Source organism: Corylus avellana, chromosome ca7, assembly GCF_901000735.1.
Source record: "Corylus avellana chromosome ca7, CavTom2PMs-1.0".
In the NCBI taxonomy this organism is placed as follows: Eukaryota; Viridiplantae; Streptophyta; class Magnoliopsida; order Fagales; family Betulaceae; genus Corylus; species Corylus avellana.
In genome coordinates this window covers 13,454,530-13,526,618 of record NC_081547.1, presented here as the reverse complement: position 1 = coordinate 13,526,618, position 72,089 = coordinate 13,454,530, and the positions used below count along the sequence as shown (strand labels likewise).

The 72,089-nt window shown below is 37.3% G+C and overlaps 2 protein-coding genes across 5 annotated transcripts; one reads left to right on the top strand and one right to left on the bottom strand.

The window, feature by feature from the left end:
- Positions 1-17,551: 17,551 nt before the first annotated feature.
- On the top strand, positions 17,552-39,708 carry LOC132186212 (uncharacterized). Of its 4 annotated transcripts, XM_059600070.1 has the most exons (14): positions 17,552-17,699; positions 18,748-18,785; positions 20,620-20,722; positions 21,003-21,105; positions 21,237-21,307; positions 26,254-26,323; positions 30,230-30,292; positions 30,943-31,014; positions 31,130-31,231; positions 32,464-32,538; positions 36,202-36,300; positions 37,861-37,977; positions 38,528-38,584; positions 39,379-39,708. In XM_059600070.1, the coding sequence occupies exons 1-14, from the start codon at positions 17,593-17,595 to the stop codon at positions 39,433-39,435; spliced, it is 1,134 nt and encodes a 377-aa protein (XP_059456053.1). In that variant the 5' UTR covers positions 17,552-17,592; the 3' UTR covers positions 39,436-39,708. The 4 variants fall into 4 exon arrangements, with proteins under 4 accessions (XP_059456053.1, XP_059456052.1, XP_059456051.1 ...); XM_059600069.1 differs by having other exon boundaries at positions 20,632-20,722; positions 38,528-39,708; XM_059600068.1 differs by having other exon boundaries at positions 38,528-39,708.
- LOC132186211 (uncharacterized ATP-dependent helicase C29A10.10c-like) lies at positions 37,984-47,981 on the bottom strand. Its single transcript, XM_059600067.1, has 10 exons — positions 47,648-47,981; positions 46,272-46,814; positions 44,610-45,932; positions 44,187-44,511; positions 43,687-43,945; positions 43,383-43,599; positions 42,479-42,843; positions 41,346-41,471; positions 41,144-41,220; positions 37,984-38,521 (listed from the first exon to the last, which is right to left on the bottom strand). Exons 1-9 carry the CDS (start codon positions 47,759-47,761, stop codon positions 41,145-41,147), a joined length of 3,348 nt encoding a protein of 1,115 aa, XP_059456050.1. The 5' UTR covers positions 47,762-47,981; the 3' UTR covers positions 37,984-38,521; position 41,144.
- Between the last annotated feature and the right edge of the window lie 24,108 nt (positions 47,982-72,089).

The window sequence follows — 72,089 nt, the reverse complement described above, 5'->3', positions numbered from 1 at the left end:
TCTTATCTTGTCTTAGAAAGTATTTTTACTCTTATTGAACTCAAATCATTCTTATTTTCTATGATCATAGGAATGATGATTATACAACGGTTTTTAATTGACATATGATTAATAGGATTAGATAGGCCATACCTAGGGAAGACAGATTGTACTACACCCTAGTTTAGTGTAATTTAGGTAGACGGTCTGTGCAAACCAAATATGGGTTATACTATTACATTAGTTGTATGAAACTTATTTAAGAATTAGATAATTTATACTTAGGGAAGACGGGTCGTGCCGCAACTTAGTGGTTTGGTGGACAGTCCGTGCCAACCGAAGATTGATTATCCTAATTCTTTAATAAGATATTTTCTTGTTTGTTTATAGCATGCATAGAATGAATTTCTTGGATTAAATATGGTTAACCATTGATGTGCGAATAGTGGTGAAGTTACTACCCTACTCTCTCTCTCTCTCTCTCTCATAGTTCACTTTCTCTTTTGTGTTTATTTTATGCTTTTAAATTTACACAAATCAAATCAATTTTCTTTACATTAAGTTAATTTTTAATTCTCATAAATTTGATATCTAAACCCCTGCAGTCTTTGAGGTTCGACATCCTCAATATAGCCCTATCCTACGGAATTCGTTCTATTGTGAGTGGTAATTTTATAATTGATATTTTTGGTCACATAAATACCACATCAATTTTTGGCGCCGTTGCTGGGGATCGAACTCGAGTCACCCACGTGACAGGTAGGAATACTTACCATCCAACCCAGGGGCCGCTTAACGGTTTCATTATCAAGTTTTAAAGAATTAATTTTAGATTAATTACTATTTTTCTTTGATTTCTAATCTTAGTTTTGTTTTTGTTGTTTTTTTTTTTTTTTTATCATCACTCAGGTACGTAGCTGCCCTTCCCTATGACTACGATCAAGCGCAATCGTGCGCAAGTACGCACTCCAGCAGGAATTCAGCAAGCTGCGCTCGAGCCCTCAACTCCTGCGCTCGCACTCCACATGCGGCAGTACGCTCGAGCACACCCTGCAATGAGATCGAGCGCATCAGTAGCAGTCTGCATCCAAATTCCAACGCACCTAAAGGCCGTTTGTGAGCTTTACTTCTCTGTCTTAGTGTGTTTTTATTTTCTGTTTTTGTTTCCATTTCTATATTTATTTTTAGTTTATGTTAGGTCGCCGTTCTTTGTCTTTTCCATTAATTCCTTGCGACCTCGAACTTGAACGCACTCTTTGAGAAACTAGAACCAAAAGGAATTCTAATTTGCTAGAAGAGCCTTCCACTGAGACCATGGGTGACGGTAACCCTGTGGCTTTGAGAGATTACTATCTCCCTACCACATACACTACCCCCCTCATGTCTCAGGCTGCCGAACGCCACGGCAACCCACTATGAGATCAAGCCTAGCACCATACGAAGTTTACCATCCTTTCTAGGGCTTAGCACTGAAAACCCTTACAACTTCCTCAATGAATTTCTCGCAATCTGTTCCACTGTTAAATTGACTGGATTCATTGAGGATGCCCTAAGGATGCGTCTCTGTCCTTTCTAACTTAAGGAAAGAGCCAAACATTGGTTCCATTCCTTAAAACCCGACTCCATTACTTCTTGGGCTCAATTGCAACAAGAATTTCTTAAGAAATATTTTTCCATAGGAAAAACCAATGACATTAGGAGATCTATCACTAGAATCTCCCAATATAAGGGAGAACAATTGCATGAGACCTGGGATAGGCTGAAAAACTTGCTTAGAGCATGCCCGCACCACGCTGTCCCGAAATGGTAGCAAGTGAAAAACTTCTATGATGGCTTGACTGAGCCTAATAGACAGATGGTAGATGCATCCTGTGGGGTGACATTCATGATGAAAAGTGACGATGAGGCATGAACTTTGTTTGAAAACTTAAGTAATAATTCTATCCAGCATGTTTCTACAAGATGTAGGGCACCTGCACTCAAAGCACCAAAGACTGAAGGTCTTTTTGAAGTAGGACATTCTTCGGATGTCGCTACTCAAGTTGTTGATGCTATCACTAAGAGACTAGATCAATTGTTGGTTGCTGGTATTGCTCCTAATTCTGCACACATGCACACACAATCTGAACCATGCTCATTTTGTTGTAGTCCTATGCACCATATAAATGATTGCCCTACTGCTGGAAATTATGCTGATGTTTCTCATGAGCAGGTTAATGCAGTTTTCTCATGACCGGGTAATGATTCGTATTCCAATACCTACAACTCGGGGTGGAGAAATCATCCTAACTTCTCATGGAAGACTCCAGCTCCAGGCAACTCAGCCCTAGGATTGCACAATCAAGCTCAATCCAAAAGGCAATCATACCAACCTCCTTCCACATACCGGCCTCCACAGCAGCAATAACAGGCAGCACCATCTCCTCGATCAGATTCTGACTTCCAAGATCAAATGTTGAAAAGTCAAGATCAGATGTTGAAAATTGTGAGCGAGATAAGTCAGACTGTGAAATCTTAATAGGAGATAGTGAACTCACACTCTCAAGCCATTTCCAAGTTAGAGGCTCAAGTAGGACAAATAGCTAATACCCTCAATAGGAGGGACAAAGGGAAGTTTCCAAGTCAGCTGATGGTAAATCCTAAGGGGCACTACATGGTCGATGAGGGTACTTCATATCACCAGCAAGTTCAATCCATCACCACATTGCGAAGCGAAAAACTGGTCGACAATCATGTGGAGGAGAAAAAGGATGAGCCAACGGAGGTTGGACAGAATCTGCAGAGGGATAAAGGTAAGCAAGTAAGCAATGAGGCTTCTTCATCAGCTGCTCCCACTCTAGAGACACCATATAAGCCCCGGGCCCAATTCCCAGAATGTCTCAAGGCACCTTACCACTTTGGGAAGCAATGGGAGAAAATGCAAGATATGATGGAGGTCTTCAAACAGGTAAAAATCAACCTCCCACTCCTTGATGCCATCAAGCAAGTGTTTGCCTATGCCAAATTCAAGGACTTTTGTACTTAGAAGAGGAAAAATAGAAATCACATTCCCAAGAAAGTCCTTCTTACTGAGCACGTGAGTTCCCTGATTCAGAACAACACTCCTCCGAAGTTCAAGGACCCCAGAGCTCCTACAATTTCATGCGTTATCGGACATCAGGATTTGATAAAGCACTCCTAGATCTGGGAGCTGGTGTGAATCTACTTCCATATTTCGTGTATCAACAACTGGGTCTGGGGGAACTAAAGCCCACCACAGTGATTCTGCAGCTGGCTAATCGGTCTATTAAGAAGCCCAGATGGATAGTAGAAGATGTCATCATCAGGGTGGATAATTTTTTCTTCCAATTGGACTTCATCGTGCTTGACACCGAGCCCGTTCCCAATCCTGAGAAGCTGATTCTGGTCATCCTCGGGCGTCCTTTCTTAACCACAACCAATGTTTGCATCAACTGCCAAACTGGAGTCATGAAGATCTCATTTGAAAATATGAAGGTTAGGCTAAATATCTTCACTGCATTCCAGCATGCCCCTGATCAGAATGAGTGTTTCTCTTTGGACAGCATTGAAGAATATGTAGAAGATTGACTCCCTAGTCTCTTGATCAAGGATCCGTTGGAGGCTTGCTTGACCCACTTTAGCTTTGAAGATTTTGACACCAACTAGTACATTGAGGAGGTCTATGATTTTCTAGAAACAGCAGCAAGTGCAGACTTTCATCCATGGAAAGTTCCGAAGGAGTCCCTACCTCTGAATCAAGCACTCCTCCCATTCCTTCTCTTGAGTCTCCACCAAAGCTTGAGTTGAGGCCACTGCCAAACAAGCTCAAGTATGCCTTCCTTGGATCTAACGACATCTTGCCGGTCATCATTACTTCAGATCTACAAAAGGACCAAGAGGACAGTTTGTTAGAAGTGTTGAAGAAGCATAAAGAAGCCATTGGGTGGATTGTAGCAGATTTAAAAGGTATCGACCGATCTATATGTATGCATCGGATCCATCTAGAAGAAGATGCTCGACCCTCTCGTGAGGCACAGCGCTGACTGAATCCCAACATGAACAAAGTAGTGATGAAAGAGGTGGTCAAGTTTGTTGATGCAGGCATCATCTACCCCATCTCAAATAGCAAGTGGATGAGCCCCACTCAAGTGGTTCCAAAGAAGTCCAGCATCACAGTAGTAGAAAACTCAGCTGGAGAGTTGATTCTCCAACGCCCAACCACTAGATGGTGCATTTGCATTGACTACCTAAAGCTCAACTCCCATACCCGGAAGGATCATTTCCCACTCCCATTCATTGATCAAATCCTGGAGCGTCTTGCTAGCCAGAGCTACTATTGTTTCTTATATGGCTATTCCGAATATAATCAGGTAGCTATTGATTCCCAAGACCAAGAGAAGATGACTTTCATATGTCCCTTCGGCACCTTTGTATAGAGACGCATGCCCTTTGGACTATGCAATGCTCCTACTACCTCCCAGAGATGTATGATGTCGATCTTCTCCGACATGGTAGAAAAGTTTTTGGAGGTATTTATGGATGACTTTTCTGTTTTTGGTTCCTCTTTTGATAAATGTCTCCATAATCTGTCACTTGTGCTTCAACGTTGCAAAGAGACCAACCTGATTTTAAGTTAGGAGAATAGTCATTTCATGGTGCAAGAGGGTATAGTCTTGGGCCACATAGTGTCCAAAAGAGGAATTGAGGTGGACCAGGCGAAAGTTGAGTTGATTGAAAATCTACCGCCACCTACTTTAGTGAAGCAGATTCGTTCTTTCCTTGGGCATGTCGGCTTTTATCGACGTTTCATCAAGGATTTCAGTAAAATTTCAAGGCCCTTGGGTAATTTGCTTGCCAAGGACACTCTTTTCCACTTTGATGAAGCATGTCAAGAGGCATTCCAAAAGGTCCAGTCTCTGCTATCTTTTGCTCCCATCATGAAGCCTCCAGATTGGTCTTTGCCATTTGAAATCATGTGCGATGCATCTGATTATGCTGTGGGTGCAGTTTTAGGACAATGTGTAGGCAAGCTCCCTCACATCATCTATTATGCCAGTAAGACTCTAATGGATGCTCAAGTCAATTACACAACAACGGAAAAGGAGCTGGTAGCCGTTGTCTTTGCCTTTGACAAATTCCGCTCATATCTTCTAGGATTCATGGTAATCATCTACTCTGACCATGCTGCTCTACGACATTTGCTAGCTAAGAAAGAAACAAAGCCTCGATTGATTGGATGGATATTGCTTCTACAAGAGTTTGACATCGAGATACGGGACAAGAAGGGCACAAAGAATGTCGTCGCCGACTACCTGTCACGGATTCTGTTTGAGACACCTCAGCCTGTTCCAATTCATGATTCCTTCCCAGATGAGCAACTGTTGGAGATCACTCCAAGAGAACCGCCTTGGTATGTAGACATTGTCAATTATTTAACCCCAAGTCAGATTCCTTCTCATTGCTCTAAGCAAGACAAGGACCGCTTCTTCAAGCAAGTCCGATTCTATTTTTGGGAAGATCCGGAGTTATTTAAGTATTGTGCTGATCAGATCATCCAACACTATGTCCCTGAGAGCGTTCCACAGTATTCTCACATTTTGTCATTCTTTAGCTTGTGGAGGACACTGCAGTGCCAAGAAGACCGCAGCCAAGGTCTTACAAAGTGATTCATATGGCCAACCTTGTACAAAGACGCCTATGACTTTTGTCGGGCTAGTGAGAGATGCCAACGCCTAGGAGCCATGTCTCGGAGGGATATGATGCCACTGAACACCATCCTCATTGTTGAAATTTTTAATGTCTGGGGTATTGACTTCATGGGACCCTTCCCATCATCTTCTGGGTATGAGTATATTTTGGTAGGGGTAGATTATGTCTCAAAGTGGGTAGAAGCCGTGGCCACCAAGACCAATGATCACAAGGTCGTGGTAAAATTCATCCAAGCACCACCATTTTCAGTAGATTCAGTACTCCCTGGGCCATCATCAGTGACGGAGGTAAGCACTTTTGCAACTGGTTTCTTAAAACCCTACTTCTCAAGTACTCTGTCACACACAAGGTAGTCACTTCCTACCAACCTCAGACTAGTGGCCAAGTGGAAGTTTCCAATAGGGAGATCAAGCACATTTTAGAGGAGACGGTTAGGCCAGACCACAAGGATTGGCCCTTGCACCTCAATGATGCACTATGGGCCTACCGTACAACTTACAAAACACCGATTTGAATGTCAACATACAGGATTATTTATGGCAAGGCATGTCACCTCCCTGTGGAATTAGAACACAAGGCTTTGTGAGCAATAAAGCAATTCAACTTCGACATGTAAGAGGCCGGCTCCCATCAAAAACTTCAGTTGACAGAATTGGAGGAGCTGCAAAATGATGCATATGACAATGCCCGTATTTACAAAGAGAAGACAAAAGCATTCCATGACCGTCACATTCTACCTAAGACCTTTGTGCCGAAACAAAAGGTACGGCTCTTCAACTCCAAACTCTGGCTCTTTCCTGGGAAGCTCCACTCAAGATGGGACGACCCCTTTATTGTCACGTCGGTATCTGTGCATGGCACTATCGAATTACGGGATCCAAAGAATGTCACTTTGTTCAAGGTCAATGGTCAAAGATTAAAGCCCTGCATACAAAGCCTTGAGCCAGGTGAAGACGTGGAATCTGTCGATTTGACGGATCCCGTCTATTTTTTCTGATTAGAACACTGGCACCACTGGGCTCTAACGCACCTACAGTGCGCTCGATCCCAGTCACAGGCTTGCGCTAGAGCTTACCCCAGGTAGGAACGAGCACAGATGCCTAGTAGCTGTATAGAAGCTATGCCCGAGTACGCTCGAGCGCACCTTGCTGTGCGCTCGAGCGCACCATTGCCCATACGCCCCTGCGCACACAAGCGCATCACCACATTTTTCACTCCCTGCATGAGTGCGCTCAAGCACACACGTAAAGGGGCCTCACATGACCTATTTTAGGTCATACCTCCCCTTCATCCCCATTATTTCTCCCAGCGGTGTGAACTCCCCAGGCCACCTCTTCACTGCACTCTGTCACCCCACCTCCACTCTGCCACTGCATCACCACTACACCTCTCCATCTTTGATTTTCACTTTTATTTTCGCCCATTTCTCCTTCCATTTATCCCGTTCCCTTTTCCCCTTTCAGCTAAATTTTCTTGTGAAAAGCAGTCTGTGAGTGTTTCCCCACACACGGACTACCTCTGTGTTGGTTTCTCTTTGTTTTGCAGGGAGTTGGGTAGCAATTTAAAGTGGTTTTGCACCCCCTGGTTTTGGAGCTGCCCACCAAGTGTTCGATAAAATACATGAGCCGGCCTGTGCAATGCCTAAAACTCTAGCCTCATCCTCTTGGACCCCCCAAGCCCGGGACATCACTTTTGGGACTCAAGCCACTTCATCACAGCCCCGTGGGAAGCTAAGACAACTCCTCTTAGAGACCTCCTTTGTGGTTGAAACCGTATTTAAAGATCTCAAAGCCACCAAGTGGGTGGTAAAAGAATGCAAGCGCCGTGGCATCACAGCTTTATTTCAGCCAGTCAGCCCCATCGCTTACAAGAAACTGGTTCGAGAATTATACCAAAACTTCAATTATGACTGTAATCAGCCGAACATCCGATTTCCATGTGTGAAGGGCATTGAAGTTAAGCTGACCACCGCTGACATTGCCGCTGCTCTTCAATGCTCCCATGAGTGCCTGTCAGATATTGTGACTCGGGATGGAACTCCTCGGTACAAAGACCTCCCTTCCGATATCACTCTTCAGTACATTGTGGAGGACATATGCCATGGCCATTACAAGAACGAGCTCTGCAACTGCACAAGCAAGGTTCTTATGCCTTCCAGACTTTGGCTCATTGACTTCATTTTGCAGCGGCATGTGTGTCTATTTGGACAAAAAACTCAGAGGCGTGGCCCTTTCCTCACTACTTGATATGCTTTTCAAAGAGGTTTTTGGTATTTTATTCCTCAGCTTATCTAGGACCAGATACACAAGTTCTGGGACGGGGCGATTGTGTGTTGCACTAAAGGTTCAACTTCATGGGCACTTCCTTTTTCATTCCTTATCACCCATCTCCTTTAGACTTGGGGCATTGAGGGTACACCTGATGATGGGCCTATCTCTGAACACCCTCAGTTCGGCTTGATCCAGTGGAACCAGAGTTATTCTCACATGCCGAGAAGATGTCGGGTGCAAGCGGCAGTAGCCGAGGTAGTCAGGGGTGCTGATGGACCTATGGACATAGATGAGCCTGCACCTGAGGCAGGCGGAGCAGATGAAGCTTAAGAGACCATCACCATGAAAATATCACATTATCAGTCTCCCCATAAAGAGTTATCAAAGCTCCGATTTGAGCTTCCTGCTCAGAGAAAGGATGACAAGCTCCTAGTAGATGAAAGATTTGAGGCACAACAAGCAGTGTTGCGATACATTTTATCATGGCTTCCACCTGATTCGGGGGCATCTTCTTCTACACCGCAGTGACCGGTCAGGTATCCCTATCCCTTGTATTGTTTTATTTTCTTTATCCACACATTGAGGACATTGTGCATTTCAATTTTGGGGGTCTGGGTACACATGTTCCTAAGCATGCAATTGATTTTCTTGTTGTGGTTTGAAATTCATTGGTGAGCTTAACATGATGAACACATGATCACTTGATTAGGGAATTTAAATTGTGTTGCTTTCTTTGACAGCATGAGATATTACCTGTTTCAATTTGATTTTCACAAGCACACTAGCACGTAGTTCGTGGGGTATGGAATCTGTGATCAGTTATGTTTGTTGTCAGCCACTTGGATGCAGTTGGGTAACTTATTAGAGAAATAACCTTGGTTAAAATATATATATATATATATATATATCATTTTGAGCTTTCCATTAAGTCATCGGACCTCTTGCCTCATTAAATAATGAGTGTTCACGTCAAAAAGTGAGAAGTTTTGTTTGATTAATAAAATGGCTAGCTTTGCTCCGTAGCCTTTTTGACTCGAGTTAGTAGGTCCTTAGGGGTGTCTTTACACCTAATGCCCTAAAACCATCTCGTTTGGGAGTCATTGGCTTAAAGCTCGATACATGGGTCAATTAGAAAGCTTAAGGGAGCTAAGCACTGCATAGCTTTAAAAAAAAAAAAAAAGACCCTCGGTTATTGCATCCAATGGTTAGTCTAACAAATTTTGAGTCTTGATCCATGCATAATTGAGATTAGTTTTTGAAGCTCCATAACTAAATGTTAAGTTCACTTTACACTAGTTGAATCTTGTGATATCTTATATTGCCATGTTAGTAGCTTGATTTTGAGTTCCTTGAAATTGTGAAGATGGAGTTTGTTGTGTTAAGCTTGCTAATGACTGAGAACCATGATTTTTTGTTTTTTTTTTTTTTTTAATAATATTGCATTCTTGGGGATAACATGGTTATAAAATGTTTGTAGGTATCATTCCTGAAAAACTCTCAGAAGACTTCACTCGTTCTCTAGGGAAAGCCTAGGGGTTTAAAAGGCTTGTTGCATACGCTAAATGCAATCGTACATCCCACGAAAGATGGATTTATCTTTTTGTTTTTTAGTTTATTCTCTGTTTTGTATTGCTAAGGGACTAGCAATATGTAAGTTTGGGGGTGTGATAAGCGCTGAATGTTGCATATTCAAATCCCTTAACTTGCATATGTTAATTCCTTAGCATTGTTATTTGTTTGATTTTTGTTTTATGTTTGCTTTTTAAGTTTTAGTTGGCAAACCATTGAAAATTGGGCTTAAAAGGCAAAATTGGACACATTCTGGTACCACGATCGAGCGTAGCTGCACTAGTGACCAGTCTAGGATCGAGCATACCTGCGCTCGAGCGCACCTTCCTAAGCTCGAGCACACACAGGCGTAACTGTGCACAGCAAGAATCCTTTTACAACTTGGAATTGGTTTTTAGTCTCCCAATTGGACTGGGAGACTGACCTCCACTTTTCCTAGGGTTTCTAGGGTTTTAAGGTTTTCCTAATCCCTATAAATAGGCCTCTAAACATCGTACATAGACACATCACTTCCTAGAGGTAGAAATCAGAAATTTGTCTTTGGAGCTTAGAAGATCATGAGCAGCTAAAACCCTTCGTGGGGTATTGATGTAACCCTATCCAAGCACAATGGTTTGATTGTATTTAATTTATAGATTTTCAATTTATGCATGTTGGTTGTATAATTATGAGAATTGCTACTGTTTGATTTTGTTCTTAACGTTTAATGCAATTGTTCTTAAATTCCAAATTCAATATGAGTGAAATTCTTATCTTGTCTTAGAAAGTATTTTTACTTTTATTGAACTCAAATCATTCTTATTTTCTGTGATCATAGGGATGATAATTATACAATGGTTTTTAATTGACATATGATTAATAGGATTAGATAGGCCATACCTAGGGAAGACGGATCGTACTACACCATAATTTAGTGTAATTTAGGTAGATGGTCTGTTGTACTAAATACTACATAAATTAATAGATGATATTTAGTACGTTTTACTCGCAAGTGCACAAGATCAAACGATAGTATAGTGCAACAAGTACGAGATCGATCCCACAAGGATTGTTGATTTCGCTTAGAATTAATTAAAATATCAATTTTGTCATGAAACTGATATTATAAAACTAAATAAAGATAAAGATAAAGGTAGGACTTTGATATCCACCACTAATCATGCTCAAATAATATAACAATATACCAATCTCTAATCATATTATGAATACCTAATGTTTGCCAACCTAAGGGTATGGATGTCTACTCCTTAAGCTATTGATCTCCCTAAGCAACGAATTAGGCATAAGTGTCTACTCTAATTCTTTTCTTTCTTAAATGATTTCCATGGGTGCTTACTAAGTTGTTCTTTAAGAAAGCATAAATCAATGGAAATCGACACAAACACATGAGGCCTAGGGCATGGGTGTCTACTCCCGGTTCCCCATGTTGACTAACCCCATAACTCGGGGTGAGATTCTTTTGTTACTCTATTAAACCCATGACTCGATCATCCAAATTAATTTAAATAACTAATCTATACCACATGCATACAATGGCCAATCACACACATATGAGGAATTCAATAAAACAGGAATTAATCAAGTTAAGTATTACAATATAATTATCACAAATACGCCAATATTGAAATATTAAATAAACATAATTAGGGCTTCAATCTAGCCCTCCTTAAGAGTTAGTTACACATAATTAAAATAAAACTAAAAAGGAAAGGGAAAGAAAGAACCGAAAACCGCTCCTAGAAGTAGCCTCCAATTTCTCTCCCGAAAGTTGTCTCCTTGAAATTGTGTTCCTATATTGCGGGATGATTTTGACATAGCACCTGTCCGAATTAGGAAAATGATATTTCACAATGATTTGTATAATTTTGCATTAGCTTTCTAATGTCACTTGAATCACCTCAATTGGATATTTGATCTGAAAGTTATGATCAAAATACCGTGTGTGCAGAATCCAAATTTGAATCCAATCCGATTTTGCCTCCAATTTGAGAAATTCCGATTTAATCATTTCCCTTATTTGATTAAACTTAACAACATTATATATGTCCTCTATTATGATTGGTTAAGCTTAACCATATCTTTTAGGTCTTCCCAATTTGCCCTTTAAGCTTGGAACTTTTCCGAAAACACTTTTTTTTTCTTCCATTACCTACAAAAACAAAGGAAATACAAAAAGGAAATAAAATAGCATAAACTAACAAAACTAAGGAATTAACAAATATAAGTTAAGGGCTAAAATATGAACATTTTGGCACTTATCACGGTCCATGCCAACTGAAGATGGGTTATGTTATTCCATTAATTGTATGAAACTTATTTAAGAATTAGATAATTTATACTTGGGGAAGACAGGTCGTTCCGCATCTTAGTGGTTAGGTGGACGGTCCGTGCCAACTGAAGATAAATTATCCTAATTGTTTAATAAGATATTTTCTTGTTTGTTTATAGTATGCATAAAATGAATTTCTTGGATTAAATATGGTTAACCATTGATGTGCAGATAGTGGTAAAGTCAATACCCTACTCTCTCTCTCATAGTTCACTTTCTCTTTTGCGTTTATTTTATGCATTTAAATTTACACAAATCAAATCAATTTTCTTTACATTAAGTTAATTTTTAATTCTCATAAATTTGATAGCTAAACCCTTGCAATCCTTGAGATTCGACACCCTCAATATAACCCTATCCTACAGGATTCGTCCTATTGCGAGTGGATTTTGTAATTGATATTTTTGGTCACATAAATACCACATCAAACGCCTAATTAAGAAGTGCTAACATAATGACAATCTCAATCATCTCCGCCCAGATGGTTCCTCCATCATCCCACTTGGACTTCAGCCAAACGGGGTCCATGTCTTCAAAAATGACTTGAATCAAGTCCTAAGCAACCACCATGATCCGGTCCAAAGGCATCCTCCTTTATGTTAGCTAAACCACGTAATTTATACATAATGGGGGGAAAAATAAAGGGGGATAAGTCCAAAGACTTAGTGAGAGATAATGCACACAATACTTATGTCATTTAGTGATGAACTCCGTTTAGTAAAGTATGCAACGGTTTAAGTATGTCAGTAATTCATGAATGCAATATAGATATAATATATGCTTATGGTATGAGAAATAGTGATAGTTTAACAGTATGGTCTACCTAAGATATTACCCCTTCTCAGCAGGGTTGTCGCTGTCCTGAGTGACCTGTAATACAATGCCGGTACCCCGACCATTGTACGCTACCGTCCATAACACGTCGAGTGGCCCACACTACTAATGATGTATATCCTGTAGTGACCGCCTGTTAAGGCTGCGTCAGTCACGAAATAACCATTGGATTCAAGGCCCATATATCACATACACATTTGACCATAAAGTTAACATGTATAGTAAGCCCATAGCCGTTATCCCGCATGTATCGGTGTACCATGTCATATGATGCAATTAGTTTTGTTCGTATTTTACAAGCATGCTGTTACAAATATCAATGTCATTATCTTGTTAATTAGCACATTTTCACAAATGATAGAGTTCATGGTGCAGCAAAGTGTATATCGTGAGAGTTGTAAACCTCCAAATGATCCGGGTTTTCCAAATCCGTGGAAAACCTCTCATTAGTCCTTACTCCAACTAAAATGAACCTAAGACTCGAAAATAGGGGTTGTAGAGTGCTCGGCCAAGAAGGCCTTCCCCTAAACGTCTCTGGTCGAGTGCTCGTCCCTAAGGGCGAGTGCTCGACCAGTGAGGTTCAGGTAGAACCTCATCTGGTCCAAATGCTTTCCGAGCCTTCCTCGACTAGTCCTAAGGCCACAAAAAGGATTTCTAACGCCTTTCAACCAAAACAATGTCTCCAAATAACAAGATTAAGCCTAAACGGAAAGGGAAACTTAAAACGAGATTAAAGCTTAAAACTCCTAGACATTAACAACTAAGTTACCATAAATCGAGAAGCTAACATAACCAACCTAACAAAGCACAAAGAGAGAGTGCAATGGTTACCTCAACAAGGCAAGCTCTCCAAGAAGGCCTCCTTCTTCTCCAAAGACACTCACAACCTCACACACACTCAAAAACCAAACCAACAGAGTTTCTCTAAGGCTTCAGAAGATGAAATAGGTGTTTAGAGACGTAGGGGGTGGGTTTAAATAAGAGGAAAAAGCTGAGGGCACTACAGAAAATCTCTAAAAAGGTGCAAGCATTCGTGTAATATAGTGTCAAGCGCTTGTGTACTGTTTATCCAAGGGTTTTTAAGTTGTAGGTGGCATGCGCGGGCAAAAACTAGGGGTCAACAAAAGGTCAACGAGAGCTCGTTCTGGACCTCACACAAGCGCTCATGTACTGTTCACTATGGGTTAAAAAAATGCTTAGATGTACGATTGGGTATTGCACAAGGGGCATTACACTGTTCATACTAGCGCTCATGTGGTCCCGGGGGTGAACACATGTGTACTGTAGCTCCGAAATTCAAAAATGCCCCTCCAGGTGTCCTTAGTGACCTAAAGTCTAATTATCCCTCTAATCAAGCTGTCTTAAGCCTAATTAATTATTTGGGTCACTAGAGTTCTTTAGAAACGAAATTAAAACCCGAAAATACCCTCAGATTTTCTATCCCAATTAGAGACAAGAAAAAATATATATTCAAATTTTAAAATTCAGATAAGGATATAAAGAGAATTGAATTATCATAAATTAGTTAATTATCTCTAAAAACTGATGAGATAATTTCAAATTTCGAAAATTTGAATTTTCAAAATGTAAACTATTATTCAGTTGTTGTAAACCTCTAATCCAAACAGCCCACACCGCGCGCGCGTGTGCGTGTGCATCTTGTGCTTTGCATTGTACTATAACATGCATTAGAGTATACCCTATCATAGCTCATTTAATAGCTTAAGTTTGTTGGGTCTTATAAATGCCAACAAAATCTCCTCTCTTTCCAATGTGGGACAATCTTCATTCAATGCTTTTAAAAACCTTCCATTTAAAACATTCTCAAGACACAAAATAATATATATATTTTGAAAATATTTCAATAGTTACTGGATATTGTATACTCCTAGGAAGCTCATCGATTTCCTGGAAAACAAAAAAGCAAACCACAATATCTCGTTCTTTAGCTAAAGTAGAGTACAAAGCTATGGCCTCAACCTGCTGTGAAATTACTTGGCTAAACAATTTGTTGGTGGATCACAATATCTCACAACCACAACTAGTGAAATTGTATTGTGACAACAAAGTGGCCATCCACATTGCTTCAAATCCCTTCTTTCATGGAAGAACAAAACATATAGATATTGATTGTCACGTCATTCGAGAAAAGTTACAGAATGACACAATTCATACTTTCCACTCAACAACCTGCTGATTTGTTTACTAAGGTACTAGGTTCGACACAATTTCATTACCTCCTTGGCAAGTTGAGTGTCATGAATATCACTCCAACTTGAGGGAGAGTGTTGAGGAAAGAAATATGAACAATGAAAGAAAGTATAGCAACGATCAGAAATCAAATGAGAAAAGGGAAACTCAAACGTTCACATTCCTTCCACAACATTGTTTTACATGTATTGAAAAGTTACAATTAATTCAAGCATATTATTGTTTCCTACATTGAAAGGAAATATATTAAATTGATATTGTATGTTATTTATCTTCTATAAGAGTGATTGTAATCAAGATTGATTTGATTACCATACTTATCTATTTCAATTCTCTTATAAATAGGAGCATTTGTATTGGAATATCGATTAAGCAATAAGAGCATAATATAGCCCTTTGTGCTTTATCTTTGGACGTAGGTCATAGATCGAAACACATAAAAATCTTTTGTCTCTATTCTATTGTATTTTCGATATTTATTTATTTTTTCTATTTTGTTACAAATTTCTTCATAGTATCAGGGCAATTGGCTGACGCCAATCGATCTAATGGTCTTGTGAAATATATATATTTTCTTCAATTTATTGTTTGTTTCTTAAAAAAAAAAACAAAAAGATTTGTAGCGTACATGACTGCTTCCCATGTCTACACACCGTGGCTTCCAGCCTTCGCCAACACTTGGGAGAACACCATCAGCCACTGACTGTCGTTCCTGCTCAAGCCTGGCCTTTGTAGTATTGTTTAAAACCCAGACCACAGTTGGCTCTCATTTTAGCCCAAAGTTGGCTCTCATTTTTGGCCCATAGATAACCTTCTTTTGTATTATTATTTTAGGCACATCTCAAATCACCGTTGTCGACCACCTCCAGTCATCGCCGTCAAGTGTTGCCATCTCCAACCAAAAAAAAAAAAAAAAAGAAGAAGAAAATCAAACTCAAGGTTTTAGAATCTTCCACCTTAAGTTTGAGGGGGAATGTTAGAGAATATATTTCATACATTGAAAGGAAACATATTAAATTGATATTGTATGTTATTTACCTTGCATAAGAGTGATTGTAATCAGGTTTGATGTAATCATATCAATCAGATTTGATTACCATACTTATCTATTTCAATTATCCTATAAATATGAGCATTTGTATTGTAATATTGATCAAACAATAAGAGCATGATGTATCTAGTGGCAGATACAAGCAGGGGTGGGCGCCCCCTCCCACCCCTGCAAAAATTTTGAAAACATTTTTCTACCCATAATTTTTTATGGTTTTTAAGTCTTAGCCCCTAGTCTTCTTCCTTTAGCCCCTCCTCTTTCTCTTTCTTCATATTCTTCTTCTTCAGTTGCTTATAGAAAAAAAGAAAAGAAAAAGAAAAATAGAACTTGAATGAGAATTATTCTGATTTTGATTTTCTTCTTCTTCTTCTAGTTGTCTTCTTCCTTCTTCCTTTGATTATTCTCACACTTACATTTGATTCACTCTCTCAATGTTATGTAACTTTCTGGACCTAAATTTGAAGAAGGTTGCAGAAAACTTCTTTTTAAATATGAAAAATGGGAAAAGATGGAAAGAGGCTGATAAGAGTCTGGAGTGGGTCTCAATTTCGTGCAACAAACCAGTGAGAACTGGAGTGGAGACCGAACCTCCTGTTTTCCTCCAAAGGATCCATACTTCCATCCGAAGCCTGAAAACCATAAGCAAAAGGTCCAGAGCCAGTAAACCTTGCTTTTGTTAGTGTAAAATTGCTCTCTTTCTATTTCTCTCTCTCAAACTTTCTTTTTGTCTTAAACTCTCACTCTCTCGAAGCCTCTCTCTTCTCTGATGTTTCCAAGACCCACATTTTATTTATTTATTTATTTATTTTTAGGTCAACTCACCTTGGTTGTGGTGGACATTGATAATATTTTGGTAGTTTGAGAGGACATTGTTACAATTGAAAGTTTGGGACGACATTGTCAATTGAGTGATAATTTGAAAGGTATGTGGACTTTACCCTAAAATATATCATTATATTATATTATATTATATTATATTTATTATTAGTTTCGCTCTCCGTCCCTACAAAATCAAGATCCTAGATTCGCCACTGAATGTAGCCCTCAACTATACCGAACTATATACCGAACTATATAAAAATATTTTATCTTTATTCTATTTTATTTATGCTATTTATTTATTTTCTATTTTATTACGAATTTCTTCATTAAATCTACCAAATTTTTTTGTATAAATACTATCATGTAGATCGATAATCTATCAAGTCATACACAAGTATTTTCTTCTTCATTCTCTCGCCAGCTATGTTGGTTTTATCATAATCCCCTTACATAACGTAATTAGGGGTATTTACATTTTACACGTACAAACAAAACCAAAAAAAAAAAAAAAAAAAAAAAAGAAAAAAAAGAAAAGAAAGAAAGCAAAATAGCACTCATTTCTGTTAATTTTTTCAAGGATAAGACAAAACACATTTAATTTATTTTTAGTTTTCTTATTTTTTCAAAATTTGTATTGCTGATGTGGCAAGAGCATTTGGAATGCCAAATTTAGAGAGTTGTGACGGAGGGAGGGAGAGATAGAGTGGATAAACCTTATCTTCCTATAAAGTCGGCGTGCTTCAACAGTGAAGCACGCCGGTCGTGCTCAATATCTTTACCCATAAAGTTAGAGTGAGAGAGAGAGAGAGGGAGAGAGAATGGCCACGACAACAGCGAGTCGGTTGCTTCTGGTTTCAATACGCTGCTCTGATTCAACCCCAAGACGCGGTTTTGGAACCAAAAAGAACACCAACAAGGTACCCACGTATGTGTTTTCAATTATACTTAGTATGTATATATGTGTGTGTGTTTTCTTTTATGTTATTGTCTCTCAACTGCAATAGAGTTTTCTTTGTTAACAAGAAATGTCAAAGAAAGGAAAAGTTTGATACTGTCTTTAGTTTATTTGTAATGGGATTTTTTTTTTGTTTCAGAAATGACTTGGTCATAATTCTTTCCAGTTAAAAGAGCCATAATGGAGACCCACGCTGTTTCCTGTTTGGTTGACAAGAAATTGAAGGAAAAGAAAACAAAATCATATCAAACGAGCAATGTTTTCTATAGTCAGTGTAATGGGAACCCACTGTTTTGATATGCTCGATCCTTATTTAAGAGTTTTCTTGGTTTCCCCGTTTGATAACTGGGAAAGTTGTAGGAAAAGTAGAGAAAATAAGAGTTAAAGATTAATGTTCTGATATGACACCTTTTTATTAATGAAACAAAATTACAAAAAAAAAAAAAAAAAAAAAATTAAATAGTGAAGAGAGTGACTGCTTCAAGGGGTGGGGCCTCCAAGAAGCAGTCCTTTTAATTTCTTCTTCTTGTTATTTCATAGCCATATGACATCTACTTATATATAGCCTCAATTACTTAATGAAACTCTAAACCAAAAAAAAAAAAGAAAAAATTATATTCCTAAAATTATTCTAAAGATAATTTTTCTCAGTAACATGTTTTTTATGCTTAATTTGTTGATGGTTTCTCATCAATGAAATCTGCATATTGGAGACCAACTATTCTGAATATTCAATTTGAATATTCATCATTTTGGTACCATTCTCTTGGTAAAAGATTTGGTACCCCTAGCATTTCTTATTTACATCAGTTTGGTAAAGCTTTTTTAGTAAAAGATTTGGTACCACTAGCATTTCTCATTTACATCAGTTTGGTAAGCCTTTCTTAGTAAAAGATTTGGTATCCATAGCATTTCTCATTGTAAATAGTTAGTCTTACTTGTAGACCGTAAGTTTGTAACGCTGTTACAAATGAAGTTGGTTAATTTGTCATGTAATTATTGTTGTTGCTCGGTGCAGGAAATCAACAACTAAACAACCTGGTCCTGTACGTACTCGTAAGTGGATTAAGTTTGTCTCCTTCAGAGTAGAACATTCAGTTATGTATTTTTTCATCTGTTTTGGTTTAACAAAGATCGTGTGAGTTACAAATTTTGGCCCTGTATAGTTTAGCTCGGCCTTGGAGACTGTACACTACAATTGCTGAAACTTGTTTTTTTCTTTTGTTTTTTAATCATTCAGTGCATCTTGCCTGAAAATTGTTGACTTTGTGCTCCTCGCCATTGAATGCTTGTTTATATCTGTGTGTTCAGAAAAAGGATCTAAATGAGGGTTTAGGGGTAGGATGTTTTGGTTACCTAGTCTTCTCAAAAACTAGGACTTGGAGTTGTAATTTGTTTTGGTGAAATGTTCAGGGTGTTAAACAATGTGGTCTTCAAATTGATTTAGAGCTTGTTTAGAATTGTGTTAAGGAGTTTAAAAAAATGCTTTTAGTGCATAAAAGGTTGTGCCAAACAAAATGAGTCCATTTGGTAAAAAACTTATACAGCACTTTTTGACTTTTGTACTCTGGGGGAAGCTTGAAAATTAGGCTTGTTTAAAAAAGTTCTTTAAGGATTTTTCTATACACAAAATTATATTTCCCAATACAATTCCAAACACGCTCTTACACCCAGTAATCCTTTCAACGTTTTCATTTATGTCAAGTGTCTGAGTAATTAGCATCTGCTTGAGGCTGTTTGAAGCATTAAAAAAGACCAGTCTTCTTATACTGCTGCTTCACTTAACTTTTCCTTTTTTTCCCCTTTTTTTTGCTTGGCTCTAAAACTTTTGCACAATTTTTTTTATTCTATTTATTTATTTTTTTAAAAATCTTTTTCAATTTTTGGGCAATAGTGCCTCTCTATCCAGATGTCCCACAACATTTTTTTGGCCAATTTTGGATATTCTCCTAGAAGTGTGCTACAATGGCCTGATTAGCCCATTTCTGCTTCCAATATCATAGCCTTCCCATGCTGTTGCTTGTTATTCCCTATTTTTCTTGGACCCCAAACATTTTATTCTTTTACTTACTTATCTTTGGGTACTAGCACCTTGTCTCTTTCGATATTTGTTGTGAAAATTCATGGCCAACTTGCGGGCATGCTTGTAGTTTGCACAGGCAAGCATGTAGCCATGCCCTATTTAGCCAATGTTTGCTTCTGTTATTAGTTTAACTTAGTAGAGGCTGCACCTTTTATTTTGGGATGGATTGAAAGGGGAATTTAGGCAAAAAATCTATTGTTGAGTTATTCGATCATTCATTGATATAGTGTGCTATTGTGAGGATTTTTTGGTCCTTAGCCTGCTCACTCTTTGGGTTCCATGGGGAAGGTTACCGAAGCTGGGTGCATGTCCGTCAAATCATAAAATTATTCGAAATGCTATCCTGTTGTGCAGGAAGGAGAATTCAATACAACAGTGGGGAACCCTATACTGCTAACTTAGTGAGAAAATGATATGAAGCTCTCTTCAAACAATCTTAAAAATTTATTATAAAGATCTCAGTATGAATGGCAGAATGTTTTGTGCAGTCTCCATCTTTCCTCTTTTCTGGATTTGCACAACGTAATTTTTAAGATGATCTCATGTGTACTCCTGTATACTTGAAGCAATCATCTTCAGATTTAGTAAACTTATTTTTTACTTGTGAAAAATTATATTAATGTGTGAAATTAGACATTCTCTTAATTTATATAACCATTTTAATCAACTGACTTATTCAGTTTGGGCTCCTCATATAGCTTTCCTTGATTTATTCCTCACTTATTCAGTTTGGGACCCTCATATAGCTTTCCTTGATTTATTCCTGTTTATAATTTACTGTGTTTTGCTGCATTAGTATAATGGTAGGTTTCCTTGTAGAGGCACCTGGTTTAAGTTCTCGATTTGATGGGAAATCTACCAATAAGGCTTTGGACCTTCAGTTTGAGGAACGGCTGGAAGCAGTTAAAAGGTACAATTGTGTTACTTGTCATATTCCTTTTTCCTGCCGTTCGTGCCTTCTTTGTATAGGTGTTAGAGTGCATCCTTACTATAAACATTTTCCCATCAAAGTATTCTTAAGTTGTTTTTGTGTATGTGAGTGCGTGTAGCGTATGAAATCTAGATTTTGTTTTCAATAAAGTAATTTTTATCATTTTTTTATGCCACACCAACATGTGGTCAGACTTAGTTGGATGACTTCTGCTTTATGCATCAATTTTGGAATTAATTTTCTTGACTACACTACTCAGGTCAGCGCTTGAGCAGAAAAAGGTCGATGAAGTAAAAGAATTCGGGGCAATTGACTATGATGCACCGGTTGAGTCGGAGAAGAAAATTGGACTTGGTACCAAGGTAAACAAATTTCAGCTGTTTTTGCTTTCCTAAACTGTAATATATGGTTATCAGCTTTTACTTATCAAAAAAAAAAAAGGTTATCAGCTTCAATGGTACAGTAAAACTAATTCATTTTTGACATAGAACAGATTGGAGTAGGTGTGGCTGTCTTGGTGTTTGGTTTGGTTTTTGCTCTTGGAGATTTTCTTCCATCAGTAAGGTATGGCGTAGTACGTAAAAGGTTTTTCCATTGTGTGCGAATCATAAAGATCTGTCAATCTTTGTTTCAGTTGTTATTTTGTCTCGTTGAGACTACTTTGTTTCATTTGATCAATTAATCTTTTTCTTTAAAGAAATAATAGTTTAGTCTGGCTAGCTTGGGCGTAAATGGCCAAGTGGACAAAATTTTTACTTAAAGCCAATTGACAGTATGCAACCATACTCCAAATATGTCAAAGGATTATGGGTTCCATCTTGAGGAGTAGTGTTCCTATAATGCTACTAGATGTACTCACCCAACACATCGAGATTTTTATCATGAAAGATCTCACTCCTAAATGTATCAAAGTGACCTCTACTTTACAATTTAGGTTACATTCCTCTCTGGATTGAGAATCAATGCTATAACCAATCATTAGTTCAAGTTATTCATATTGAAAGTAGCTATATAAAATAACGATTCACATGGTCCGTCTAGTGCATTGTAACTACACTAATACATCAGTTAGAAGTCTCCACTTTCATAATCAAGATAGATTACCATGATTGATATGTTATAGTCTTATTAAATGGAATGTCCAATTCCATTACTGACTACGAACTATACTTCATAAGTTACAAAGTTTATGACTTATACCTTTTGTGATAATCTCATTAATACACCTAAGCCATATTCAATACACTTAAGGATTACATGTATATATAAAGAATAATATGCACACGTATACAAATATGCTCAATGTTCTTTTATAAAAATAGGAAAATAAACAACTTTATTTAATAAACCAAAAATGTCATACAATATAAATTGGCTTAAAGGGCATAAAACCCTAACACATATATCCCTGCTCAACCTAAGGCTCCGATGATTAACCACATATAGATTGGGCATATTGTCCTACTCAAAACTTTTCCTCTTTAAACATTCACCTTAAAGTTGTTCAAAACCTTTATTTCTAACCTTTTTCTCAATTGATCGTAAATCTGAACATTTTTAATACCGGTACTTTTTGTTCTTAAAATTGTTATTTGAAATTCTTTTTCTTTAAATCCTTTTCTCGACAGTTATGTAAAGCATAGCGTGTTAAGAGTATATTTGATTATCCCATATTATGGGATTTGATTGCAATCTCCTACTTTTAGGCTATTAGATTTGAATGTATTCAAATATGATATTATCTCAATTTTTATATTAATCTCATCTACTCTAGTTTTCCTATAAACAGAGACTGTTATAAATATTGTAAACATACCAAATAAATAAGAGCAAAATGTTGCCCTTTGGGCTTTATCTTGTGGACGTAGGTTATAAACCGAATCACATAATTTTGTGTCTATTTTCTATTTTATTATTTTTCGCATTATATTTTATTTCGCATTATATTTTCTTTTATGGCATCAGAGCTCTAGGCTAACGACAGTTTTCGATCCTGTGGATTTTTAATTTTTTTTTTCTTTCTTTTTCTTTTCCTCATTATTTTGTTTATGATTTCACTTTATATTAGAGTACAAAACGTATTTGGGGATTCATTCAAAAGAAAAAAAATATGGCCGTAATGTCTTGGATGACTGGATGAGAACACTGTTTCGTTCTCAGATTATCGCATGGAAAGTCGTTCAATGTTTCAATATGTTTTCCAGTCCTATATTTGAGAGATTTCTTGGGTGTAATCTCGTTGGTTAGGAGAGAGCTTTTTCTGGGCAGTGGTTTAGAATGAAAAAAAAGAAAAGAAAAGAAAAGCAAAGAAAAGAAGAAAAAAAAACCGAAAAAGAAGAAGAGAAAATTCGGTTGAAAAAAAAAAAAGAAAAAAAAAAAAGAGAAAAGAAAAAGAGGCAAGTTGCCCCATTTTGGATTTGTGTTAGCCCATTATTATGGTCATTGTTGGTCCAATAGTTGATGAGACTAATCTTTTGGTCTTTGTGGTATTGTTTAATGACCCAGGCCTGGCCTTTATGGTGTTTTTTCAAGACCTAGGTCCACTTAAGGCCCTTTGTTGGCCCATAGTTGGCCTCATTTCAGCCCACAATTGGCTCTCATTTTAGCCTATAGTTGGCTTATTTTTTTCTTTGGCCTTTATGGTATTGTTTAAAAACCAAGCTCATTTTAGCCGATAATTGGCTCTCCTTTCAGCTTTTTGTTGGCTCAATTTCTGGTATAAATTGAAGACCCAGGCCCATTTAAGGCCCATAGTTGCTTCATTTTCAGCCCTTTTGTTGGCTTTCATTTTGGCCCATAGTTGGCCCTCTTTGCCATATTGTTATTTGAGGCGCATCTTCGATAACCGTCGCCAGCTGCCACCAACTCTAGCAAGTTTCTGGCCATCATCTCCGGCCTCTCCCGCCAACCGTTGTCTTCTCCAACAAAAAAAAAGAAAAAAAAGAAAAAAAAAAAGAGAAGGATAAGGAAAAAAAAAAAACGGTTCTTTTCAAACTTAAGTTTTCAGAATCTTCTACATTGAGTTTGGGGGATGTTAGATTATATTTGATTATCCTATATTATGAGATTTGATGGTAATGAAATATGATATTATGGGATTTGATTGTAATCTCCTACTTTTAGGTTATCAGATTTGAATGTATCCAAATATGATATTATCTCCGTGTTTATATTATTCTCATCTACCCTAGTTTTCCTATAAATAGGAGACTATTATATTGTAAACATCACCAAAGAAATAAGAGCAAAATGTAGCCCTTTGATTATTTTCTATTCTATTATTTTCGCATTATATTTTATTCTTCATTATATTTTCTTTGACAATGCAACATATATTTGACGTACATGAATTTTCGTAAAGATTGGGCTCATATCACATATAAAACTTGCATGTTTTTCTATAACATGCATGATTTTCTATTACTTGCATATAGATTATAAATCATTTGTAACTGATGATAGGAGGATTTACTTACTGTCCTTCATTTAACATCCTCATCGATCTTCAACCCCTACTATATTCATTTGCATTACATTTGACCTATTAGTTAGGGTCTGTCATGTGTTAAAAACCCTAGACCCTTTATTCAACCGTAGAGCTTACCCGTTTTCTCGAAGGGAAACCTAGAAGTCTCATTCGAGCACTTTGCGTATGGGGTTCGAATGGAGCATTTTGTGGCTTATCCGTTCCAACAGATTGCGACCGATATTGCTACCGGAGCTCTCTTGGGCTCACTCGGTTGAACACCACTTAGTCCGTTTGAATTTTAAGACTTAGAACACAACTCCTACTTAAATATTTCCTCAACCTGGTTCTCAACACTCCAAAACTACTCCATCATACAAATACCAAACCAACCTAACTTGCATCAACCAAAACCTTAATCCAACCCCAAAAAAGTACAATTTTTTTTTTTCTCAAAACCCTAATTTTACATTTTTCTCTTTCTATACCACAGACAATCATTACAACAACAGAAGCTCCATTTTTTTTTTCTTTTTTGATAAGGAATGTTGTATATATAAAAAAAAAGCGCAATGTGCCTCTAAGTACACAGAGAGTATTCATAGGAAAACCCGCAATAGCCCACAAAAACCCCAAAACCCAAAAGAAGCCTAAAGAACCTTCAGCCAAAAACTCAAAACAACCCTCAGAAGCTCCATTACATCAATAAAATCAACCACAACTTCAAAATCTCTACACAACACAAACACAATACTCACAATAACAATCAAAACCCAATTTTTCTCCATTCCTCTTGTGAAAACCACAAACTCACCTTTAAATATCAACAACCTCATACAACCCTCAATAATAATAAAATCAACGTTTTAATCAATCAAAACATATTACAATTCGATTACATGGACAAAAAGTGTAGAAAACTTACCCTCTTTGAGTTTCTCTCCAAGCTCTTCTCCTTCCTCCAGCCCTCCTCTCTCTTCCTTTGCTTTCTCTCTCTCTCTCTCTTGCTCTCTCTCTCTTAAGCTCACTCAAAGACTCTGTATCTAAACTCTCTATTGTGTTCTCTGGACGAAGGAAGAAAAAGAGGTGAAACCCCCTTTGTTTTGGACGTTTCAATATACTAAGTTTTACACTTACTGTACAATTTCGTTTATACGCGAAATACCTTCGTTTGAAAGCGATCTGACAACCAGCATTAAACGTGTGTCCAATCTTACCTAACCTACACACTTTCTGACACGTGGAGATGTTGTTCCGTTCAAATGTGCCTTTCCTAAAGATCAATTTGGACCATCAATCTTTTCCCACACATGTGCTCCTATACCATGTGGAGATTCCTTCGTGTTCTGAACACTACTCAAACCTATTTGAATGCTCTTACTAAGGTTTTAATCCTGAAAGCCCAATCTTTTCTTGCTCGAGATTCCAACTAACACGTGGAGATTCCTCCTGTTAGAATATGGATCCATAGTGTTCGAACATGGATCACCTGAACTGAATTTTTAATGCTTCTTACTTATAATTTTCTTCTGTTTTTGGTCAGATATCTATGAGCCTCACCGTGCTCAGTCTAATTTCACCAAAATATTTATTTAAATTGGTAATTTGTTTATTAAAATATTTATTTTTGATTTTACTTAGCATTTGTTTATTCTCGGATGTTCCACTACTGATAGGTAAAGTGCTAATTTTCTAAACCACAAGTAAAGTGCCACTTTTTCCCAAAGGGCGTGATCTGCACATGCATGTTTTGATGATAAATTTTATAGATGGTAAACAGAATAGATCTCATGTCGGTGAAGTGCAACTTTTTAAAACACAAGTGGGCAAATCAAACTCACCTCATATCATAGGTGGGGAAAGTGTAATTCCTCTTCTCCCAGACTCCCCCTCCAAAAAAAAAAAAAAAAAAAAAGGCTTCTGAAAAGCCATTTTATGCTAGGGGATGAATTTGGTGGTTTACTTTTGCCTTTTCTTATTATATTTCAGTGGTTGCGATTTTTGGAGATATGGGTTAATTGTGAGATGACCTTCAATTTTTCAGTGTTAGTCCCACTGAGGATGGTGTGGTGGTCACAAATAAACTGTCCGAAGAAGAGAAGGCTAGTCTTGAGGTAATATTCTTGGAAATGGCTAATAATTTTTCTTAGCATACACCTTTTTTTAACAATAGCCTTGCCTTTAGGATTGTCTGTTCCTCACGGGCACTTAAAGATACTGAGCCAGATATAGGTTTTATTGTAGAAGATAGTTACCATGATATATAAAGACTATTATTTTCAGAATTGTTTCCTTTTTGGGATCAATATTTTTAATTTTTGGATTGAACCCAGGTTTTGTGAAATTTTGATGGTTGGCATGGCTACTTAATTTGGCCCCGTTGACAGGGTTCCACTAATAGGTTGCACAGATACTTGTATTTTCATTCCTTATTGGATTTACTGTTATGAGGCCAATTTTAAGACTTCTTTGTCACAAAGAAAGGAGTAGCTGTTTAACTTTGTTTGTGAAGTGGAACAGAAGAAACGAGAATTATATTTCCTTTTTCTGGTGACAGTAATCCCTGAACAATGGTGGTAAGGCTATACTGAAAGAATTATTTATTATGGTTTACCAAGGTCCAGCCTCCTTCTATTCTGGGCTGGATTATTATGGCGGATTCTGTTGGCCTACTGGACTTTTGTTTTGTCAGAAAACTACATTACTGACGTCTAGAGATTCTGATTTTCTGAATCTTAATAGAGAAATGAGATATCAAGTAGTACTCCTTATGTTAACATGACATTTTCTAAGGAGAAAAACATAAGTACCAAGGTTATTGTCTACAAGGAGTGTTTGGTTCTGGCTTTCTTATAATTGATCTGTGGTAGTGAGCTGATATTTTGGTTGATACTGTTGATGGCATTGCTTAAGCCTGTCTGGAGAAAATGTTGTAACCACATCAACTCAATAGTAGTATGTGCCATAACCTTGTATATTACTTCGGCACTAGACCATGCCACTACTATCTGTTTCTTACTTTTCGAAGTGACAATTACCACTTAAGAATGTACAATATCTCATAGTAGATCATGATGTAGGACAAGCAGCGTTGAGAAGTAAGCTTGAAAAAGGAAAAAGAGAAACAGAGAGAAGAAGCAGAAAAGCTAGAGAAAATCAGAGAAAGAAGCTCGGGGGAGAAAGAGGAACTTAGGGGGAAGAAGACGACAAGTCCATGTCAATAATATTATTTATCAAAAACTGTCTAGTACAATGGAAACTTAAGCTTAAATAGGGTAAAGGTTGAACCCTAACCCTAGTGATAATTGGGCTAATGGCCAGATAAAAATGACATAAAGCCCCAAATGAAAATAAATGAAATCTCAAATAAAATTAATACGTGTCTGAAAATAAATACTAAAATAATAAAAGCCCAATGAAGCCCAATAATTAGCATAATCATGTGATCTGTGGCTCGTATTTGGTGCTCTGCATCAGATCATCTACCTGAGGGAGAACCTACCCAATTTGTATCGGTAAAGCCTTTTACCCTAAGATGTCCGTTTGGTCTATACAATATCCTAAAACCACGAGCTATTTTCAAATACTGAATAATACGAGAAATTGCTTCCCAATGTAACAACACTAAATGCATATGAGATGGTCTAACCTACCAATCAATGCAACAACAACAACAACAAATGAGCCAAATTACCAACCACAATAATGCAGCCAACAATCACCCAGAATAAACCAATAATACCATAAACAGTGCTGCAATAGGCCCAAAAACAGCTCACACTGAAGCAAAACAACCAAAATGTGGTGGAAAGAGAGAGGAACTGGCTGAAATACTGACATACCTGCCGGAACGCACTGCAAACTGGCCTGAAACGGGCGAAAATAATGACAATTGAGATGAACTAGCAGAAAACACTGTAAACCAGACTGAACCGGCCGGAAAAGACTGAAAGTTGGCTTGAACCGACCAAAATGAATTGCCTATGCGGGTTGACCGGAATGGGTATTGGGTTGACCTGATAAAACCTGGTTTGAGCCGGATAGGTGTTGAGTCGAACAAGATTTTGGGATCGAGTGAATGGGTTGACCCGATCTCTGTTTATGCTGGACTTGGCCCAAACCAATTTATTTATTTTTATTATTTTTCTTGGATCTGGGTTTGGCTTGGCCCAATAGAACTTGAGCTATCCTTGTACCGAAATTCAACTAGAACTACAGATAACGTTATCCCCAATGGGAATAGGGGTATTTCCATGAAAATTCTTTGGAGACAGTCAGACCTCGCCAGAGACAATCACAATAGAACCAATTGACGATCACAACACAACCTATTCAATGAAACCACAACCTGCCACCTTGACAATCAACCTTTGCAACAATCTCCGACCACCGTAGACGTTACCAGCCACCATTGAAACATAGATCAACACAACCACATACCCTGAGTGATTTTTCGATACAGGGTAGAACTCATAGCATAGTAGCCACAATACGAATTCTGTTGTTTACAGCAAAAGCATTGACGACAACAGAGCTTATGGTGGCGATGATGATGGCATCACACCATTGATGACGGTGATATCGGCGCCATCTACCCCTTGTCATGGGCAGGGATGGAACCAGAATTTTTTGCACGAGAGTCCGAACCTACGTAAATAAATTCATATATATAGTGCCGCTATGTGTGCGCTTGCACATTTATGTAATATAAAAATAGACAAATCTCTAGTCAGATGATGGCAATGACCTACTATGTCATGTTTATGATATCAGAGATATACTAGTATGCATTTATGTTAATTATGGCATCTGAGGGGTGCTATGGCCATAAAGTTTTTTAATTTTTTTTAAAGTTGGGACACTACAGTTAGCTATGTGAATCTATGATTGATATTTTCTTTTTCTTTTAATACTTTTAGGGTGTTGCTTTATTCCCAAGTCTGCTGCATGCAATAGTTAAAAGAGTAATGCTACACAGACTCCCACTTTTTTATATCCATTTTCCTACTCCCCTAGGTGGTTTTTAAAACCATCATTCGATTAATCAAATTTAATGGTAGTTTTAAAAGTCACCTAGGGGAGTGTGAAAATGGGTATGGGAAAGTTGGTGTGTGTGTAGCATTACTCATAGTTAAAAGTATATCATTTGACATTCTGCTGTCATTAAGTTTGAGAAGTGTACTCTTCATAAAAATTATTGGGTCAAGTTGGTTGCTATGGAAACACTTCTCTCTCTTTACATTAGCTTCATTTATGTGCATAACCCTAAAAAGAAATGCAATTTAGTTGTGATTTGTTTGGGTATTTTCTAACTTTATTGGTTACTGTTTTAGACAGCTTTTGATTTTGATTTTCTTTTTGTTTTTCACTCCAACTTGAAAAGCTCATGGTTTGCTACAGTAAAGTTATTAGAACTTGTTTCTTCACTTGCCTATGTGCATTGTTGAGAATGCTTGAGTGGACTTGATGTCTCGTTATGCTAAGTTTAGAACTACTTGTGCATTTCTTCTGCAGTAATTTATTTTTTTTATAAGTTATAATGATATAAAAAGCGCAAAGGGGCGCGACCTACATACACGGGAAGTATAAACAGAGAGCGCCTAAGAGGGAGAGAAATGAAAAAGAAAATTAGAGAAACGAATCACTAAAGGAGCTAGCCAAGCGGCCGTCAAAGAGTAAAAAGTATTTAAGAAAAAATGAGTCAATTCCTCTATAGTCCTAGTGGAATTTTCAAAACATCTAGTATTTCTTTCATTCCAAATACACCACATAAGACACAGAGGGATCATCTTCCACACAACCGCGCTTCGAGATCGTCCTCCCGACCACCAGCTATTGAACAAGTCCCTCACCCTGCAAGGCATGACCCAAAGCAACCCAAACCGCTTAAAAATCTTCTGCAGTAATTTATTCTTCTAGTTAATTTAGTTTTTGGCTGGTCATTACATATTATAATCTCTGCTATGTATTTTGGTAGAATTTAAAAAGTTCTTATATGTTTACTTCCTGATGTGTGGCAGACTAGGCTGAAAGATTACGAGGCAATGCTAATTAACTCCCCCAAAGATCCAATTGCTCTTGAAGTGAGTCATTGATTGTTATGCAGGATACCAGTTCTGTTTATTTGTTACTATATTTTCAAAATTTTCAAGATATGGTGGGGGGTCACATATGAAAATCGTTGGGTAGCTACCATTTGAAAGTGTTTTTTAGTATTTGAAAAGAGAAAAGAGTTGCGAGAAAGTTTACCAAACATTAGATTCTCGTTGTTTGGTATTATGTTGGCGATGTTTATGACTCAACTGAAATCAACTCATCCAAATACATCTTTAGATGGCACAAGTTATATAAGAAAAATGGAAGAGACGCAGATGACATGCAAGCACACAAGCTAAACTTTTATTTGATAGAGGAAATACATTGGTTAATTGATTAAGGCAGAGTCCAAAGGCTATACTTGATGGTGGTGTAGAACAAAGGGAGAACCTCTGTCACTGAAATCCTGAGTCCAACTAGTTGTGATCTAATAAACATAAATGAGAAATGACAGAAAAAGCCTGAATAAACAACTTCTTGAACATGTTCAAATGCTATGGAGCCCAAGCCAAAGGACTAGAATAAATATATTTTTTTCTTCACTCTCTGTTCATCTAATTACATTCCTGGTTTCACCAAAATAGGAATTTATTTCCTGTGCCAACTATTCTTCATATATTATTGATGGGATATGCAGGGAGCTGCAGTGACCTTGGCACAATTAGGAAAATATTCTCGGGCTTCCTCTTTGCTTGAGGACTTGACAAAGGTATGTTCATGTTTTCGTGTTGGATACGTCTATGAATTTTATGTGCCACAAACTGGACATGCTAATCCAGTCATGCTTCTAATATAATCTTCAACTGATCTTTTGTGCTCCATAGGAAAAACCAAGTGATCCTGATGTTTTCCGATTGCTTGGAGAAGTTAAATACGAACTCAAGGATTTTGAAGGGAGTGCTACTGCATATAAGTCTGCCCAGATGGTAAGTCTTCCTCAGATGTGCAGGATAATTTGCTGCTGCTGCTGTTTCAGATAACTATCCACCCTGACCATGTTTCACTTCGGTATACCGAAGAATGAGTCCTCATTTATTAGCATTGGGCACCTACTAATTAACATTCGTGTTTGTATGCACTTAGGGTGGTTGTCTTCATCTACAGGTATTAGTTCCACTCAAAACTGGTTAGGACAGCCTATCATCTAGAACTTGCCCTAATTTAAATATTGGGGTTTCCTACGATCAATCTAGAGGGGAAATAAGGATTTTGGTTTTAGGATTTGTTCATTAGAAGAGTAGTCTAGTGGTTGTGGAGGAATGGAATTGGAAAAAACGTAAGAAAATGCAGATCAGATGATGCAAGATCTTACTGGGTGCAGCTATTTGAAGGATATATTGCCGGCTAGGATTAGGGTTTAGTATAGGTTATTGTTTTTAATGGTGTCACAAAGTGGCTATGCTCCAGGGTTTGGAAAGAGTAAGAACATAGTGAATTTTGGGGGAACTATGTGTGTGGTGAGTAGCGAAGCTGCTTTACTGAGTTTACAAGGTGAAGGAGTGGTTACTTTCCCCATGGCTATGTATATATATTGAGCATGTCTGGTCAAAGTTTATCTTGTCTTTATCACGAGTCGTTTTCCTTGGCTAATAATGAAATTTAGTTTTTCTCATATCTGTGGGTTCTTCAATTTGTTGGCTCGTGTAATAGATTAGTTAACATGTTGGTTATCCATATGAGATGAAAGACCATGAATAAAAACGAAATTACATCTGGACACCCAAATAAAACCAATGTGCCATTATTTTAGACCATCTATATCAAATTAAGAAATTAATAAAGTACCCCCAATTCGTAAATTAAGAGGTAACTAAAACAAAACAAACCACCAACATCTTAACGCAAAGAAACAAAGAAATGAGACATGGTATTTCATGTCCCTCTTCACTCTCCCTGTGGGTGTTGCAACCCGTATAGAGAAGCTTTAGCGAGATTTCTTATGGGATAAGTTAGATGAAGAGTTCAAATTTTACCTGGTAAGCTAATCCAAGGTTTGTTCTCCAATCTCTGAGGAAGGATTGGGGGTTAGGAACTTGATGATTTTCAATCGGGCTTTCTTCGGGATTATTATTTCATTTTAGTTTATGAATGTTTACATTGATTATTATTAACCTTTTTCACTAGTTATTTTAATCAATATTTTCTTATTGCCTAACAGGTGTCTAAAGATATCAATTTTGAAGTTTTGCGTGGCCTTACAAACGCATTACTTGCGGCTAAGAAACCAGATGAGGTTTGTCATCATACTTGTGGATTGAAACTAGCACTGATTCAAAATTTAAAATCCTTTTCAATGGGCATATCTTTGTCATGGCATCATCACCTATTGTTGATGGGCCAATGTGGGGATGACCAAGGGTCTTTTGAACTGACAAATGCAATCATATCAAGAAGTTTTCTACACGGTTTGTTGTTTACATGTTTTGGGTGAGTTATATTCTTAGAAAATATAAACTAGCTTCGTCCCATGAAGAAAAACAAACAGAAACTAGCTTTCTTTAGTTAAAGTCAGTTGTTGTGGGGTGCATTATCTCCTTTGTGAATCCCAAAAGCATTGTTGATGGTTGCAAGTGTTTGAATGCTCATCTGATAATTTTAGGATATTGAGTCTATATTATTGAGGTTTTTTTTTTTGAAGGAAACTTTTGATATGTGTTTATTGCCTGATTTGATTACATATAATTTCATTCCTGTTATTGTAATAAGCAGCAAGTGTTTCTCCATAATAGGTAGGACTTTTCTATTTAATCTCGTGCAATACATTGGAATAAGACAGTATTCCTCTTCATCTTTCTCCAAATTCCTTGTCCTTCTCTGTGGACTATTTTTGGTCTTTCTCTTTAAACTTGGTATCAAAGTGGGTGTGGTTGGTTTTCAGTTCTTGGGGTTGTTTGTTGGTTTCCTTGCTGTGTCGGCAAACTCACGTTCATTCTGCACTGGTGGCCATAGAAGACCAAAGTTTGTGATTCTTCTAGAAGGCCTGAAGCATTTTGGGTGATTCTGTGTCACCAGAGTTACCGGTGAACTTGTGTCGATCGAAACTTCTCATTCTCAATCGGCGTAGGTTTCATGAAGGGCTGTGTGTGGGTGAAGAGGCTCGGGGGTTCAATCTGAGTTCATCTATGGCGAAATCATGGCGTTTTGATACGACATTGAGTTTTTTCGGGCTGCTCTATGCGATGGTGGTGGAAGAAATACAAAACGACAAGTCGTTTTATAAGAAGACTAATATGAGTCGTATAGGCATGGACAAAACGACATGTCGTTTAGTTCAAACACAAACGATAGGTTGTTTAGATGGAGGCATATGACATCAAAGACTTGGGAACATGGGATATTCATCAAAGATTTGTCGTTTAGTTTGAAATCAAAGACTTGGGAAATCTGAAATATTTTGTTGCCAACAAGGTAGCTAGATTGAAACATGGGATATTCGTCTCTCATTGAATATATGTACTTGATCTACTTGCAAGGTAGTTGACAATCCAGTAGTTTCATGCTACTCAACACAAGAAGAAGGATTGACAATCTTAAGCTCAAGCGTCCTCCTAAACATAGAGCAAAACAAGAAGGTAGAGGGGAGTGATGAAAGTTTTTTTGGTGGATAAAGGCAAGTATCAACGATTAGTTGGCAGATCATATATTTGCCGAACGATCGTTTAGGTATTGCCTATGTGGTCAGTGTAGTGAACTAGTCTATGCACTCACCTCAAGGTTCTCATATGGAAGCGGTTTACCGAATCCTTTGGTATTTGAAATCTTCATCAGGTAAAGGGGGGTTTACCAAATATGATCACCTGAAAATAAAAGCTTATACAGATGCTGTTTGGGTAGGGTCAGTCACGGATTGAAGATCTACTTTGGGGTATTGAACTTTTGTGGGGGAAAATCTAGTTACTTGGCATTGTAAGAAACAATCAGTGGTGGCTAGATCTAGTGTAGAAGCTGAACTTCGAGCCATGGCTCACGAGATATGTGAATTATTATGGTTGAAGATTCTATTGAAAGAAATCTTATATGATTATAAGGCTTCAATGAGATTATATTGCGATGATAAGGCTGCCATTAATATTATTCATAATTCTATTCAACATGATCAAACTAAGCACATTGAAATTGCTACACTTTATCAAGGAAAAATTATGTGCAGGATTAATTTGTGCACCTTATTGAAGATAGAGGAATGACTTGATGTATATTTTGACAAAGGGAGTGTCCAGTAGTGCTCTTCATTCAACATTATGCAAGATGGGCATTTGAGACACTTTTGCCTTAGTTTGAGAGGTAGTGTTGAATAAGGAAACTTTTCATATGCGTTTATTACGTGATTTGATTACATTTGATTTCATTCCTATTATTTGTAATAAGCAATAAGTGTTTTTCCATCATAGGAAGTAGGACCTTTTTTCTTCAACTCGGTATAAGTGTACGAAGCGTTACATTGGAATAAGACTATATTCCTCTTCTTTTTCTTTCTCCAAATTCTGTCTTTCTCTGTTGACTATTTTTGTCTTTTTTGGGATAAGTGGTAATTAAACATTATATCAAAAGAAAGGTTCTGATTTCAAACATTGTTTTCGTGATCCATCTCATATTTGAATTAAATATTCCACGTATTGGGTCATATTAAAGATGTGTTTAAGCCCACACATGAGGAGTTGTAAAATATAAGGTCAATGATCAAATCCATCTTTTTTTATACGCCAATCTCTAAGGGAGGGTTAGGGATTAGAGACTTGTTGAGGTTCAATCATGTTCTCTTAGGTAAATGGCTTTGCCATTATGGGATTGAGAGGGAAGTTTCAAAGTCTTACTAGATTTGAGGTGGGAGATGGTTCTAATGTTAGGTTCTGGCATGATCTATGGCATGGGGATATGGTCCTTAAGGAAGCCTTTCCGAGTTTATTTGGTATTGCATGTGCAAATGATGCTTTTGTTGCAGATCACTTGGAAATTCCTGGGGGTTCCATTTAGTGGAACGCAAACTTTGCTAGAGCTGCTCATGATTGGGAGGTGGATGTCTTTGCCTTGTTTTTCCAGGTGTTGCATTTAGGGATAGAAATTGGAAGGCAAGGACAAGATGTAGTGGGACCCTTCCAAAAGAGGGTTGTTTTGTGTTAAATCATTTTATAGTGTCATGACTTTTAGTGACCATCTTCGCTTCCTTTGGAAGAGTGTTTGGTGGACTAAAGATTTGTCAAGGGTGGCTTTTTTTGTTTTTTCGGTGGCCCTAGGAAAGATCCTTACTATAGATAATCTTCGGAAGTGGCGCGTCATTGTGGTGGATAGGTGTTATATCTATTAAGGAATGGGATGTTGTGGATCATCTTCTTCTTCATTGTGAGGTTGCTTGTGCTATGTGGAATGTTTTCTTCAATCGGTTTGGGCTACTTTGGATTATGCCTAGACGAGTACTTGACTTGTATGTTTGCTAGTGGACAGTTGACAACACTCGGAATGCTTCTATGTGGAAGATGGTACTTTCACACCTTTTGAGGTATTTTTGGAGGAAAGGAATAATAGAAGGTTTGAGGACCATGAGAGGATTTTGGAGAAGATTAAGTCTTTATTTTTTGACACTCTGTATCTTTGGATAGCTGCTTTTGTTTATCCTTTGATGATTAATTTTCTTGAGTTTCTTGTTCTTTTTGCTTCTACTAGGCGACTTCTCTTATATATTCTTTGTGTATTTGGGATGCCTTACATTTTTAGTGATATCTTGATAACTTATCAAACTAAAAGCATTTGGGACAATAGGTGATTTAATAGTTTTAAAGTCAAAAATTGGCATCCAAGCATGTGATGGTCATTTATGAACGATGTCATGTAACAACCTGTTAGACAAGCAGATTTGTTATCAATTACAGCATTCTTTTTTCTTGTTTTTTTAATGCAGGCCGTTCAATTCCTCCTGGCCTCTCACGAACGTCTGAATTCACAAAATTCCAATGGTGAGGCTGAAGAAACAACATTGCAGCAGGTGGACCCTGTTCAAGTGAGTTGTTATCTCTCAATAACAGATTCATCATGTCTAAGCTCCCAAAATTAAAGTGAAAAAAATAAGAGGAAAAAAAGGGGGATTTTAAACATTGCTAAAAATGCAAACTCGAGAGCTATTTGCCTATAAAATGGGTTGAGGTTAGAATATATTGCATTATGGTTGATCTGCTAGTTTGGCAAATGGTTTTAGGGAACTTACAATACTTAAAGTTATTGATATTTAATTGAAACAAACCTTGTATTCATTCAACAAATGGAAATAACTTAACTTTGTTGTGGATAATCTCTTTAGTTAAGAAAAAAATTGATTATTGTGCCTTTATTTTCAAGAACTTGTAAAGAGTGAAATCAAATTCTCAACCATTTAGAGCTTCAACAGAAGTGAGATTCTTTGGGGGCTGCGAGAAGGGTTCCAAATCTAGTCTTTGATTTTAGTTAAAAAATTGCTAAGGTGCACCCTTAGGAAGTTGGTATAATTTTAAATGATAAATGTAACGATGTTAAAATTGTAAGAAGGAGAAGACTTATGGAAGCTCCCTCTCTTGTTCTCCCTATATAGAAAGCATTAATTGAAGAGAAAAAGTAAAGCTTCTTGATCCCTTTTTTTTTTTTTTTGATCGACAGTTTACACCATTGTGGCAGTCTTTATGAGCCACTTTTTAAATCTTTATGGTTCTCTTTTTGTCACTCAAACCAATCAAAAGCATGTGGTGCAATTTTAAAAATGTGACTGAAATCCACATTGTCAGAGATGTTTATCCATATATTAGTACATGATTCCTAGTTGGCAGGGAAAGAAAGAGCAGGGAAGTGTATTTTTTGTATATTCTTTTTGAGCCTTAAAGGTACTCTTTAAACCCAATCTTGAAAATAAATAAAGAGAATACAAACATTAAAATTTTTTCTGTAAATGTTTTAAATTATTAGTTCTCCTTTATGCTGGATACATTCAAACATGTGCTTTCCTTTTTATGTTGTATTCTTAATGATAATTGCGGTTTTCACAAAATCTATACTTTTTGCTTCCTTTTTTATTTTATTTTTTTTTATATATATATTTTTAATATTTAATTGAACATGTCGAGAAATACACAAGGCCTTCCATCCCATTTTCTTTTAAAAGTTGAGAAAATAAGAAACAAAAAATAAAAAATAAAAATGGAGTAATGTAAATGCTGGAGAAAAGTATCTTCTTTTTGTGAGTTTATAAAATAAAGAAAAGATAATAGCCTAAAATTCATTAGTAGAAATGAAAGTTTGTTCTCAAAACATTTTGAATGAACATGATCTGCTACTATATTGGAAGTGTTAAGTCACATAATGCAGAATTACATATACCAGATTTAGATAAATAGTTTAGTTTGTGTACAGTTGAGATGAATTCTTCAGTTTACTTTTAGAATATTCCTTAAGATATATATATATATATATATATATATATATATATATATATATATTTTCCATCTTTTATTTCTCACTATCAGATGCCATTTTTGGGTTTAATTGTTTTTCTTCATTTTTCTTTTTCATTCCTTGTGATGAGATGCAATTTCAGGTTGAATTACTTCTTGGTAAAGCCTATTCAGATTGGGGCCGTATCAGTGATGCCGTATCTGTTTATGACCGCCTCATCTCAAGTCACCCTGATGACTTCCGCGGTTACCTAGCTAAGGTTCCTCTCTTTGGTTTTGTCATGAACATACTAGCCAAATAGTTTAGAATGTTTATTCTTCTTTTTAAACTAATTATGGAAATTATTTTTCTGATTAACCAGTATATTATATATACAAATGCCAGCTATGAATGCATATGGTAATGAACAAAGTTTTAGTTAAATTTTTAAAGGATGATCCAATCCGTTTTATCCATACACTGCTTGAAATCCCACGGTTATCATGTCACTTTTTTGGGCTGTTTTGGTATGTGTCACGTCACCCAGCCATATAATAAATAAATGACCAGAATCATATTGATACAAGGAACTTTATAGTCTTACTCTTCTAAACAACAGCATACAATAATGTCACTTTTTTGTGCTACTTGTGTTCCTTCACTGTAACTTATTAAAAAAAGTGTTGATTTTTCTTCACCATGCTTCCTTGTTCTGTGTTGGTTAGTGATTCTGTCTCAGTCTGCTGCTTGATACTTATCCTGATGCTCTTTAGATAATTTGAAATGAATAGAACTTGCGCCTAAATTTTATTTGTCTAACACTTCTGCAGGGAATCACTTTGAAGGAAAATGGTAAAGTTGGAGACGCAGAGAGAATGTTTATACAAGTGAGTACATCAATTTCTATTAGCAAAATGCATGAAGGCATACAAAATACACGTGCACACAAAAACCCATATATATATATATAGAGTAACACCACACACTCTCATTCTTTCACTCTCACTCTCAATCTCACTCTCATTCTCACACACCCTTAGGTGACTCCCACTCTCTTCAAAATCCAATAATATGGTATTCCAAATCCAATGGTGAGAGTGGGAGCCGCCTAAGGTGTATGAAAGTGAGAGAATGGGAGCATGTGTAACATGATATATATATTATTTGGTATATTTATGTATCGATATTGGTGCATGTGTATATATATGTATGTATTAAGCTCTTTTAATGCAAGAGAATTTCTATGGAGACAATTGGTATCTGCAAGTATCTAATAGTAAAAATGTTGAGGTAGTTTTATACAGCTTACACTGACAGGAAAGGAGTTCATCTACACTAACATTTGCTGCTCTAATTAATCATAGTTCAAAACTGACGGTGGTGGTGGGGTGTTGAAGGGTGACGTAATTGTTGCGTAGAATAACCGTACCCGGAATAAAAACGCCTCACACCTTTTGACTCTTCTTTGTTAATACTGAGAAGTTAATTGGATTGGAGTTGGATTTTGAAAATCCGAGTCTGCTCACTTTGTTTCCCGTACTTAAATGTGTAATTACAATTAGTACCGTGCTGGTGTAGAACCTTGGCACGTATGCGCGCACGTGTACACGCACATAGGATATATAGACACGTATGCACGCACACAAGATATAAGATGGTATGTATCAAATGTTATGTGCAGGCACGATTCTTTGCACCAGAGAAAGCTAAGGCACTTGTAGATCGTTACTCGAGATAGTAACTGCTTTTGGTGTTGCCTGCATGCCTGGTTCAGTTATTGGGAAAAATGTTGTCTCAGGAGCATGAGCATGTTATTACATTTTGACCATTAGATTATAGATACATAGGCCTCCAGAATTCTTGGAAGTTAGTTTTGTTTAATTTCTAGATTATTTGGGCTTGTAAAAGAATTAGCTGATAACAAATAAGGTCGGATCCGATGTTGCCCATCACCCCGATTTTCTATGTTATATGGTGAACAAAATTCAATGCATCAGTAAAATTTAAATTCTTTACTAGTGAAAGTTGAATAGGATTGTAGGACCTTGTTTCTATTTTATACTTTTTCCTTGTACTTACCATTAAAGGGGTTCAAAGCTAGTCTTCCTACAATGATGTTTCTCTTGTACCACATGTTATGATTGCATAATGAGTAAACTTCACATCACAATTACACTCTGCTGGCATGGTATAATAATCCTTGGAATTTTCAGTTTTTTTTTTTTTTTTTTTTTTTTTTTTTTTTTTACTAAGACTGATCAGAGGGATACTAACCCATGCCACATCAAAATTGTGTGATTGTGGTGTGAAGAGTAGCATTTCTATTACATAATGACCAAAGAATCAGTTCCAAAAACAGAGGTTGTGTTGAATTTATGTTTGGGAAAAATCATATTTAGTTCCTAGGTTTTCATTTGATTTGGATTTATTAATTGGGTTTCTAATTTGAAAAATAATGCCCATAGGTTTTGTACAGGTTTTAAATAGGTCATTTTGTTACTTTACCGTCAAAATTAACAGTTTGGAATTTGCCACCTGTCTTATTTGACATGCCAGTATCTATGTTAGAATGTCAATGCCATGACATTAAGTGCCAAGTCATCCATAGGAAAAAAGAAAAACAAAAGAGCCAACTCATAGAAACAAAAACCATCTTTGTCATCCTAATCTTTCAGCTTTGTAGCAATAAGATCATCATGAGTGAAAGGAATAGGATCCTTTCCAATCCATTTGGATTGGAGAATATTTAGTTAATGGTCAGGATCTCTCTAAAGAGATATTAAGGCCATAAATGAGACATCTGTCTTATTAATAAAAAAAATTATAAAATATTATATATATTTTAAAAATAATTAAAAAACATAAAAAAAAATAAATAAATAAAAATTAAGGAGTTGTTGGCAACCCCAGTTAGGGTTGGGGTGGCTTCGACGGTCTGAGGTGGCCGAAGCCACCCCATACCCTTTGGGGTATGAAAATCTTATTTTGACAATGAAATGGATCCCCATTATTCCATTTGAGAACCATCTCTTATCAACGACATGACTTGTATTTAGCAATAAACCAAAAGAAAGAAAAAGAAAAAAAAATGCAGGTTTAGAATATTTGTCCATATATGTTATATACAGCGTGTAACAGATCTTGCTAAAGTCGCCTGTAATTTTCAGGATTAGGTAAATTCATAGAAACATATTTTCTTACACAAATTTATGAGACAACAAAAAGAATTAAATAGACAAAAATGACAATCACAAACTTTACTTTACTTTTTATTTTTCCTGTGTATATCCCTGAGGCCTTCGACCAAAAGAGACCCACAAAGGATAACATTTTTGATTCATATTCCAATTGAGTAACTGAGGTTACTCAATTTAGGGTATAAAAACAAAAGAGGGCTTCAAAAATTGCATGCCCAAATTATATTCCCAGGAAGAAGGTAAGTGCACCTCATTCGAAACCGGAAGTCTTTCTTCTCCAAGTATGTGTATTAACACTCCCTCTCGTTGTGGACTTTGAATTGTATCTGAAAATCATTTGAGTACCAAAAGCAATCATGCATTGTAATAAATTTTTGATTATGCAGAGTAAATTAGACAATCTATATATATAACTGAAGAAAAAGTGAAGTGTACTCTTGTCATTACTCACCCATAAGTTGTAGATGTTGTTTCTGACTCACCCCTCAGACTGAGTGAAGCTATCCCTTCTGACAATGACTGTACATTATCAACTCTACCTGAGTGGATTGGCCATCTCATTGGAACAACTAAACTCCTGTACCAAATAAAATCATTAATTAGCTATGCATTAAGAAAATCTTGGTAGTTGGCCTTTTCTTTTCTTTTTTTCATCTTTATTTTTTATTTTTTATTTTTATTTTTAAAGAAATAAGTCTGCAAAAAATTTGACTTGAAGAAACTTTTTTTTCCAATCCCATCTATAAAACTAAGTGCATTAGCAACAACTTCCTGTAAATTTTCTTTAAATTTAGGGAACTAAACTATTTTTGCTTCCTATTCAAATAAACTTTAAAATAGCTTCTCTTATTCTCTAAATATTCTTTCAAATAAATGTTAGAGGAAAGAGAAATCATTTTTTATATTAAAATAATGTTAAATGAAGCAAAAGTGCTACCCTAGATTTAGGGTTTCACTTTTGGTTTCATTGGAAGTCTCTTGGAGGTAGTTTTTTAGGAGTTTTCCAAACATTTAGGGAACTTAATATGATTTAAGAAAAATGTTGCTAGTGTTCTAACATGCATATTTAGAACATGTAAATTTTCATATTAAATCATGCTGCCTCCAATTAGAAAATCTAACTAGTATTGCATATAATTGAAAAATTCCCCATTCTAGCTTCGAAAGGGAAAAATTCAAAATTAGTTCTTGTGGTTTACCTGATTTACAATTAGCTCTCTATGTTATTAAAATGAACTCAAAGGTCTATAAGGTACCCCAAGAACAGTTTATTCCCTATAGTCAAATTCCGTCCACTAATTTAACAGATTCTGTTAATGTAACACTGACGTAAATAGGACAATTGTCACAATTTTATTGTCTCAAATGTTTAGAATCTGTTAAGTTAGTGAACAGAGTTTGACTGTAGAGACTACATTGTTTTTTGGCATACCTCAGGGACCTCTAAGTTCATTTTGATACCACATGAAGTTAATTACAAATCAAGTAAATAACATGGCGGGACTGATTTTGCATTTTTCCCTTATAAAAATTTAATAGCAGGTAATTAATTTACATGAAGAATGAAAACAGCAAAATGCATACCCATCTGAACATTTGTATTTGCATTGATTCATCTTGGCCTCTGTATATCTCTCAAATATGATATCAAGAAGACTTGCTAATTTTGGAATTTGAGATAATGACACAATTCCCCAGATCTTCAAAATCTGAATATAGCAGGAATTTTGCTTGAGAATGTCTACGGTCCAAACAAGAATCTGGTTCCCATTCACCTTGTACTGCTCTAGTAATTGGGAAGAAGTTCCGCCATGTACAAACACATTTTTCTTCTTCTGTGCTCGACGGTTTCCATTTGCAAGGCTTGTCAACAAAGAAACTACTTCCTTGCAAATATAAGGGTTTTTAACTCTTGACATATATTCCAAAAAATCATCGCTGAAGAAAATCTACATTGAAAAACAACAGTAATCAATAATTTATAAGAATATTTTGTTAGAATAATGCTACGTACTACACTCTCATTCTGCTGGATTGATCTGATAGTGTCCATCAGCTCAATGAGATGAAGATAGGATGGTGGGTGTAGTATACTTCATCCAAGATTTGAAAGAGGCATAGAATAGTAAATACACTAGTTATGCGTTAAAAATGTTAGGGAGATCTCGAGTATTTTTTAGTGATAGAACGATATAGCATATTGGGACACCACTTAATTCAAAAGCTTTAATTTAAGAGTATTGGTTTGGGCCATCAATGCTATATTAACCTCTCAATATCTTTCTATGGGAAGTGCTCTCTCTCTCTCTCTCTCTCTCTCTCTATATATATATATATATATTTCAAAGTGCTTACTCGATGTGATAGTGGAAATCACAATTGATATAAAATATACAGATCAATCTATCTGAAATCTAATGCCGATTCTCATAATCACATCAAAGAGTAAGCACTTGAAAGTGTATGAGGAAAAGAAAAATCAGCGTACCTTCCATCTTGCCTTTCTGAAAAGAAAAGAATCATTGCTGAGTAAAATGTGAATTTGGTCATGTTCAACCATGGCATCTGTCATAGCCTGAGCCAAGCTATCATCTTCATCGGCATCAAAGAAACAGCCCCTTGTCTTGGCATCAATGACTAGTTTCATCCAAATAGAGCAACTCTCATCAAGAGTTGGTCCATTTCCCACTATCCAAAGGCAATGTCTGCATGCAGCATGCATTGTGAAACTGAGCATTATTGATCGCCAAAACCACCAAATTCCCTCAAAAATATGTTGGATAATGTGTTACCTTGCGCGGGTTATTGCCACATTTGCCCTTTGACGGTTGGATAGAAAACCTACATCTCCGTTTCCATTACATCTGACAGTAGAGATGAGTATCACATCCTCCTCACCACCCTGGAACCCATCAACAGACCGAACAGTGACGGAGAAGTTGCCATTAGAATCTGTTTTGAAGTTTTTGAGCTTCTCACCAATTGCATTAACTTGAGCCTTGTATGGTGAGATGATTCCCACTCTAACCTTTGCATTTGTGCGAACCGATTCTTTAGCAACAAAAAGAGAAGAGAGTCACGGACCAACACACCCACCATAACTAACCGTGGTGACTTTGAGTATACTGCTATACAAATGAGATGACGTGGCATTGAAAATCAGCTCTTGATCTTATTTGTTTCTTTACAAGCAATGATCTAAGAGTGGATTTTAACTGCTACGCCATCAAGTTGAATGACAGTTGTTTAGCAGTCTACTAAATAGTATTACTGATATGTAAATTAGAGATACCTTTGAAGAGGCGTGCAACGATCTGAGTCACCACAGCAGCCTCAGCCATATTTTTTAGGCTGCGGCTGTCATCAAATTCCTCTTTTCCATGTGCTACATTTATGAAAGAGTAGGAGCCGTACATCTTACCCTGAATAAAACTCCTCTGGTACCTTCTTTCTTTAACATTGTGGCCATCCAAAATCTTATTCTCATAGAACTCCCTATTTGGAAATGAGCTTATGGATGGATGCATCCTATGCTGGACATTGAGAAGGTCTTTCCTGTGCCCTAGCAATGCCAACCTCTGGAACAAGCTTCTTCCAAATTCAGCTTCCTCACAAACCTAATAATAATATCAAATATTAAATGTTTTACCTGTGTAAAAGAAAATATTCAAAATGATAATGAATTGTTTTTTTTCTTAAAAAAAAAACTATGAACCTTGCTCTTAACCATAGCAGGGAGCTGCTGCTCATCCCCGATGAGAATAGCATGACGGAGACCGGGAAGTTGTAAGGGAATGTTTGATTCACATTCCTTAAGCTGAGCTGCTTCATCTATAACGAGTACCTCCAGAGGAGTCATTTTTTCTGTATACAATTTAGCAGAGCTTGATACAGTGCAGAAAATCAGACATGCTTTTGCTAGGCAGAATTTTTTTATGGCAAGCCTAGAGGTAAACTTTGGAAGAGGAGGGAATTTTTTAGAAAGTGATTTAAGTATGCAAAGACACTCGTCTCTCACCATCCTCAGTTTCTTCTCTAAGTTTCCGAGTTTGCTTCCCAAATTTTTACTCAAGACTTTCTCCAGTCCTTTCTCAACAGCACTAACAGTAGGCAACAAAGTTTCAAAAGATTTGAGCAAGTCAAGAGCTTTTTTCATCTTCTTCACCACTTCTAATGAAATAAAAGAAGTAGGTAAATGGGTGCTCAAATCTACAAGATAATCCTTCAGACTCACTACAATGCAATTGAATTGCCACTGCACAAACTCCTCAAGTGTCAGAGGATTATCACATTTTTTTTCCTCTTCCTGGGAAGAACCATCCCCACTTTCTTTCTTTTCCTCATGCTTTGGTGTCTTTTCCTTCCTTGTTTTCTTGTTTTTGTTTTCATTCAAGGCTTTAACAACAAATTTCTTCAAGATTTTCTTGCTCTTCTTGTCTTTAGAGGATTGACCATCAATCTCCTTCCCTTGATTCCTATTTATCACATCATCGTGTCTCCTTTTCAAGTATGAACTGTACTGCCCTTGAGGGTCCTTGAGAAAAGAAATCATTGATTGTAAAGTACTAACCCAACCAGATGGTGAGGCAAGGAATTTTTTTAGGGCATCAACTCGGCTTTCAAGGAACACGTCGAGAAGGCCATGATGATTACTAATATTCATTCTCTCCCAATTTCCAAGCAAAACAATGTCTCCAAGCCCATAACTATCATATTCAGCTGATTCTGCAACATTCTTTAGAAGCCGCTGTGTCACTTCCAAAACTGCAGTATTCGTCGGAGCACATGTAAGCGTTCTGCAATTCATTTTAAGAAGAGAGAATAACAAGCAGCCGACCGTCTTGGTTTTCCCTGTCCCTGGAGGACCCCATATCAGTTTCACAGTACTCTGATTATTGTTCTCCCTAGCAACCAAACAGCTAACAACTGCAGCTTTTTGGGAGTCATTTAATTCAGAAGAGAGGATCCTAGCCCTCGCATCTGCAAAGGCAGGGCTGCAATTTTCTTTAGAAAGGCAGATAGTGCGATTTTCAGCATCCTGCAAAAGGTAACCAAAAGGAACTTAGCTCCAAATTATTGCCAAATATATCAAAATGCAATACTCACTACAAGAAATTTGGTCACTAGTTAGCAGCCAAACTTTTAGCGACGACTCAAAAGTTGTTGCTAATAGCTTCCCGCTATAGCCTGCGTGTGAAAACAAATTTCCGCCAAGTTATGAGCGAAGACAGCTTATCGTCGCTGATACAATTTTTTTTTTTTTTTTTTTTTTCTTCCTGAAATTAGCGACTACATTTGAGTCGTTGCTAAAAGTTTGGTCGCTAACAACCAATTTCTCGTAACGACTAAAGTAAGCAATAATGATCAAAACTCTTACATCAGATTTAGGTTGCAGCACTTGTTGAATGATGTTCAAGTTGGCGCCTTTGAGCTCAGAGTTCTTCAGTGCTGTCCATATACGGATATTGGTGGTCATGTTTATCAAAAAAACGGCATAAATAGTTTCTCTGGCCTTGTTCTTTTGCTCTTCGACAGTGATGTGCCTTGAGGACAAGATTGTTAGTGTAACAGAACCCATATATTCTCGCACGCCTTCTACATAAGCAACAACATAGGATCTCTCTAAATCGTTACTGCATTGTGGTCGTCTTACATCTGTTAACGCAATGAGGTCTCCAGTCATAGGCTGATATGACCCAATTTTAGGCATAAATTCTCTCTCCAGTGTAACAAAGTAAAAAGGGTCTTTCGATGCGTTAGGTTGTTTTAATTTTCGAAGAGAAAATATTCTACGAGTTGGCGCTCGAGACAGCATTGACATGCTTGACAACAAGTCAGCATGTGTTTCCTCAATGAGTGGAATGTAGAATGAATTCATGTATTCTGTCGTGGACGAGAATTTTAGTGGGATCTTTCTCACCTGTTAGAGAATGATCTCATGGTTAAGACTTCAATTTTCAAGGGGGGAAAGATAAGTTTCACATGATCTGCATATAATTGCTAGGATATATCTCTATTTGGAAATGGGAACATAAAGAAAATAAGGAAACGTAAAATATGGTCGTTCAATGTACTTTAATTTCACTAAAACTTTGGAAAACATTGGTTTCTTCAGCTCAAAAAGCATTAGATGGTAGGAAACATAGATGTTTCTTTAAGCCGGGTTGAAAGCCTGACCCTGTCCCAACAAGACATTAGTAAAATCTGAGGTGGTTTACATTGTTAACACTAATAAAACATTGTTGGATAAATGTTCCCAATTCTCCTAATTAGCATGCAAGTAGTAACCATCAGATGGAGGCTGACAGGCTTCCCACCACAAACTTGCATATTGTAGTAAATATTTGGAAACACCTCCTCACTTGAATCCTAAACAACAATCCAAATCCTTAATTACCAGAATCCTCCAAACTAGACAATATTTATGAATGAGGCAGACCAATAATATTGCCAAATCAATTTCATAATCTTCCCCATAAATTTAGGTTGCCAAAATCACTACTTCTGTACAACTTTCAGTCCTAGCATGTCTAACTCAACTTTCTATTGGTAAATAAAACGAAAAAAAAAAATTCAAAGAAATTAATTAAAAACAACCCATTGTCATGCATTTATTACACGTCCTGAGATAATTGGCTAAAAAACAAATATTCATGAATTAGTATCACCCGAGTTGTCAAAAAGTACACATATGATTCATATCATAATCTCCACGTGTGTTGCAATAAGATGAGAGTTTAATGGTTGACAAACCTGGTATTTTAGATGATTTTCATTGAGAACATCCTTGAGAGACCAAGAGAACACCAAGTCTATGAAGCTTCTTCCAGGAATTTCTTTCTTCTTCACCTTACTCTTCTCCATCATTTCTCAGCTCCCTGCTCTCTTTTTCTTCTTTATTTTCAGTCAATTCCCCAAATCCCAAACGATCTCTAATATAGAGAAAGAAGTTGGCTTAGTATCAAAGGAACCTGCAGTTTGAAAGATGCTATTAAATAGTACATGCCTGCGATGAAGGAAAGAAAAAGTGCTATTATTCCCATTATGCTTTTTGCTTTGCTTCCTCAACCGACGCTATCAAAAGCAAGTAGACCTAAACGAATTGACCAAATAAAATATTAAAAAAAAAAAAAAAAAAAAGCAATGATTTTGAAAGAAGACATTGACTTCAAGTCAAATGAAAGTAATTAGAGAATGTCTCATGCTTGTATACGTGGGTCTGCAACTACCTTTAATTCTTGCATTTCTTCCTTGAATAACGGTATCTTATTCTGTCTTTGCTCTGTCCTATACTTGTGACACAAGCTTTTCTCCTCAAAACAAAAAAACATTAATAAACAACAAAAACACAAAACACAAACAGTTTTTTTTTTTTTCTTCTTCTTTTTTCTTTTATGTTACATTAGAAATACTTTTTTAAATAAAAAATCCTCCTAACCTCCTTCGTGCAAAAGGGCATGAAAGAGAGGAAACTTACAATGCAAGGATAAGAGCTTTAACCTTTTTAACAAACAAGGCATAAAAGAGAGCAAACTTTTAGACTGTTAAGTAGAAGAGCCAAGCAAACTTACAATGTAAGCAGAAGAAGAGACTGATGTAACAGTTCTACTTGATTGATGGGTACGTAAATAAATACATCATAGTCCTGGGAAATGAAGAATCACAATACCTATGGACACCTTTTGGTCTTCCTGTTCATTGTTTGGGACGCATTAATTCATTACAGATTAATGAATTTTAAATTGAATTAAAAAGAGGTACTATGCATGTGGAAGGGAAGCGATCAGGTCTGCAACTCTTGGTTTGGTGTATAGTGGAAAGAAATGTAATGTTCTCTGATCTAACGCTCAAAATATTTTTGAAAGTTTCCACTTTTATTTGCCAGTTATCTTTAGTTTAAAAAAAAAAAAAAAAACTTTGCTTGCCCTATAAATATTTGAGTGTTTTTGCAATCATACCTCAAAAGTTTAAAAATTTGAAATATTAGATCGTCAAGTTTAAAAAATTTGTAATATCACCTAACTTGTTAGGATTTTCTGTTAAATCTTAACGGAAGATATAAAAATTTCTAAAATACTCTTACGTAAAAAAAAAAAATAATAAAAAAATGAAAATATTCCATGGCCAACTTAACCATGTGGGTCATGGCTGTGGAGTAATGCTATAAGTCACTCTTATGTCACTTTTGTGTCCCTCCAAAAATGATATGATTTTTAAAATCATTATTGAGCTTGTAATTGATCATTATTGGATTTTGATCAAAGATGATTTTAAAAGCCACTTCATTTTTAAAGGGACACAAAAGTGATACAAGAGGGATTTCTAAAATTATTCCATAGTTGTGGGTGACCCACATTGCTAAGCTGGTCATGGCTTTCTTTTAAAATTATTTACGGGAAAGTCCACATACCCTCCTCAAACTACCACCTAATTAATATTGTCATTTTCAAACTTTCAATTGTGACAATATTCCCTTCAAACTACCAAAAATTGTCAATGTCCCACCTAATGACGAAATATCCTTAATAAAATTAAAATAGAAAATTCAAAAATTAAAAATAAAACTAAAAATTAAAAAAGAAAAAGAAAGAGGGAGTGTAAATTTTTATTTTAAAAAATCATTTTTGTTAAAGAAAAAAATTAATCTTTTTTTTAAAAAAAAAAATTATAGGGGTATTTTTGTCTTATTGACAAAAAATTATGGTCTTTTTTATCTTTTTGCTAGACTTGGGGGGGGGGACATTGTCAAATTTTTGGTATTTTGAGGAGTACATTGTCCCCATTAAAAGTTTTTTTTTTGGGGGGGGAGGGAGGACATTGTTAATTTGGTAGTAGTTTGAAGGAGATACGTAGACTTTCCTTAATTATTTAATTAGAATAATTTTGTAATTTTATAAATTTAAGAGAGGTATTAGGGACATTTCACCAATTAATTATTTAATTTAACTCTAAATCTTGACGGGAGAGACGAGATTGCAAAGTTTTTAAACTTAGCGACCCAACATTACAAATTTTAAAATTTTAGAGATATGATTACAAAAAAGCTGAAACATCAAGCGCTAAAGTGAAGTTCTCTTTAAAATAACGGATAACAAAATATAAAAGTGAAAAATTTCGAAAAGATTTTGAGCGTTTGATATGGAATATATCTTTTAGATTAGAGAACATGAAACATTTCTTTTTATTATACACACACAATCCAAACTAATCCAATAATTTTAATTTTGAGTTTAAATTCTGTAGGTATTTCACATTTTTTCGCAATGAATTGACATAGACTTTTTCTATAAGGGCACAAGATGCAAAGAAAACTTTAAATGTTGTGTTTATTTTCTTTTGAAATTGGCAAATTTTGATAAACGCTAGATCTTATCATATACCCTCCTCCTATAAATACTCCCCTCCCACGCCCTCTACAGCTCATTCTGCTCTTATAGCCCTAGAGAAATCATGCTTGTTTAATTTTTGAGAGTTTGTGAGGTTTGTGAGTGTTTTTGGAGAAGAATGAGGTCTTCTTGGAGAGCTTGCTGTGTTGAGGTAACCATTGTCTTTCCTTGGTGATTTTATTAGGTTATTATGCTAGCTTCTTGTTTTATAGTAGCATAGTCATTAGAATCTAGAAGTTTAAGCTTTAATCTTGTTATAAGCTTTTCCTTTCCATTAGACATAATCTTGTTGCTTGGAGACATTGTTTTGGTTAGGAGGTGTTAGAAACCCTTTTTGTAGCCTTAGGACCAGTCGAGGAGGCTTGGGAAGCATTTGGACCAAATGAGGTTCTAGCTAAACCTCACTGGCCGAATGCTCGACCCTAGGGGCCGAGCGCTCGCCCAAAGAGGTTCTAGGGAACGCCATTTTGGCCGAGCATCCTACGACCACTGTTTTCGTGTTCTAGGTTTGTTTTAGTTGGACTTAGGACTAATGTTAGGTTTTCCATAGATTTGGATAACCCGGATCCTTTAGAAGACTTTTCTAAGGATTTATACAACTTAGGTGAGTTCTAACTCATATAATGTTCACAAGTTATTTTCTCGTATTGCACGATTATTTTATGTATCAAACATGCATATTTACAACCCTCATGATATACACTTTGCTACACCATGAACTCTATCATTTGCGAAAATGTGCTACTTAACAAGATAATGGCGTTGAGACTTGTAAAAATGCATGTAAAATATGGACAATACTAATTGCATCGTATGACACGGTACACTAGTACGTGTGGGATAACGATCATGGGCTTAATATACATGTTAATTTTATGGTAAAATGTGTGTTATATGGGCCTTGGATCCAATGGTTGTTTCGTGACCGGCACAACCTTAACGGGCGGTCACTACAGGACGTACATCATTAGTAACGTGGGCCACTCGAGGTCAGACTCAGTCAGGCTACTAGTGTTATGGAAGGTAGCATACAATGGTTGGGGCACCGGCATTGTATTACAGGTAGTTCGGGACAGCACCAACCCTGCTGAGAAGTGGTAATATCTTGGGCAGACCATACCGTTTACCTATCACTGATTCTCATGATTATAGCATGTATTATATCTATATTGCATTCATGGATACCTGTCATACCTAAAATGTTGCATATTTTACCAAACGGAGTTCATCACTAAATGGCATAAGTATTGTGTGCATTATTACTCATTAAGTCTTTGGACTTACCCCTTTTATTTTTTCCCTTCCATTATGTATAATTGCGCGGTTTAGCTAGCGTAGAGGAGGATGCCTTCGGACCAAATCATGGTGGTTGTTAGGACCTGACTCAGGTCATTTTTGAAGATATGAAACCGGTATGGCTGAAGTCCATGTGGGATAATGGAGGAACCATACGGGCGGAGATGATCAAGATTGTCATCATGTTAGCATTACTCAAGATTAGAAGTTGATCATGTTATATTATTTCCAGACAGTGATCTTTTGGTCTGTAAGATATATTTTGATGATGGGTCTATTGACCAGTACATTTGAGGATCTATTTTTGTGATGGTGTTTATCTTTCCTTTAGTGGTTATAATTATGGTATTTAGTTATTACTTTCTATTCATGTAGTTTAATGTCTTCCGCTTTATTCTCTTTTTTAGGAGAGGTTAAGATCCCTGAGTCTTGTCCCTTGAGGAATAAGGCTGGGAGGCAAACCATGTAGTCAATTACTAGTTAATTGATTTTCACGGGGCATTACAGTTGTTATGAAAGCCTTATGCTCTAAAAATTGCAGGATAGAAGGAAAGAAAGCCTAGGCAATGATCACACCAGAGAATGGGCTAGTTGACTTAGCCCTTAGGTTGGTCACTTGGTTCTAACTCTACTTTCCATTGTAGAGAATGCTGTGCCGAAGGAACCCAACAACCGGAGATTGGGAATGTTGAGGACGACGTTCACCTAGAGCCTGTAGAAATTCCAGTCTAGGAGGCAGCGCCTCCAGGAAGAGATCAAGTGATGGACGCAATTGGCCAGTTAGTATCGGCCTTGGACCGAGATAGGGTGGCAAGGTAGCCAGCTGCAAGGCCTGGTTGTTCTCTGAAGGACTTCTGTAGTCATCACTCTGATAGTTTTAACGTGACTAGTGATCATATTAGTGTGAAGAACTAGATGAATGATATGGAGGAGCTACTGACTACCACTACGTGTACTAATGAGCAGAAGGTGGTATACGCTGCTTATAAGCTGACATGAGAGGCCAAGCGCTGGTGGCAGGACGAGAAGGTGGTACCCGTCACTGAGTTAGGATCGGAGATCTTCATTACGTGGGCCATCTTCAAGCATGCGTTCAATCAACACTTCTTTCCCAGGGTCATACAGGAGGCGAAGGAACGAGAATTCATGGACTTGGTCCAGGGAAGGATGTCGGAGATTGAGTACGCCGCGGAGTTTCTACAACTATCACAATTCAGTATGTACCTTATCCCGGATGAGGAGAAGAAGGCAAGAAGTTCGAGCAGGGTCTGAACACTCGTATTCGGACCATGATGACCTGCTTTGACATCTGCAATTTCTCCCAACTTGTTGATCGGGCTTCAATCTACGAGGAGAGTCGGAAGGAGAATGCAGTAGAGTACGCGGACCAGAAGAGAAAGGCTCAAGGACCTGGTACTTTGTCTGGAGGAGTTGGGCCAGCTAAGAGGATGGCGGTAGGAAGTTATCCACCCCAGAGGCCACAAGGATGTGCCCCGAATATCTCCTAGGCCCAGCAGCAAAAAGGTCACACGTCAGAGTTGTGCCGGAAGTGCAATAGGGTTCACTGGGGACTTTATAGGATGGGTGCCAGGACATGTTACCGGTGTGGCCAGTTTGGTCATTTCAGCAAGGATTGTGTAGGCAAGGCAATTTCTCAGTTGGGGAATACTCAGAGGCTTTGGCGCCAGCGCGAGTCTACTCACTTATTCCGGGAGAAACGAAAGGGGGATTTGAAGTGGTGACAGAAACTATCCCTATACTTGGATTTGAGGCTTCAGTTTTGTTTGATTCAGGGGCTACCCACTCTTTCGTATCTATCATGTTTGTAAGACTATCTAGACTTGTAGTACGAACTTTGGAAACCAGTCATGTTGTAGCTACCCCTATATGCAAAACTGTAGTCTGTTAGCGTGCAGTTTGTGGATGCCTTGAGAGCATCTGTGGAAGAGTACTTCCCGCAAACTTATTTGTTCTTTCTATGAATAGTTACAATGTTATTATCGAGATGGATTGGCTAGTGAAGCATTCTACAGATCGACTGAGCTCGGAAGGAAGTTTCGCTTCGACTATAGGGAGAAAGAGAAGTCATGTTTGTTGGATCACGGGTGAGGTCTTTACCTCCCACTATTTCGGCCGTTCGGGCCAAGAAGCTTATTCTAGGAGGAGGACAAGCATTTTTGGAGTTTGTCATTGCCTCGATGAAGGAGGTAGGGAAGAACTTGCAAGATATCCCTGTGGTGGGGGACTTTCCAGATGTCTTCTCAACAGACTATGCTGGATTGCCACCCCTGAGGGAAGAAGAGTTTGGAATTGAGTGCGTGCCAAGCACCAATCCTATGTCAAAGGCACCCTATAGGATGGCATCGTCGGAGTTGAGAGAGCTGAAGGAACACTTGCAAGAGCTATTGGATAAGAGGTTCATCCGCCCTAGCTCATCACCGGGGGGGAGCGCCGGTGCTGTTTGTGAAGACGGATGGGTCGATGAGAATGTGCATCGACTATCACGAGTTGAACAAGGTCACAATTAAGAACAAGTACCCTTTGACAAGGATTGACGACCTGTTAGATCAGCTGGAAGGAGCGCTCGTATTCTCTAAGATTAACTTGTGTTCAGGTTATCACCAAGTGGGGGTGAAGGAACAGGATATTCCTAAGATAGCCTTTAAGACTCATTATGGACATTACGAGTTCTTAGTTATGTCTTTTTGGTTGACTAACGCGCCAGCTGTCTTTATGGACAAGATGAACAAAGTCTTCCATGACTACTTGGACCAGTTCATCGTGGTTTTCATTGACGACATCTTGATCTACTCAAAGATGCCAGAGGAGCACGAAGAGCATCTATAGAAGGCATTAGAGAGGCTTCAAAGGGAGCACCTCTATGCTAAACTCAAGAAGTGCAAGTTTTGGCTAGATAGCGTGTCTTTCTTAGGACACGTGATTTCTGGTGAAGGTGTAGCGGTCGACCCGGAGAAGGTTAAGGCGGTAGTGGAGTGGACTAGGCCAACCTGTGTATTTGAGATTCAGAGTTTCTTAGGACTCGCTGGTTACTATTGACGCTTCATCGAGGGGTTCTTAAAGCTATCAGGACCTTTTACTGGACTGACTAAGAACGCTCGCTATGTTTGAATGGACGGGTGCAAGAAGAGTTTTCAAGAGCTGAAGAAGCGCTTGATAATTGCTCATGTGCTGGCTTTACCTACGGGATCTGGTAATTTCATACTCTATAGTGTCGCCTCTAAGAAGGGATTAGGGTGCGTACTAATGCAAAACGATAATGTTATTGTAATACCCCAAGAAAACAATCGTCTTTACTAAAGGTTTTCTACAAAGAGCGATTAAAATATTATATTTAGAACAAGGTTTAATAAGAAAAAGACCTATGCCCATACACATAACCAAGATTCCTAGAAGTTTTGAGGCAAAAACCAAGCCCATCCCTTTCTGACCATACGTACGCCCAGTAGTACAGTACGTATGCTCTTGTCTCTAGTACCGAACATATGCCAGGGGACCACTGGATGTACGCTACTTTTGAGTTGACCAATAGTTAATGACTGTACGTACGATGCACCCTTTGGACTGTTGAATAAATAGTACTGGACGTACGCCCCAATAGTACCGAACGTCTGCTACTTTTCAAAATAGTTGGTAGCACCCTTAGCTTTTCTGGCCTATAAATACTGTTGTGAGTTTTAAAAGTACTCGCAAGGTCACGAGTCATTTGCAATATAGTTTATGCAAGTGCAAGGTTGAATTCATAGGGAATTGCATCGTGAAAGTCAATTTCTATCTAAATCAATAATATCTTAACCTAGTTCCAAATTTTTGTGTGATTTTACAAAAAGGAAACCTAAATTAAAAATGATTGTAAATCAAATGAATAAAATCACTAAGGTTTCTAGAATTCACCTAACCAAATCACAACAATCCATTCTCGTGTTTTACTTATACTACTGACAAACACATAAGCCCTATGCATTGTTCTATGTTCTATAAGAATGCATATTAAAACATCCGATGAATCCAAACATTTAACAAATCACAAAGAATATGCAACTGAAATCAAATCATCTAATGTATCCATCTGATTAAAGAATCACAATGTATATTCGATTTCAATCAAATGATTCGATGTGTCCGTCGGGTGAAACACATCGAATATCCAATATTTTTACAATTAATAATCAAACATTCAATTAAAAGAAATTAATCAACTAATTGAATTGGAATGAAACAACACTTTATTAAAAATCACAATTGTATGAATAAAACAACGAGAATGAAATTACCACTCAATGACGAGTCTTCATTTTCAATCTTAGTTGAAGGTTTTAGCCTCTTATGACTAAAAACAACATGATAAATTCAATTGAAAACATAAAATTGAATAAACTTACAAAAGAAACGTACTTAGAGCTCAAGAATGACAAAAAGTCAAAAATATTCTCTGAATGGCGCCTCCAACGTATTTTACAAAAGAAAAGAATGCTATAAATACTAAAAACCTAGGGCTTTGGTGCTGCCAGGTCAGCCTAAGTGCGCTAGATTGCACACTAGGTGCGCTCGAGCGTACTCGAGAATTTTTCAGGGCTTCTGCAGCGTAGTGTAGCGCATGGGCGCAGCTTGCTTGGGTAAATGTAAGGGTGCGCTCGAGCGCAGATGCTCTTGAGCGTGGTACTATGCGCTCGATCCTACTTCTAGAATTTCTCTTGTTTCCTACTTTCTTGCAATTGTCACCTTAAAGCCGTAGTTTTCTCTTAACAACCTGTAGAACTCTTAGGCCCCAAAACTAAACTAACAGAAACATCAAAAAATAACAAAACTAAAGGCTTAACAAATGTAAATTAAGGGGGCCCATATATACAATATTTGGCACTCATCAAATATCCGCAAACTTACATTTTTCTAGTCCCTTAGCAAAATAAAATGAAAAACAAAATCAAAGCATGAAACATAAGTCTACTATCGTGGGAGAGACGATTGCATTTAGCATATGCAACAAGCTTTCTAAACCCCTAGGCATCTCTAGAGGACGAGTGAAGTCTCATGAGGGTTTAACGACAATGATACCCACAAACATTTTTAGCACTATGTTATTGACAAACATGAACTTCCACACAAACACATGGTTTTTACACCATAAGCAATTTTAACAAACTGAGCACCACAATCACATCATCATGACATCCAAAATCACTTCACTCATAGATGGAAATTCGAGACAACACATGCTCCAATAAGTGCAAAGTGAGACTAACAGACTAACATACAATCATGAGGCTTCAATTTTTCTCAAAGTTTTGTGTTCCTCAAAATTCATAGGAATTATTTCAGGTGAAAACAACCAAGGCTTAAATCAGGATATGCAATTTTTTTTTTTTTTTTTTTTGTGTGTGTAGGCTATGCAATGCTCGACACCCTTAAGCTTTCTAATTAACCTATGTAACGAGTGTTGGGCCAGTGACTCCCAAACCAGATGGTTTTAGGGCACTAGATGTAGAAACATCCCTAAGGGCTTAATTACCCAAGTCAAAAGACTACGAAGCCAAACTAGCCATACAATCAAACAAATTGAATCTCACATCTTTTTACGCGAACATTCAATGCTTAGAGAGGCAAGAGGGCTGGTTACTCAATGAGAAACTCAAACTGATTTTGATTTTTTTTTTAAATCTATTTTCAAGCCACAGTTTTATCAAAAATTCTTCCTACAAATCTCATGATACACGCTAATCAATTCAAATCTCATACCTCACAAACTCAATGCTAATGTGCTTGTGATGATCAACTCAGGCATGTGAAGTCTCTCTAATCCAACAAATGAGTCAAAAGATTCAGATTTCTAATGATATGTTGTATTCAAGATGTTAAACAAACCAATGACATGCAAACCATAGTTACAGTGCAACTCATGCTCGATCAACAGCATATCACAAAATATTATTATTATTATTATTATTATTATTTAATTTTTAACACACAAAAAACAACTCAAAAATAACAAGAAATAGACAGAAATGCCTTTCTCACCCCCAAACTAAAATGACACATTGTCCCTAATATGGCTAGAAATACAATACCGAATAGGTGTCATAAGTCGGGCATCACGTAAGAAAACGTCCCCCCAAACTTAAATGTGAGACACTTGTTTTGAAAAACACAACAAAAACAAAAACAAAACAAGCAAACAAAACCAATGACAAGGAAAAGAAAAAAAAAGAATGAGGGTTGCCTCCCACAAGCGCTCAGTTTATAGTCTTCAGCTAGACTCTTCATAGTAGACGACAATTACTCCAGATAACTGGGATCCTCCAATAGGGTTATCTCAATTTCCGGACTCTTCAATTCCAAGAATGGTTTTAACCTTTGTCCATTTACCTTGAAAGTGTTGCCATTCTTTGGATTCTCAATCTCAATGGCCCTATTAGGAAAAGTTGACTGAATAATAAATAGGTATGTCCATCGAGATTTGAGCTTGCCTAGGAAGAGATGCAGATGTGAATCGTAAAGAAAGACTTTCTGACAAGGTTCAAAAGATCGTCTCAAAATGCTCTGGTCATGAGCCTTCCTCATTTTTGTTTCTTGTAGGATTCACAGTCTTTTCCAAAATACGTTTGATCTCTAGATTTGAAATCTCCACTTGTCCACTCGTTTGTGGGTGATATGGAGTGGCAACCTTGTGAGTGATGAAATACTTCTTCATCAACTGCTCAAAGATTATGTTGCAAAAATGCCTTCCTACAATCACTAATGATAGCTCGAGGAGTACCAAAACGAGCAAAGATATTGTCCTTCAAAAACTATATCACAACTCTGTGGTCATTTGTCTTGTATGCAATAGCCTCCACCCATTTGGACACGTAGTCCACAGCAACGAGGATATAGAGGTAGCCAAAGGAGTTTGGGAAAGGTCCTATGAAGTCAATGCCCCACACATAAAAATCTCAACAATCAAAATGAGGTTGAGGGGCATTATATTCAGTCTCGAAATACTCCCTAGCTTCTAGCAACGCTCACAAGAGGTACAGTAAGTGTGAAAGTCTTGGAATAGATGGCCTCCACAGGCATGATCATGACAAAAGGAGATGACATTGGATTGGTCATGCTTAGGTATACAGCTTTTAATGATCTGATCGAGACAATACTTGAACAGAAATAGGTATGGCATCTTCGGTGAAAGCCATTATCAACCCAGACAAATGATCCGCCATCACATTTTTGGAACCTTTCTTATCCCGAATCTCTTTGTTGAACTTCTGAAGTAACAAGATCCATCAGATAAGATGAGATTTAGCATATTTTTTTGAGAAAAGATACTTCAATGCCGCGTGATCCAAGTAGACAATGACTTTAGATCCTAACAAGTAGGATATAAACTTGTTCAGAGTAAAAATGACTACAAGCAACTCCTTTTTAGTTGTGGAGTTGTTGAGTTGTGCATCGTTTAAGGTCCTGCTCTCATAATAGATGACATGGGGGAGTTTATCAACACGCTGCCCCAAAACAGCTCCGCCTGCATAATCAAAAGCGTCACACATGATCTCTAAAGGTACGCCCCAGTTGGGTGGCTGAATAATGGGCGTGGACGTTAAACTTTTCTTCAAATCCCCAAATGCTTTCCTGCAGTCATCATCAAATACAAATGGGGTTTCCTTTACCAATAATTTGCACAAGGGCTTGGCGATCTTGCTAAAATTCTAGATGGATCGCCTGTAGAATCCTGCATGGCCTAGAAAAGAACGTACCTCCTTCACTGTACGTGGGGGTGGAAGGTTGGAAATCAGTCCACCTTCACTTTGTCAACCTCAACCCCACGATGAGAGATGACGTGCCCCAGTATAAGGCCTTGCTTTACCATAAAATGACATTTCTCCCAATTGAGCACTAGGTTCTTGTCTTTGCACTGCACTAAGACTAGAGTGAGGCGGTGCTGACATTCCTCAAAAGATGAATCGAAGACGGAGAAATCGTCCAGAAAAATCTCTAGGAAACATTCTACCATATCAGAAAAGATGCTGATCATGCACAGTTCAAAAGTTGCAGGTGCAATGTATAACCCAGAGGACATTCGACGGTAGGCGAATGTCCCAAAAGGACAGGTGAATGTTGTTTTCTCCTGATCTTCGGGGTCCAAAGGGGACCTGGTTATATCCAGAATAACCATCGAAGAAGCAATAATACTGTGCCCAGCCAAGCGCTCCACCATTTGATCAATGAATGGGAGTGGAAAATGGTCCTTCCTTGTGGTGACATTCAGCTTGCGGTAGTCTATACAAACTCTCCATCCTGATTGAATACGAGTTGTGACCAACTCGTTATCCTTGTTCTTCACTACTGTCAATCCAGCCCACTTAGGCACTACATGTATCGAGCTCACCCACTTGCTATCAGAAATTAGATAGATGATACCTGCATCCAATAACTTGATCACTTCTGCTCTCACAACTTCTTGCATAGCTAGGTTTAGCCTCTTCTGTGGCTCCCTCGATGGTTTGGCATTCTCCTCCAAATGTATCTTGTGCATCACCACCGAAGGGCTTATTCCTTTAATGTCGTCTATGGTCCAGCCGATATCTTCCTTATGCTCTCTCAAAACATCCAACAACTTCTCCTCTTAAGCATTTACCAAATCTTAAGCTATGATTACAGGCAAAGATTCGGTTGGACCGAGGAGCTTATAGTTAAAAGTGTTCGGTAAAGGCTTAGGTTCCAATTTGGGGGACTCTGGCACTGTTCTCTTCCCATTCTCATTGCTCATCACTGGAGCATTCTCCAAGATTGCATCTGCCTGCTCAAGTAACTTGTCTAAATCCAAATCATCTCCAAACCGAGCAAGGCATGCTTCCAAGGGGTCCTCTATGCTTGATTCATCCATAGTCTCCTCAATAATCTCCTCAATCAAGCATACACTTATGACCTCATCATATTTCAGTGGTTGCTTGCTGATATCAAAGATATTCAGCTCCACTGTCATGTTTCTGAATGATCTTCATCACCCGCGTCCTACAATTGATTAGGGCGTTAGCCGTAACTAAGAATGGTCGCCTGTTGTGCAAAAATCTACCTAAATTAATAGGTAAATTATTGTACGTTTTAACTCGCAAGTGCACAAGATCAAAACAATAGTATAGTAGGCAAATACGAGATCATTCCCACGAAGATTGGTAAATTATGTTCAGAAGTAATTTCCTATTTAATTAAAAGATAAAATTCAATTGTCACGATTGAATTCAATAAAATAAAAGATAAACAAAAACTAAAAAGGATTAGGGTTTTGATATCCACCACTAATTATATTAAATTAATATAACAATATGCCAATGCTTTGATCAAGTTATGCATATTTAATGTTTGCCAACCTAAGGGTTAAACCCTAACTCCTTAAGCTATTGATTTCCCTAAGCAACGAGTTAGGCACTTTGTCCATACTCTAACTCTTTTATTTCCTAAAGGATTTAGCATGGTCTATTCTAAGTTGTTCTTTAGAAAAGCATATGTTCTATGGAAATCGACAAACACACAAGGCCTAGGGCATGGACACATACTCCCGGTCCCCTATGTTGATTAACCCAAGAATCTGGCGTGGATATCTCTTGTTACTTATGTTAAACCCAGGACTCAGTCATCCAAATTGATCTAACTAACAAGTCCATACCACATGCACATGTTGATCAGGCATACACATATGAAGAATTCATGCAAATAGGTATTAATCAAGTTAAATAGCACAACATGATCATCACAAGGCGCCAATATTGAAATATTAATTTAACATAACTAGGGCTTCAATCTAGCCCTAAACAAAGTATAAACTACATAATAAAGATAAAAAGGGTGAAAGAGAAGAAAAACCCAAACTCCTCTTGATTCAGCCTACAGTTCCTTTCCAGAGGTTGTGCCTCTTTTCTCCACACCTATTCCTAGAGGCTAAGGGGTCTATTTATAGGCTTTAGAAGTCCCTGGAAAAGTAGTAAACCCTAGGGATTTCATAGGGTTTCAATCCTATTACAATTTGGAGTTGGAAAAACCCTAATATGGAAATAGGGACATTGTAGCCGCCACTTGGGATGTCTCCTGCGCACGGGTGCGCTCGATCGCAGCCCGTGTGCGCTCGATCGCACGTCTGCGATCGATGCCTCTTTTGGCCTGCGCTCGATCGCTCCTGGCCTGGCTCGTGCAGTGTCTTCTCTGATGTTGCGCTCGATCGCAGGTACTCTGGGATTGATCGCAATACCAGGGAGTTCCAAATTTCCATCTTCTCCTTTTTGAACCCAAATCTCCTAGTTTTTCTTCATTTTCTTCCAAAAGCCTGTAAAATCATGAAAAACACAAAAAAGAAGTAAAATGGCCTAATTAACCAAAACCAAAGGATTAAAACATGCAAGATAAGGGCTGAAAATATGAATATTTTAGCACTTATCATCGCCCTAGAATGACCTGTATTTGAATCCCAACATTCTGAATCGGCTCCGTATCCAACACAATAAAATCCACAAGGAAATAGAATTTGTCCACCTTGATTAACACATCCTCAATTATTCCCCTTGGTATCTTCACTGACCTGTCAGCCAATTGAAGCGTCATGGATGTGGGATTAAATTGTCCTACTCCCAATTGCAGGTAGACTGAATAGGGTAGGAGATTCACACTTGCTCCAAGGTCCAATAAAGACTTCTCGATCTGACTGACTCCTATCATGCAAGAAATGGTAGGACACCTAGGGTCCTTGTACTTGATGGGCAACTTGCATTGTAGGATTGAACTGACCTGCCCGGTCAGACACACTTTCTTTGTGACATTCGTCCTCCTTTTGACAGTAATCAAGTCCTTCAAGAACTTGGCATATGACGGTACTTGTTGGATGGCATCCAAAAATGGGATATTGATTTGGACCTGCTTGAATACCTTCAAAATGTCCTCAAACTTTCCTCCTTTCTTAGGTGCCTGTAATCTTTCAGGGTAAGGCACTTTAGGCACAATCGATCTTGGACGATCCTCAATAATGAGCGTGTCTCTAGATGGCTCAGCATCTCCCTCCTCATTATTGCCACTATCTTGTCCTTGCGGCACAATAGGGCTCTCTTCTGGCAGAACCACTTAATTGTCCACTTGTCTCCCTGGCCTAAGTGTGACAATCGATTGCACATGTTTTTGCCCGTGAGCAAGACTTGAAGAATTTCCAACCGCAAATTGTCCCTTAGGGTTGGGCATGGGCTGACTTGGGAACTTTCCTTTCTCTCTTTCACCCAAGTGATTGGCTATCTGTCCAATCTGACTCTCCATCTTAGCAATTGCTTAGGTGTTAACCATGGTGGCATTCTTCACTTCATTTATGGCTTGGCTATTGGCCATAGTAGAGTTCTTGAGCTCTTAATAGTCTGGCTGTTTGATTGTATGAATGCCTTCATTGTATCTTCTAGCGATGACTGTGACGAAGATGCAGGAGGTTGCTCTGGATGAGTTAAGCAACCTCGATTCTATTGCAATGGAAGAAATCCTAGAAGGTATTGATTCTGAGCATGATGAGGGGCTCCTCCCTGATTCATTGGTTGGTTCTGCTTCCATGAGAAATTGGGATGGTTCCACCACCCTGGATCATAAGTCTCTGAGTATGGTCCACTTGATTGCTTCCGATAATCATTGAAAGCATTCACCTGTTCCATAGGACACTTGGCAAAAGCCGATAAAGATGGACAATTCTATGCTAAGTGGAAAGGACTAGCACAAATGGAATAGCTGAGAAGCATTGAATGTTGCACATTCAAGCCCCTTAACTCGTATATGTTAATTCCTTAGCATTGTTATTTGTTTGATTTTGTATTGTTTTATTGTTTTCAGGTTTTAAATAAGGATGCAATGAATTCCAATGATTTTGGGCTTAAAAGCACACTTTGAGAAGACCTAGAAGATATAATTAAGCTTAACCAATCATAATAGAGAATCTATATGATGTAGTTAAGTTTAATCAAATAAAGGAAATGATTAAATTGGAATTTCTCTAATTGGAGTCATTGTGAAATAGGATTTTCCTATTTCTGACGTTTGCTATGCCAAAATCATCCCGCAATAAAAGAACGCAAATCTAGACGAATCCTATTCCGATTTGTACTAGGATTGCTTCTTAATTTGACTAGGAGAGTGAATTATGATTTTTCTGGGTTTCCTTGGGCTTCTAGGACTTGTTTGCTCCCTATAAATAGGCCTTAAACTTCAAGAGAAAGGTGTGCTTAGTTTTAGATTCAAAAATCTTCTTGAAGGCTTGACAAGTTGATGAGGAGATAATCAATGGCTGGAGGGCATCTCAGCACCACGATGAGCGGCTAGACCCCTTTGTGGGGTGTTGATGTAACCCTATCCAAGCACAATGGTTTGATTGTATTCAATTTCTAGATTTTCAGTTTATGTATGTTGATTGTATAACAATAAGAATCGCTACCTTTTGATTATGTTCTTAATTATTAAATGCAATTGTTCTCAAATTCCAAAATCAATATTTGTGAAATTCTTCTCGTCTTATAAAGTCTTTTACTTTTATTGAGCTCAAATCATTCTTGTTTTCTGTTATTATTGGGATGATGGTTATACAATGGGTTTAATTGATATATGATCAATAGGATTTGATAAGCCATGCTTAGGGAAGATGGATTGTACTACTCCCTAGTTTAGTGTAATTTAGGTAGACAGTCTGTGCCAACCGAAGATGGGTTACACTTATTCATTGATTGTATGTATCCTGTTAAAGAATGAGATAATTTACACCTAGGGAAGACGGATCGTACCGCATCTCGGTGGTTAGGTGGACGATCCGTGCCAACCAAAGATAGATTATGTTTATTTTTTAATAAGGTAGTTTCTTGTTTATTTATAACATGCATAGAATGAATTTCTTGGATTGATTATAATTAGCCATTGTTGTGCGGATAGAGGTGAAGTCAATACCATACACTCTCTTTTATATTTAATTCTCTTTTAATTTCATGCACTTTAATTTTGCAACCAAAATCAATCATCTTTAATTAAGTTAATTTGAATTCTCAAAAACTTGATAACAAAACCCCAGCAGTCCTTGAGGTTCGACACCCTCAATATAGCCCTATCCTACGGGATTCGTCTTATTGCAAGTGGTTATTTTTATGATTGATATATTTTTGCAAACAAAATCACCACATCAACAGCTATCAACATTAAATGCATTGGCTGCATTTATGGGCTGGCTCACTGTGAGAGCATCTGTCTTCATCCTCAACTCCATGTCTTCCTTTACTTCATAGATGCCTCCTTTCTTGGGAGAACGGACTGACTTGGCTCGACAACTTGAAAAATCCCACTGCTGCGAGTTGTCGGACAACTTATCCAAAGATTTGTATGCTTCATCTCCCATTAAACTCAATAATGCCCCCCCAATTCATAGACTCGATCATACTACAGTTGGATTGAGTCAATCCTTGGTAGAAGAACTGAATAAGCCTCCATCTCTCATATCCATGTGGAGGGCATTTTACCAGTAACTCCTTGAACCGCTCCCAACTCTCAGAAAATTTCTCATCCTCTTCCTTAGTGAAAGAACTATTTTCCTTTCGGCACTCATTGACTCTGGATATCGAGAAAAATTTATTGTAAAACTTGTTCAATAGTATTTCCCACGATGTGAAGGATCCGGGCATGTTAGAATCCAACCATGCCTTAGCTTTATCATGAAGAGAGAAAGGGAAAAGCCTCAGATTAATAGACTCTTCAGAAAAGTTCAGGAATTTGAATGTGGCACATATGTCATGGAATTTCTTCACATGAATATATGGATTTTCAAACTCTAGACCATGGAATGAAGGTAAACTTGGATGACATGAGGTTTTAGATCAAAATGCGGAGCATTGGTTGGAGGCAATACTATGCACAAAGGAGAGTTTGTCGAAATGGGTGCAAACAAATACCTAAGAGATCTAGTATAGTCCACATTTTCAGCTCTCGGTTGCTCCGCATTCTGATGTATGTTATCTCCCATCTCAGCAGTCTCTAACTCGAGAGGTGTTCTAAGATTTCTCCTAGCTGTTCTTTCTATTTCGGGATCTAACGAGATCAATTCTAAGTTCAAAGATTTTTGACCAAGCATACACCACACAAAAAGTACTAAAATAAACTAACTAACAAAAGTAAAACAATCACAAAAATAAGAAAAGCAAAATAGAAAATAAATGCAAAAACAGAAAAACAAAAAACTCACTAAATGGACCAAAAAGTTTTGGCAAAAAAGTTTTTACTTAGATCCTGCTGGTCTGCTGATGTTGTTTGCGAAGATGCGCTCAAGCGCAGGTGGAGCGGGATCCAGTGCAGGCGTACAATTTTCCGTCAGAGGAGCTGTTGCTGCGTTGGTGCGCTCAAGCATGCGAGTGTAGTGCGCTTAAGTGTAGGTGTGGAATGGGCGAGTGCAGGTGTGGGTCGCCTTGCTGCCTTGTGCTCAAGTGCGCTCAAACGTGCTGAGGTGGGCTTGAGCGTACTACACCTGGTACGTTTGTCTGAGACTGCAAAAAAAAAAGAAACCGAAAACAACCTTTTCTCTTCTTTTTTTTCTTAGATAATAAAACAGAAACAAATAAAATAAAAATAAAATTGCAAAAAGAAAATAAAACAAAAATCTAACTATAAACTAGTAGAAAAATAAAATCAATTGAGACAAAAATTAATTTTCACAAACAAAAATAATTCCCTGGCAACAGCGCCAAAAATTTGTTGTGAATTTTAAAAGTACTCGCAAGTGCACGAGTCGTTTGCAATATAGTTTATGCAAGTGCGAGGTCGAATCCACAAGGAATTGCGTCGTGAAAGTTAATTTCTATCTAAATCAATAATATTTTAACCTAGTTCCAAAATTTTGTGGGATTTTGCAAAAAGGTAACCTAAATGAAAAATAATTGTAAATGAAATGAATAAAATAACTAAGGTTTTCAGAATTCACCTAACCAAATCACAGCAATCCATTCTCGTGTTATACTTATACTACTGACAAACACATAAGCCCTATGCATTGTTCTATGTTCCATAAAAACGCATATTAAAACATCCGATGAATCCAAACATTTAACAAATCACAAAGAATACCCAATTGAAATCACAATGGATATCTGACTTCAATCGAATGATTCGATGTATCTGTCGGATGAAACACATCGAATATCCAATATTTTTATAAATAATAATCAAACATTCAATTAAAAGAAATTAATCAAGTAATTGAATTGGAATGAAACAACACTTTATTAAAAATCAGAATTGTATGAATAAAACAACGAGAATGAAATTGCCACTCAATGGCGAGGGTTCATCATCAACCTTAGTTGAAGGTTTTAGCCTCTCATGACTAAAAACAACATGATAAATTCAATTGAAAACATAAAATTGAATAAACTTACAAAAAGAAACGTACTTAGAGCTCAAGAATGACAAAAAGTCAAAAATATTCTCTGAACAGTGCCTCCAACGTATTTTACAAAAGAAAAGAATGCTATAAATACTAAAAACCTAGGGCTTTGGCGCTGTCGAGTCAGCCTGAGTACGCTCGATCGCACACTAGGTGCACTCAAGCGTACTCGGGAATTTTTGAAGGCTTCTGCGGCGCAGCGCATTGCATGGGTGCTGTTTGCTTGGGTAAATGCAGGGGTGAGCTCGAGCAGGCCTAGCTGGGCTCGAGCGTGGTACTATGCACTCAATCTCACTTCTAGAATTTCCCTTGTTTCCTCCTTTCTTGCAATTTTCACCTTAAAGCCCTAGTTTTCTCTTAACAACCTACAAAACGCTAAGACACCAAAACTAATAGAAACATCAGAAAATAACAAAACTAAAGGCTTAACAAATGTAAATTAAGGGGCCCAAATATGCAATATTTGGCACTCTTCAAGTACCAACCGTTACCACCCCTTGAACCCATTCTTACGCCCCAGACTCTCTAAGAAACCTATGTGTGAGTGACTGAGTTTTCAATTTGAGAGATAGAAGAAAGAAAGCTTGGTGTTCTTGTCACCTCCTGAGGCAAACCCTTGCCTGCTTTTATACTCTCAATGTTGTTCTTATTTCTTTTCCTGATATTATGAGTTTTCAAAAGACGTTATTTCAAGCTTTTACTCCTTTCCTTACAAATCTAGAAATGTTTTCAAAAGAGTTTTACAAGCTTTTTGATTCCTCGTATTGCATGTTGATGTGTTTTCTTTATGATGCATGTGTTTATTTAGTAGCCTAGATGGAGTTATAGTAGCCTATAGATTTTATAGAAACCTTAAATCACAGTTTGGAACTTTTTGCCGGATTGCCTAACTCACTGACCGGACGTATGCCCTCGAGCCCGTACGTATGGCCAGGAAACTAGGCATCTGCCTTTAAGCCTCACTCTCGTGTATTTTAGAGTCCAGCAACCCTTTTTTTTTAGATAAGGCTTAGTACCATACTCGTAGAGATTGTTAAGTGCCAAAATATTCATATTTTAGCCCTTAACTTATATTCGTTAATTCCTTAGTTTTGTTAGTTTTTGCCATTTTAGTTCTTTTATGTGTTTTCTATGTGCTTGTAGGCTTTTGAAAGAAAAGGAAGCAATTATGAAGTATTGGGTTTAAAGTGCAAATTTGGGAAAAGCTGGAGGCTCTGGTAATGCGATCGATTGCAGGGGACTTGCGATCAATCACACTACAAGAAAAAGGACTAGACGAGTGGAAGGCGTGCACTCTTGCGCACAAGCAGTAGCCTCGATCACACCTGTGGTCGAGAGCCCAACACCAGAGATCGATCGTAGTCTTGCAATCGAGCGCACACGGGATGCGATAGAGCACACCCGTGCATGAGGAGCAAGTTAGCCGCAACCCTATTCTGGAAAGTGTTTTCTTTTAGGGTTTTGAAGCCTTGTGCGAACTATGGCTCAAACCCTATGATTTTTAGGGTTTCTAGAGTGTTCCTAAGGCCTATAAGTAGATCCTTAAACCTTTAGAATAGAGATACAATTTCCAAGGAGAAGAATAGAAGCTCTTCAACTTCAAGTTTCGGGGTTTATTCTTTTCCTTTCTATTTTATTTTATGAAGATGTATAGCATCAAACTCATGTGTAACGAAACTACATAGTAGGTCTAGATTGGCGCCTTTGTGATGATCATGTTGTGATATTTAACTTGATTAATTCCTGTTTTCTTGAATTTCTCATATGTGTTTGTCTGATCAACATATTCATGTGGTATGGATTAGTTAATTAAATCAATTTGGATGACCTCGTCCTGGATTTAATAAGAGTAACAAAAAAAATCCACACCGGGTTCTTGGGTTAATCAATATGGAAAACTAGGAGTATACACCCATGCCCTAGGTTCCATGTGTTTGCTAATAAGTGCCAAATATTGTATATTTGGAGCCCTTTATTTACATTTGTTAATCCTTTAACTGTGTCGTTATTTAATGTTTTGTGTTAGTTTTGTGTTTTTAGTATTTTGTAGGTCATTGAAGAAAAACTACAGCTTTAAAGGGAAAAATGCAAAGTTTGGAAGAAAAAATACTTTGAGAAGACCTAGATGATGTGGTCAAGTTTAACCAAATTCAAGAAAAGGTTAAATCAGATTAAAGATCAAATTGGATTAAAGTTCAGATTGGATTCAAATTTCAGATTCTATACATGTCTCAGTATTTTGACCATAACTTTCCGCTCAAATATCAGATTGAAGTGATTCACATGGCATTGGAAAGCTAACTCAAAATACTACAGTTCATTGTGAAATAGAATTTTCCTAATTCGGAACGTTACTATGCCAAAATTTCCTCACAATAAAATGACACAAATCTGGACGAATCCTATTCCGATTTCAGACTTCTATTTTGATGCGAGACAGACCTCTGAATTATCTAGGTTTACTTGGGCTTCTAGGACTTCCCTAAGCTTATAAACTGACCTCTTTGCATTCAAGAAAAGATATAGAATTTCATAGACTAGTTTTGGGATACAATTTTGGACACAATATAATCCACAGCTTTTCTTTTAGTTTAGTTTTTCTTTAGTTTAAGTTTTCTTTTTATGTGGAGCTAATTCCCAACTAAGGTTGAGGATGAAGCCTCACCGATGAAGAACATCAATACTTTCATGTAAGTCTTTATTTATCTGATTTTATTGGGTTTAGTATTTCAATTGTTTTACTTCTTTTCAATGTGTGGAGTGATTCTTAGATATCTTTTGTGATTCAAGGATACACTTGATGATTTAAAATAATTTCACATAATTGATTGATTGATTTTATTTGCCTAAATAATTAGATATCCCTTATGATTTGTTCTAGGGATACATTTGGTGTTTCAATTAAGATTGGATATGTTTTATGATTTATGGATACATCTGATGATTTAATTGATATTGGATTCCTTTTGTGATTGTGCAATGAATGGATACATGAGATGCTTTTGATTAACTGTTGAAGCATAGTAAAACATATCTAAGATTTTAATTGTGGAACTTCAGATTAATATTGATAAACGTGGAAGTATGTTGTTATGATTCAGTGAGTGTGAATTCCCAAACCTTAGTCTTTTATCTCTTAGTTTATTTTAATTAGTTTAAGCTTGTCTTTTAATTTCAAAAATCAAAATACAAAACCCTTTTGGAACTAGGTTAGGATTTAATTAGGTTAGATTTAAATTGCTTTTTTAAGAATACAATTATCTATGGAATCGACTCCGCACTTGCAATCTACTAAACTACAATCAATTCGTACACTTGTGAGTTAAATAAATTTGCACAACAAGTATTTGACGCCATTGCTGCGGAATTGTTCAATTTTTGAAACCAATTTATTTCTAAATTAGTTTTATTCTTCTACTATTTATAATTAGGATTTAATTTTTCTGCAATTTGTTTTGTTGTATTTGTGTTACTAATAAAAAAATAAAAAAAAAGATTTTTCTTGTTGTTTTTTTTGTTTTGTTTTGACTTGTTTTACAGTTCTGCCGCAGCACCTTCCGCAAAGCCCTGCTAGTGCGATCGATCGTAGCCCTACTACGACCGAGCGCACTCGGGGCCAAGACAACAAGCTCAAGCACACCTGCGCTCGTTAACTGCCACATCTTCACTAAAGTACGATCAAGCGCACATCAGCGTGATTGAGCGCACTCACAGCAAAGGCAGCAACTGTAGTAGTTCCGTAGATTTAAGCCAAAAATTTATTTTGGTCCTTTTTGTGAGTTTTTTAGTTTTAGTTTTTATTTATTTATTTATTTAATTGTGTTAGTCATTTTTTTTATTATTTAAAAATATATATAAAAAAAATTGGTTAATGTTTTTTGTGGGATATTTGCATGCTCAAAAGTGAGGGGGAAGCATGAATTTTCATTTTAATAATTTTAATGCATCTCCTAGTTATAGGACACCAGCTCCTACCAACTACCCTCAAAATTTTTACCCACATGAGCCATGTTTATACTACTCCAATCCTTATCATCATTATAGTGATTGTTTATCATGGGGACAAGCTTTTAATTTTCCAAATGAGAAAACGAACACCAGTTTCTCCAGTGCAGGGTTTGATTCAAATTCCAATTATTATAACCCGGACTGGAGCAACCAATCTAATTTCTCATGGTCAGCCCAGGATATAGGAAATTACGCTCACCAATTTGATGAAGTGCACCACTCAGACTATATGCAGTTCGATCATCAAACTCAACCTCCTGTTTATCAATCCACCACTCAAGGGCCACAACCTACATCGTAGTCATCACTGGAAGACATGATGAAAGCACTCATGCAAACTCTCAAATCAAGAGAAAAGAAAGTAGAAAGTTGTCTTCAAGAAATAAAAGGTTTCACCAATCAAGCCGTACAGAAGCTGAGGAATTCCAACATGGCTAACACAAGAGACATACAAGAACTTAAGCAGGCCATGACCAAGATAGAAGGATAGATCGGTCATCTAGTTGCTGACTTCAATAGAATAGAGGAAGAAGAGCTTCAAAGTCAGCTGATGGCTGAAAGGCAGTACATGATTGATGAGGATGATTCCGAAAATTCTTATCATGAGCATGCTCAAGTCACCATCACACTTAAGAGTGAGAAAATTGTGGACAACAAAGAGGAGGAAGAGAAAGAGGAGCAAGTTGAGCACCCTGAGCAAGTTGAGCACCATGAGACTAGTGAGCCCCCAACGGATCCTAATCTGCCCAGTGACATGGAAGTGAGTACTGAAGCTCCTGCTTGCATCACTGTCCCTCTTGAGACACATCAAGAGCCTAAAGCTTCATCGTCTGAATGTCTCAAAGAGCGATCTTATGTAAAGATAGTCAAGAACTTGTGCACACAAGCACACAAATCTAAGAACCACTTCCCTAAGAAGATCCTTCAAAGCAAGCAATTCTACATAAGATGGCGACACATCCTTCTAGACGGGTATGAAGTTTTAAAGAAGAAGGGGTAGAAGGGATTGGTTAGACATCCGCATGATCGCGGAAAGCACTGTAAAGTTTTCTCTTCCAGTTTATTTTCTGCACTTCACTTCACAAAA

Bases quoted from the DNA above. Each gene is read 5' to 3' on its own strand.
- LOC132186212 (XM_059600068.1), top strand. From the start codon at position 17,593: ATGGCCACGACAACAGCGAGTCGGTTGCTTCTGGTTTCAATACGCTGC. The intron at 17,700-18,747 runs GTATGTGTTTTC...TGCTCGGTGCAG, and splicing joins AACACCAACAAGGTACCCAC to GAAATCAACAACTAAACAAC. The intron at 31,015-31,129 runs GTATGTTCATGT...TGTGCTCCATAG, and splicing joins TGCTTGAGGACTTGACAAAG to GAAAAACCAAGTGATCCTGA.
- LOC132186211 (XM_059600067.1), bottom strand. From the start codon at position 47,761: ATGATGGAGAAGAGTAAGGTGAAGAAGAAAGAAATTCCTGGAAGAAGC. The intron at 43,946-44,186 runs GTATCTCTAATT...TTGTTGCTAAAG, and splicing joins CGTTGCACGCCTCTTCAAAG to AATCGGTTCGCACAAATGCA. The intron at 41,472-42,478 runs GTATGCATTTTG...TATTTGGTACAG, and splicing joins AAATACAAATGTTCAGATGG to GAGTTTAGTTGTTCCAATGA.